Source organism: Thamnophis sirtalis, unplaced genomic scaffold, assembly GCF_051295495.1.
Source record: "Thamnophis sirtalis isolate CommonGarterSnake01/CBP01778 unplaced genomic scaffold, rThaSir2_p1.2 scaffold_14, whole genome shotgun sequence".
Classification (NCBI taxonomy): domain Eukaryota; kingdom Metazoa; phylum Chordata; class Lepidosauria; order Squamata; family Natricidae; genus Thamnophis; species Thamnophis sirtalis.
In genome coordinates, this window is record NW_028261394.1 from 36752323 (window position 1) to 36804888 (window position 52566).

The following is a 52566-nucleotide window of genomic DNA, read 5'->3' on the forward strand; positions in this document are numbered from 1 at the left end:
TTTCTGTACACCTATGTCTTTACTCGCTATCCCGAAAGCCTTTGCGACGCAGCCCAGTGGGCGGGGCCTCCTCCCTCGCGGCCTTTCTCGGGACCTGTAGTCTCCGCTTCATGCAGCCAGCCCGTCTTGAGGTGGAGAGCCGGACTCGCCTTCCCGAGATGCCGCGCGGCCTCCATTGTGGCCGAGCCCGCCTCCCATTGGACGGCTGGGGAAAAGGAGCCCCGCTCCCCTCCCGCTGACACAATAGTGGATCCAAGATGGCGGATGCGGGTGCAGCCAGCTTACCTGAGGGAGACTCGGCGCTGCCGCCGCCTCCCCCGCCGCCGCCTCCTCCCCCGCCTCCTCCTCCGCCGGAGGAGCAAGAGCTGAACCGGCGCCTCCGCCGACTCTACCCGGCCGTCAACCCGTCCGAGACGCCGCTGCCGCGCGCCTGGAGCCCCAAGGACAAGTATAGCTACATCGGCCTCTCCCAGGGCAACCTGCGCGTCCACTACAAAGGTGGGAGAGAGGCCTCTGAGGGGAGGGGGGTGGACGGCGGGGCCTTCGCCTGAGGGAGCCAAGAAAGGGGCGGTGAAGCCTTTCCCCGGCGCAGGGAGAGAAGACGGCCTCGCCGCCCCACAAGGAGTGAGGGGTTCGTGGGCAGCAGGACATTTTGGGAGTGGGTGGTCCCCCCATTGGCCTGCGAGTCCCTTGGACTGCAAGGCGATCCAACCGGTCAGTTCTAGAGGAGATCAACCCTGACTGCTCTTTAGAAGGCCAGATCCTGAAGAGGAAACTCAAATCCTTTTGCTACCTAATGAGAAGGAAGGACTCCCTGGAGAAGAGCCTCATGCTGGGAACGATGGAGGGCAAAAGAAGAAGAAAGGGAGACAGAGAATGAGGTGGTGGATGAAGTCACTGAAGCACTAGGAGTGAGCTTAAATGGACTCCAGAGGATGGGAAGGCCTGGAGGAACATTGTCCATGGGGTTGCGATGGGTCGGATACGACTTTGCGACTAACAACGACAGCCACTCCACTGGCTAGAGCAACCTGGGGGTCCCGCCTGGGAGGAGAGCCAGAGAAGGACATCTGGCGGCTCTCCCTTTGGGCAGGCAGGGCTGAGATCCCCTCTGGGGCAAGCAGAAGAGATCTTATTGCTGCCAGTGGGAGCTGTCAAGGCTCCCTCCCATATTTGGGCAGACCAGGTGCTTTGACAGGAGAAAAAAAACACTTAATCTCTCCCCTGGTTCAGCTGATAAAGGAGGTTAATACAACTGCCTAATATGTAAGCAGCCCAAGTTGGAATCCCATCAAGGGTATGGCTAGCTGATGAGAGCTAGAAATAGATCTATACTAGTCTCCCTTCATTTCTTTATCAGCAAAAATGTAACGTGTATGTGTATGTATATGTATATGCATATAGATAGATAGAGACAGAGAGGGACAGACAGAATACCACATCTTTGACCATTAACATTCCCAGCACAGTAATAAATAAGGATAAATAAATATTCCAGGATCAGGGAGCTTCTTTGGGGCTTGTGGAGCAGCCCTTTTGCTTGTCCTCTGGAATGGGATGGCATGGTGTGTCCCCAAAGGTGCTTTTTTTTTTTCCTTTCAAGAGGAAACTGGACTTTTGAGGGGGGTTCCCCTCCTTTGAAAACATTTCGCTTCTCATCCAAGAAGCTTCTTAGGCTCTGACTTGGGATGGTGGGGAACGGGAGGATTCTGACCATCCAGTCGCAGAACTGAAGAAGCTTCTCAGATGAGAAGCGAGATGTTTTCAAAGAAAAACTGGAAAGTCCAGTTTGCCTCTTAAAAGAAAAAGTGCCTTTGAAATAGCCTGGACGACGGAGAATCTCCCTAGACAGTTGGATGGTGTGGTTGCCTCAAAGCAGTGATTCTTCTCCATCTCGGCAGTTTGAAAAAAATGTGTGAGCTTCCAAAACCCCTGCATTTGGTGGCCAGATAATTCTGGGGTTCAAAGTCTTTTAGGGCAAAGGGTAGAGCAACAGAAACAGAGAGCTGTTCTTCTTGGGTGGTCAGAGAGAGAGAGACCCACAGCTCGTTCTTTGAAGTAAAGTATCCTTTGGGGCAATATTTCTCAACCTCCACAAGTTGAAGGTGGATAAAACCCTTCTGTGGAGGTTGAGAAACACTGCCCCTTTAGGGTAAATACTCTCTGGGAGTATAACAGAAGATCAACTATGTGTTTCTACTGCCCTGTTCTTTTTTTATTAATGTGTTTGTTGGAGCACCTGTTTTACCTGTAAGGGAGTGTATTCGGTTGTGGGCTTGGCAGGCTGACTGGCTCTTGAAAATTCTTGCTGCCTGATTGTTTTCACTAAAGAACTAAACAGGTTTTTGACCGGTCTTCTGCCTCTTTCCCTCCTCCTCCTCCTCTGTTTGTTTGAAACAGGACATGGGAAAAATCACAAGGATGCTGCTTCTGTCAGGGCTACCCACCCCATCCCCGCAGCCTGTGGAATCTATTACTTTGAAGTGAAGATAGTTAGTAAAGGAAGAGATGGGTAAGTATATGTGGCTTAACGTGTGTTCTTTTGTGTGTGTGTGTGTTGTCTTTTGGGAGAGTTGGAGCTGACTTTATCATCTGTACTTATATTTGGTAGGGATGTGAATTGTGGCTTTGGGAAAGGGTGAGTGATTCATGCCTTTGTAGTAGGGCATTGCACCAGCAGCATTTCAAAACAAGGAGTTGAGATCATTTTAGGGGGGTTGGGTTCTAGTTCACTAGGGAGGATGAAGCTATGAATCAGGTTCAACTCCAGTTCAGATTTTTAAAAACTGGTTTGACTTCCTGCTATCAAATACCAAACCAGTGATATAAACTTAGATGAGGCATGATGGCTATTATACCTGTTTCTTTATTGGCTGTTCTAGGTAATTATACCATGTTTACCTCTTAAAATTCCTATGTGGCTTTTTGGTATATTACCTCTGAAATCTAATACTATATGTAACAGTTAGTGCAAAGACAGTAATGGAAATCCATTTCTATAGCTGTTTTAACTAGAATTATTTCCTGGCTTCCAATTTTTTTTACATATTCCTACATGTTGGTCAGATGAGCGTGGAAAGATCCTCAGACAGTGCTGGTTCACAGATTTGAATCAGATGAGCGCCCCCCGCCCAATACTTGGCAACAACTAGTGGAGTTAAATCCGCAGTGACTCCTTTCCCTCCTATATAAAATAATTTTTAAGGAAATGGGTACTTATTCTGGGTAATTCTCTGACATAAGATAATTGATCTAGATCAGGGTGTCAAACTTGATTTCTTTGAGGCCGCATCAGGGTTGTGTTTGATCTCGGGGGTTGGGGGGGGGCATCCAGCTCGATGCCTCCTGAAACCCTCTGCCAGTGAAAAGCTCCATTTTTGCTGGCAGAGGCACTGCAGGCCTGTACTTTGCTGTTTCCAGGGTGGCCCCATAGGCCAGATCTAAACACCCTGTGGGCCAGATCTGGCCCGTGGGCCTTGACTTTGAAACCCCTGATCTAGATAGTTCACAACATTAAGCTGCTTGAATTGTTGGTTCCCCCCCCCCCCTAAAAAATCAGAACTTCCATAAGATATTTTTTAGTATATTTCCAATTGTAGGTCCAATTATATTATTCTGGCATAGTCTAGTTACCTTTATTACTACTATTTTATAGTAAGTTTTGAGCTAATGGTTAATATAGGTAGTCCTCAATTTACAACAGTTTATTTAGTGACTGTTCAAAGTTACAACGGCACTGAAAAAAGTGACGACAATTTTTGACAGTTATGACCTTTGAAGTATCCCCATGATGATGTGATCAAAATTCAGATGCTTGGCAACTGTTTCATACTTATGATGGTTGTTGTGTCCCAAGGTCACAAGATCCCCTTTTGCAAACTTCTGACAAGTGAAGTCAATGGGGAAGCCAGATTCACTTTAACAACCAGGTTCTAACTTATCAACTGCAATGGTTGACTTAACAACTATGAAAAGAAAGGTCATAAAATGAGGCAAGACTCGCTTGACAAATGCTTCACTTAACATCAAATTTTGGCCTCAGTTCTGCCCCTAGGTCAAAGACTACCTCTACTCTGGAAATTTGACAGGTTACGTTTCTGTTGGGAACACTGATATAAAAAAGCTCTTCATAATGTGAATTAAACTAAATTCAGTTTGGGAAGGGGGAGAAAAGTATGTTTATAATGTGCATTAAACTAAATTGTCTTGCTTTAAAGAATTTGGGTGTTGTAATGTTCATGATGAGATCACATACATGGCCAGCAAGATATTGCAAATCACATGGGTGGAGAGGCCAGATACAGTCAAGTCTCCTGACTGCAGTGCACAGCAGTATTTTTATGTGTATCTTTGCCCCAGTTATTACAGTGAGAAATTGGATTGATTGCTCTTGGATATCTACTTATTTTAGGCATTGCTAAACTCCTACAGGGGCTTTAAGAAACATAGAGTTTCAATTGTTTGATATTTGGAGAAGAAACAGTGATGGACATTTAGATCTGTTTTTGATCACCTTTGTTATATCTGGAAGGAGTTGCTTGGGGTTTCATAAGCTTCTGTAAAGTTTAGACCAAATCCAGTTGTTCTGTATGTATGTTGAATTAGAGACTTATTTCAGTATTACTTCTACATGATTTTTTTTTTTAGTAACCTTTTTACTAAGGTTATAACTTTTTTGCTGAATCGTGATGTGGGAAGCTCAGGGCACATTGATACGACGTGTCAGGACGTTTCAGATAGCTTCAGCCCCCATCTTCACGAGGAACTATTTAATTAAATGAATTGACAATACCTGGACAATAGAGTAAGCTTTTACTTTGAATAATAGGGTAAACATCGTGCTTTTTAAAGTATTTGTGGTGCCCAGAATGGATTTGTGGTTAAAAAACAGATTGGAATGAGACATCCATTGTTGTATTGTATTTCCAGCAAATACCACTCAGTTTTGAGGACGGTGCTTTTTCTTATATAAAGGGCTTGGGCTAGTTAGTTTTGATGGATCTACAGTATAGAACAGCCATATAAGTTTGGAAATTCAAGGGTAATGATAGCAGCTGTTCTAAATTAGCAGTGGTACTTCTGTGCTGGAAATGCTGCCAAAGGGGGCACATTTAATTCGTTATACAATTCCCAGAATGGTTATAAGGAATTATCATTAACTAGGTTAATACATTCCCTTAGGGGCCCACGATTGCTGTTGCAGTTGGTTTATGACCCATGGTGATGTGAAGATTGTTCTGCAAAGCCAGTTTTAAATTAAAACCTTGTACATATCAGAAAATAGATGCATCATACTGGTAACTCAGTGGTCAGGAATGATGTAATGTTGAGATCAGGAAAACATTGAGAAATATTTGTGCTAGATTTACACTGTGGCTTTCCTCCAGAATCTCAAAGTAGCTTACATGGGAACGGTTACAATAACACATTTTGAGGTCGTTTGGTTAGAAAAAAGAGCAACTGGTGGTGAGTCCACATTCCATGGCTGTGGATGGACTTGAACCTGGCTCTCTAGTCCAGTGTTTTTCAATCTTGACAACTTTAAGAAGTGTGGACTTCCAACTTCCATAATGTTCAAGCCAGTGTGCTGGCTGGGGAATTTTAGAATAGCTTAGGTTAGGTCTAGCTTAGGTTTGTCAAGACTGAAAACCCTGCTCTAGTCATAGACCATATTTTATTAGTAATCCCATTGGCTAATCAGTCAGTCTGCCCCAGGGGCCTAATGGAACCACTAGGTTTCCAAAGAACACTAGGAGTATTTCCTGAGGATTAGGATTGCACCTGAGCAGCTTCTCTCTGCTCATCAATCCAGGGAAGTCCTTTGGTTCACTAAGGAGGTCCAGGAGATGAAGGGGCAAAGCAGTTGCCTAGAGTGCTACTGGCAAAAAAAAAAAAAAGTGAATCCAAGCAAATATAGGTAAGAACTTAATTTCTTGTGCTGATAAAAACAGCCAATTGTTATTATTTCTTTGCTGCTACTGCATTGTCTCCCAGGTATCCCTTTGAGGGAAGGATGGACTAGAACAATATAGGGCCCTCTGAGAATTTTTGAGGAGTTGGAAGATAAGATCACTCAAGTTTGCTCAGAACTTATGCCAGGAAGGCAAGTTTTGTAGATGTGATTGAATATCTCTATCTCACAGCCTTATCTGGGAGAAGTTTGGACCAGTTCCTCTTGAGATGTGACAGCGGCTCAACCACTTGTAGCCTGGATCCCTTTCCCTTCCTGGTTGGTGACAATCTCTAGGAAGGTGACAGAAGGCTGGGCTAGAGCAATGGTAAATACACGTTTAAATGGGGGGATAGTATCACCTGTCCTAGAGAAGGCAGTATTGTGCCTTCTCAAACCATCAGTTGACTTTTCAGTTAGACAGTTGTCTCTAGTCTCCCCTTTTGGGTGAATGCTGCAAAGAAGGTGTGGGACCAAGACTACATTGATAAGAACCAGGAGCATCATGCTCCCTCCAACTTGATCTCATTTTAAAGGTCATTCACGAGCATCACCAATGTAGACTTGGTCCCACACCTTCTTTGCAGCATCCACCCAAAAGGGGAGACTAGAGACAACTGTCTAACTGCAGGGTCAACTGATGGTTTGAGAAGGCACAACGCTGCCTTCTTTAGGACAGGTTGTACTATTCTGGTGATGCTTGTGAATGACCTTTAAAATGAGATCAAGATGGAGGGAGCATGATCTCCCTAGTTCTTCTTTTCAGGTTACTGGTTTTCCATGCCAACAGCCACAGTATCCTCCTGAAGTATTTCTTAAGGGTGGAGATTTTATTATGATAGTTCTCCTTCCTGAAGGAACACTTTCTGGGGGTATCATTAGGAGGGGAGAAGTTGTACCCTAGGCCAGCGGTCTCCAACCTTTGGGCTTGGCCTGGCTGTGGGGGGGGGGGGAGAGGAATTGGGTGGGTTGATGTGCACACAGCCCTTGCACAAGTGGCAGGCCAGTGTGTTCACACACAGTATCACTTCCGCTATTTGTGCTTGTGTGCTCTGGCCAGCCATTCATGCAACCCAATTCCAAATAGGCCATGGGCTGGTAGTGGGCTGGGGCCAGGGGTGGGATGCTGGGGGGTCGCAGGGGTTCGGGAGAACCTCTAGCTAAGATTCTGTGCAGTTCGGAGAACCCCCAAATCCCACTCCTGGCTGGCCCCTTGCATGAAGTCCTGAATTGTTTTGTCTATCATTTGGGTGTATATTTTAAACTTATTTTATAGGCTCCTGAGCTCCACAGAGTCAAGTTATGATTAAAGTGGCATACAAGGCTAGCAAAAGGATATAATAAAATGTAGCAATTATTTATGAGATTGAAAAATGAAATTTGCATTTATTTTTGATTCTGATGCTGCTTATTTTTAGCTCTCTGCATGAACCCTCGATTCATTCAACCTATATAATCAAAATATATTCTAAAGTCCAATAAGGATTTATCATAAATGAGCGCTAATTTAGAAAAGTCAGTGCACTGTTTATGTTTATACTTTCAGTAATCAGAAAGTAGCTCAGTCTTTTGGCAATTGAAAGGCTGTCTTAATCTTAAAATGGATTATTGTTTGTCTTTACAAATGATAAGTTACAAGCGCCAGATAACATTTAGGACAAATAAAAGCCAACAAATTTTGGCATGTTGCAAGAGCTAACAAGCGTCAAAAGCAAGAAAAATGAACATTGAGCTGAAGAAGAAAGAGTATAGAAAGAGCTTCTTGAGAATGGATTATCAGTTCTGTCTGCATATTTTCCTAAGGGTTTCTGGAAGGCTGAATTTCTGTAATTGATAGCCAGAGCAAAGCTAATTTTAATGAGCTAATAGATACCATAGTGACAGTTTATTCAGGTTTGTTGACCTCACAACACTTAATAGTGATTGCATTTTTAAAAATCACAGTGCTTGCCTTCTTAAATTGTGGAATAGATATTTATGGGTTTTGATACATGATTCTTAATTGTGATGTGTCTGGCTTTAAAGACAAGAATGACCAATTCTTGTAATATCTTCAGAATGCTATGAAGAATGCTATAACGTAATTACACAATCATATAGATATCAGCCCTTGAATACAACTGTTCCAGAGTATTAGAGGTGGGCTTTGACAGATTTTGCTTTAGTTTTCCTCAGTTTCACATATGGAAATAATAATGAACATTACATAGTAGAGCTATTTATGCCTTGAAAATGATTCAGAAGAAATATTTTGGCCCTCTCATGAACATATTTATTAATGTAGCATGTCTCCTCCTAGACTTTTGTGCAAGATAGAAAGAAATCTGTGGTTGCTTTATTGAGTCAACTCATTAAATTTAATATGATTTTTAAAACAGCCACCTCTATTTTTCAATTTTGTGAGAGAGCCTGTATAAAGACAAGGCTGCTTTAAGGGGTCTGCGCTTTTACATGCTTTTCTAAACATGTACCTCGGGTTAATATTCCTGCAAGTTGACATGTGATGATCTTGAAAATCTCCCTCTCCCTCTCATAGTTGTGGTAGTATAGCATAGCCTTGTTTGTACGTTATTTGGTTCCGTGCCTTGAAACCTGACTTAGAACAACAGTAGAATTTCATTACATGGATTATGATCTCATTCTATGAGAGCTACTGTCCCACAGAATAAAAGTTGCTAATACTCTGTACAATAAACGACATGAATTGTCTGACTGACTATGTCATCTCTGGCATACAGTGTTTATAAACATTTTACAAATGTTCACTTGAGTTATTCCGAGTTACAAAATCTGTTGCTCCAGCTCTTATTTATAGAACGATATGGCATATGTTGTGTTTCTGATAGAGGAGGGTGTTAAATACCAATTGAAAAGCATTTTAACTTGTCTCATATTAAGTGAGCAATGCTCCCCCCTTCCTCCCCAGCACTGTACCCACAGTTCTGGCAGGCTTCTAATGACCTGCACATGAGAAGAAAGTATGACATAAGTGTTCATTTGACATCCACAGCAGCTTTGGAAACAAATGAGTTCTAGTGTTGGCAGTTTATAATTGGGCTTTGTGGTATAAATACATATTTTTTGAAAAAATGAAGATATGAATTCATATCTGTACAGTAAGGCAGTAAAAAGCCTCACTCATCTCCAGAACACCAATAGTTGAATTGAAGGTATTCACTATCATATTGACATACTAGTGCGAGGCATAGGAAGATATAAAAATATGCAGTGTACCATATCAGATCATATAGCTATGATTTTAGATATTAAGGGGTGATTTCTATTTTTGGGAATTAAAAAATCTAAATTAGAAATCAAGGGGTTTGTTGGCTTTAGAACACGCCACTTCTGTGCTGCCCTGTTTCCCTGAAAATAAGACCTCCCTGGATAATAAGCCCAATTGGACTTTTGAGCGCATGTGTTAAAATAAGCCCTCCCCCCTAAAATAAGCCCTCCCCAAAATATTGCAACACAGCAGTTGCCATAAGGTGATCACGCTCGCCGCTTCTTGTGCCTCAAAAATAATAAGACCTCCCCAAAAATAAGGCCAAGTGCTTATTTTGGAGGGCAAAAGAAAATAAGACCCTGTCTTATTTTCGGGGAAACATGATATCTTCCACCCATCATCAAGATGCTATCAAAATGTTTAGTGTATGATTAGAGTTCTAATTTTAACGAGTCAGTGTTTCTGAACGTATGACTTGTAATAATTATAATTAAGTTTATTAATTAACTCTTTTACTTTAGCATGTTTATCATATGAAGCATTTGCATAATCTATTCTACACCTTTATAACCAATCTATCTGAACTGAGACCCTCTAGATTTGTGATGGCGAACCTATAGCATGCATGCGTGAATTGGCTTGCGGAACCATGTCGCCTGGCATGCGCGGCGTTGCCTGTTCCTCTTCCAAGTTTCTGGCATGCCTGTGACGATCAGCTGGCCTTTGTGCATGTGGCAGTGCCAGGAAGAGCTAGTCTTCTGTTTTCTGGTGTAAGCATGATGAGCACATATGCACGCGTGGCAGTTACTGGAAGACTTGCTCACTGGCGTGATGTGTGCGCCGGAACTAGAAATACATTTTCTGGCACATGCTTGCCTCCTGGGCAGCTCCTTTTCCTGGTTGTGGCCCAGACAAATGTGTATGCGTGCTTGAAGTGCACGTGTGTGCGCGAAGTGCTAGCTTTTTGGCACTCAGTACCACACGCACACGTACTCCCTTTTCAGCACTCATTGCCAAAAGGTTCACCATCACTGCTCTAAATGGATGAGCATTAACTTCTAGAGTTCCTCAAATGGACTGTTGCTGAGAATTCTGGGGGTTGAAGTCTTTACATCTGGAGGGCACAGTGGTTGGATTAGGCATTCCACAGAGAAAGGTTTCATGGTGCACACTAGCCATTGAAGTAGGTTAGCTGAAGAACAGGATTTTTTATTCATTTAGCGGCGTCCTTAACCTTTTGCCTTGCTATCTGGGGCACCTGCGAGTTGTAATTTAGCAGCATCGGAACATTCTGTGCACCCAAGAAGACAGGATTTGCCAGAGTGACATTGTTCTGAGACAGAACAGAATATTTAAATTGGAAGATTAGATCGCCTTGCGAAAAACCTATTTGTTGCAAGCGAGGAGTTTACCTTCTGTGTGCCAGCATGCAAATGCTTCTCTGATTCTTTCAGGAGCAGAAACCTCCAACCTTAATAAATGTGAAGGAAAACTCCAATTGAATTTATTTCCTTCATGTTCAGTTACATGAAAGGCTTTTACCATTTGTAAACATTAAAAATGGCCTAACCCTTGTAAAGCAGTTCTAAAGAGGAACTGTTCCTGCTGAGAGAAGATAACTTCTCTGAATTATCTCTTAATAGATGATGTACTCTACTTAGTCACTGAAGGAGGAAATATCTCTTGTGCAGCTGATGATGATGTGTGTGTACTATACTTTATCAGAGTTGCTGTTCCTTTTCCTGAATGTTTTGGAGCAAAGAATCAAGTTTAAAATAAAGACAAATAGGATTAAGCTTGCAATATCTTCAACCTTTGTATCTGAAAATTCTCCAGCATTATTTTACAGTTGACCAAAATAATTTTGATATTTGCTGATATATTTTACTGAGGCATTACATTTTTGTATCAGAGAGAATAAGATTTTCTATGAAGGGAAAATGTTTGAGACACAAAGGTGGTTCAATTACAAGACACTATTGTTATCCATGTTAGATGTACGGTACATTGTGAATGATTTGAGAAATAGATGACAGTCTCCTCTGAGGGATAAGTTTAACTTCCTCCCATTTGGGCTCTACTATTATTTGTAGGGAAGAGTCCTCGTTGTTATCCTTGTTTGGAAATTCCCTCATTTGCTGAACTAACAGATTTTTGTTTGTTTGAAGGTACATGGGAATAGGACTCTCTGCTCAAGGTGTCAACATGAACAGACTTCCTGGTGAGTTACTGCTAAGAATTATTTGTGTTTGCTCCTGAGCTGTTTACTGGATTTCTACAATCCAGAAAGAAAAGAAAAAAAAGTTGCCCCTGGAATCCACGGGCAGACTTTTTTTTTTCTTTTTTGAGAACGTCACTTGAATTGTAAAAATAGGAGGAGTCTGTATTTCCATACAGTTGAAATACAATTTTATAATTTGCTTAATGTAACCAATGGTATTAAAAGGCCTAAAAGCAAATTGGGCATCAGGACTCAGTATCACAGCATTTCAACCTCCCAGGAACTCTTTAGGAGACCTCAAAGTGATTGCTTAACAGCAACCTCAGGTGAAAAATTCTTGAGGTCTTACATATCAAAAGATTGGAAGGCAGTCAGGCAAACACAGCAGTTTTTGGACACATTACGATCCTTAATTGATAGGGCATTCATAAAATCTCACATGTAATCTGCATCACCAACCTATCTTACCCTTTCCTTTGCCCACCCACCACCCCAATTTAAACCCTCTCTAAATCTAGGGCAGTGTTTTTTAATCGTGGCAGCTTGAAGATATGTGGACTTTACTTCCTAAAATTTCCCAGCCAGCCATGTGTGGATTGAAGTCCACACATCTTCAAGCTTCCAAGCTTGAGGAAAAACTGGTCTAGCCACTCTATGCGCATCTGATGAAATAGGCTACAGTTCATGAGAGCTTCTGTCTTAGTATCATTTGTTAGTGGGGAAAAGGATGCTCGAGAACTTTTGATTTATTTTTATTTTTTTGCCACCAAGGATTTACACAGCTTTCCTATAATCACTTGAACCAAAGCGTTGTTTCTGTGGCTGGATATGATCTGCCCATCCTATATTTGTAAATTCATTACTTTGCCGCCTTTGTGGCTGGGATGTTCGTTCCAAAAATAGGTGAAGCTGAATGTGCCAAGCAGCTTTATCACTGTAAATTGGAAGCAGATGGTAAAGTAATGCTACCCTAAGTTTTCAGGGAAATTTCCCTGTCTTGCAGTTTCTTCTTTGGCATCTGCCCAGCCCTCATTTTGCTTTCCTCTTACATTTCTTCACTTTTGGGAGTGAAATTGCTCAGAGTAGAGGGATTTATATAGTCCTCACCTCAGCCAATAACATGTGTATCGTGCCTCCTCAGCGAAACGCACATCCCATTGGAAATGATGCATATTTGGATGCTTGTCCCAGCATTAGAAAATACTTGGCAACAGAAATAGCATCTGGCATTATTGAAAACGTCTGACATTTGTAAGCATTGTGAAATTACTAGCGTGTTTCCTCATAAATTAGATAGGGTCTTATTTTCTTTTGACCCCCGAAAAAAGCACTTGGCCTTATTTTGGGGCAGGTCTTACTACTTTTGAGGTGCAGGAGGCCCTTTAACCTCGGCTCGCAGATCAGTGGATCCAGAGAGAGCCAGAAGTTCTGTCTCTGTTTCTGGCACCCTCTTGCCAGCCCTAGCGTCACTGGGCTTGTCGCTCTTTTTGTGGCCGCCACTAAGAGAAGGGGTGCGGTAGTTAAGAATTGTGGGAGGCTGTTCTGCGTGGATGGCAGGTGCATGCGGGGCGCATGGGCACATTTCTTCCCCCCCCCCCCAAGAAACGGAAGGGACTGGCTGCGCATACATTTAAATATTTTAGGGGAGGGTCTATTTTTTGGGGGGGCTTATTTTAGCACATGCGTTCAAAAACCCAATTGGGCTTATTATCTGGGGAGGTCTTATTTTCAGGGAAACAGGGTATTATTACTTTCATTGCTGAAATAAGGTTGAAAAGGTTCGCAAAACAGGCTGGCACTTCAGTTCAACACTCCTCAGATATTTCTTTAAAAAAAACAAGTTCTGTTTAAACCTGTCTATTTTTTTTTACGCACATGACTTAATTTTGGATTGTTATATATGTGGCTCTACTTTGAATTCCTGGCATCTGCCTCACGTACTAACAAATAATTTAGTGCTTAATTGCAGCTTCTCTCTTAATCTAAAATTGCACATGCTTAGTTGCAAGAAGTCATGTAATTGACAGCATCAGGTGAGACCTGTCAACTCGTGATGGGCGCTCAATGCAGGCCTTTGAGGCCGTCTCTGGAATGGAATATCTTTGAGGCTGACGATGAGAAAGGTATTTGGTTGCAGCTTCGGGGATAATGGCCATTCATTTGTTCAGATTGCTGGGCTATCCGGCTTTTCCAGTAACATCTTCCTGACAACACATCACTAGAAAGGACAGATGATGAATGCTGCTGTTTACAAAAACACAAATAAGGTTCTATATGCCTATTTAAGCTGATTCGGAGAAAGGTGTTGATATACAACCAGCAACTCTGATGGGAAAACAGATATTCCAGTTATTGTTTTGGGCACCTGTGATCTTTGTTGAGGTTCAGATCTGTAAATGGTTACAGTAAATTTCAGTTTTTAAAAGATTTGGTTAAAGCCAAATGTTCATTACATTTGTATTTACCTGATTGGTATAATTTGTATTGAGCTACATTATTTGCATTATTTTATGTTCTCTCCTCTGTTTGACATCATTTGCATGACATCAATTCCATGTGTTGTCTTGCTTTGGAAACGGCGGACTTTGTCTATTATTTGGGGGTGAAATCCAAAATTATGCTGCATCTGAAGGTAGCTAAATGCAAGTCCACCAACTTGCATTTTACTGTCATTTGGAAATCTTATCCTCCAAATATAAATAAAGCAATTGGTGCTCTAATCTAAGGTGCTTTATGCAAAAGGAACCAATGATGACTTCAGTCCCATGTAGGGAGCAAAATTTATCCTAACAATTATCATTATTAAGAAGAGACAGGAGTGTTGTTCAGTAACATGCCAGCACACCTTTTGTGTGGGTTTATATATTATGTCTTATCATGCCTGTGAAGTACTTTTAATAGTAGCTAGCTTATTACATCCTGTGAGATTTGTGGCTAAGGCTGAATATGTATTTTATAATGTCTATTGTGTAAGTTGCTGACCCAGCATATCTGGAGGGCACCATGTTGGAAGATTGATTTAAGTAGAACTCAGAATGGCATCTTGCTTCATGTACCTATTATAGCAGGGGTGTCAAATTCGATTTCATTGCGGGCCACGTCAGGGATGTGTTTGACCCGGGGGGGGGGCAGTGTGGGCATGGCCAGCTTGACGTCACTCATGTCGGGGGCGCCTGTGGAGGCCTGAGCACTCTGCCAGTGAAAACGTGCTTCCAAGCTCCGTTTTCGGCTTCAATGGCCTTCGTCAACCCTCTGCCAGCGAAAATGCAGCATGTGAGGGCTGCTCGCGGCTCTCCCGAGCTCTGTTTTCGTAGGCAGAGGCACTGCGGGCTGGCCCTTCGCTGTTTCCAGGGTAGCCCTGCGGGCCAGATCTAAGCATCCTGCAGGCCAGATCCAGCCCCCTGGCCTTACGTTTGATACCCCTGTGTTACAGGGTTGCAAACAAAGTTAGTCATCAATAGCAGCAGTATTTATGGATTTTTTTTGTAAGTGAATTGGTGGACTTAGAACGACAACTACGTATAATGCATAAAAAGAATGAGTGATAGTGCTTTTATCATTGCAGTATAAACCTCTTTATACTGAATTGTTCTAAATGTTTTGAAGATTGTAAAATGTGTGGTACAATCTATAGTGACCGTGGAGCCTAAACAAGAATCTAATTTGGGGGTTCAGAAGTTCTTCATAATTTGGCATGATTAAAACTCTTTAACTCTTTAAAACTTTTCACAGTTCTATGATAGACTGTCTGAATAATGTAATATAGTAGTCCTTGTTTAGTGACTGTTGATAGTGTTGATAGTGGGTTTCCCTTGCAGGCTTTTGTTGATGTAAAATAGAACTAATCACTATTGTGAATAGGGCCTGGCAGGTATCTTAACCAGGCTCATTCATTTGCCTCTGAAGTTTTTAGCTGCAATTTAATATATCAAACTACATCCAATTGTTAGTTTTTTTCTGGTGCTTAAAACTTGGTCTGAAAGGGAAAGTTAGCCATAGCAGATGAATGAAGAGAGCTCCAAAAGGGTGTGGTAACGTATTCTGGAAAATGCTGGGGATTCCGATGCTGGGTTGTCATCTGAGTGTTTATTCCCCAAATCACTTTTTAAAAAGTAAGATGTATGTACAAGCATTCCCAAACATATAGTTATAAGTTTGGGTGTGTAAAGATCAAGTAGGTCACCCTGACTCTGTTTAATTCTGAAACTAAATATAAGCTGTTTTCAGGTGGAGCACTTTAGAGTTAGCTATGTGTCACTGTCCTTTCAGATAAGGGTGTTGACAGCAATTGGAGCAACCTGACAGATCACAAGCAAGAGAATATACTGTATGTTTTTATGTGCTCAAACCTGCGTGTTTGAATATAGCTTGATTTCCATGATATTTTAACCCTTTGGGTTCCATTTGTAGCCATGAAAAGAAAACCGTTCCTGCTAACTAGCAATTCTAGCATAATGTGATTATAGGACTACTCTGAAACTGGGTATTTATGAAATGGAAGAGAGCTCCCATAATGGCAGATTTCATTCTGTGTGTTTCATAAATTTTAACTATGGCTAAATCAGTCTGGACTTGAACACTAATTTCCATTTGTCCAGCTTTTGGCCTTAGGCAATGTCCTAGTATTTTTGGCTTCAAGGTGCTAGGACTTTTTATCCTGAACATCCAGCCTCCTGTGCCAGGGACTGCTTGTGGTACAGCAGAATATATTTAGTCCATGATTACTTGATTGTGGATTGTGCAACATGATGCTTCAATACTTCCTTGACTGGAAACTGTGGTTTGTGTTGAAAGAGCATGAGAAAAACAATGTCTCACAAACAATGTAGGTAGCTAAACATAAATCTGTGGAAGCCACATAAAAACTCATCCTGTGACTATGACCCTTCAGAATAAACAAAGAGGCCTTTAGCCCAGATTCAAAAATACTGTATAGGCTTTAGACTTAGTGGAGGATCCTTTGGGTTTCTTAAAGAGGAGTAGGTACTTAACTAGAGGGACGCGGTGGCTCAGTGGCTAAGACGCTGATCTTGTTGATCAGAAAGGTCGGCAGTTCGGTGGTTCGAAACCCTAATGCCACGTAACAGAGGGAGCTCCCGTTACTCGTCCCAGCTTCTGCCAACCTAGCAGTTCGAAAACATGTAAAAAATGCAAGTAGAAAAATAGGAACCACCTTTGACGTTTAGTCATGCCAGCCACATGACCACGGAGATGTCTTCCGACAGTGCTGGCTCTTTGGCTTTGAAACGGAGATGAGCACTGCCCCCTAGAGGCGGGAACGACTAGCACATATGTATGAGGGGAACCTTAACCTTTAGGTGCTTAACTAGTTTGGCCTGTAGCAGCATGTTGCGATCAGACAATGATCAACCCAGTCATTTTGGGGGGGAGGGGCTGTCTTTTCCTTGGGTTTGCATGCAGCCACAGTAAATTTTTCGTGTAATCACCTGAATTGTTTTATATGCTTGAACATGGCTCCTGATTAGTTCAGACTGCCTGCATACCGCAGATGAATGCCAACGTAGCTTCTTAATTTCTTAAGTACTATTAAGTGATTATGAAGGGAATAGAGGATTGTGTTTCTTTCTAAGCCTCATGTTCCTTTTAACCAGACCTTGAAATAAAGATCCTGTATTAAGGTCGGATTTATGATTAGAACTGCCAGGAAAAGACAAATTCATGAAGAAGAGGCAGCCATGCTGTCGCTTGGGTAACCTATCTGCATAAGTGATCTGTGGAAATGTAGGATTTGGATTCCTACAATTTTATTTTGATTAAAAACAAAAAAACCCACCAGCTTGAACAATACTTTCTTCACTGGTTTATATCGTCATCTTGTAGAGGAAAGTGTTAGGGTTATATTGTAATTTCTAGAAATATAGTTCTTGACTTAAACCACAATTGCTAAGTGAGACATCGCACAAAAAATGATCATATGACCCTAGGACACTGCAACCTTCATAAATAAGAATCAGTTGTCAAGCATCTGAATTTTGGTCCCTTGACCATGGGGATGCTGCAATGGTTTGCAAGTGTGAAAAACAGTCATAACAGTGGTAAGTTCCGGCCACTGGTATGTGCGCACCGTTGGCAGCTTGGAGCAGCGACCATTGTACCGGAACGGTACTAAAGGAACTGTTGTAAATCTTGAACTACTTGTAACAGTTCTCCCCCACCCAAAAAATCCCTCCATAGTTTTAGTTGCTAAAATCTTATTTTTGCCATGATAAACAATTCTCCATTTTCTGGCTTCTGTGTGTTTGGAATAGGACAGTTCATTCCTCACAATCGCTTTCCCCCACCCCCAATTATCTTCTAAATATCCTCACAGAACATTCTGACTCCTAAACAGCTTTTCTAAGCACTCTGGGAGAGGTTCAGCCTTGAAAAGGGCCACGTTCCAATCCTTGGGGAGGGAGGTTGAGAACATTCCATGAAGAATGTTTTGCACATACTAGAATCCTCCTGCATTATTAATGCAAATGCTAGACATTTCCTAGTGATGTCACCTATGAATCCCTCACTTCCCGATGTCAAGCATGTCACGTTCTAAACATGAGCTCTTTCTTTATTCTTTTTCTTTTGTTTAGGTTGGGACAAGCATTCCTATGGCTATCATGGCGATGACGGACACTCCTTCTGCTCATCAGGGACAGGGCAGCCCTACGGCCCCACTTTCACTACTGGCGATGTAATTGGCTGCTGTGTGAACCTCATCAACAACACCTGCTTCTACACAAAGAATGGACACAGTTTAGGTAAGCAAATGGAGCACTTGGTCCAGTTTTCTCTCACCTCATTTGAAATGTTAAGGTGGTCATAAGGTCCCTATCAGAATTGGGTTCCATTCAAAGGACAAAGTGATTGATCATATAGTCAGAACAGAATTAACCGAATAACAGAGTTGGAAGGGACTTTTCAGGTTTGCCAGTCCCACCTCCTGCTCAGGCAGGAAACCTACACCATTTCAGGCAAATGGTTGTCCAATCTCTTCTTAAAAACATCCAGTGTTGGATCATTCACAACTTCTGGAGGTAGGTTGTTCCACTGATTAATGGTTCTAATTTTCAGGAAATTTCTCCTTAGCTCTAGGTTGCATCTCTCCTTTGCTTCTTGTCCTGCTCTCAGGTGCTTTGGAGAAGAGCTTGACTCCCTCTTCTTTGTGGCAGCCCCTGAGATATCAGAACACTGCTATCATTTCACCCCCAGTCCTTCTTTTCACTAGACTAGACATGCCCAGTTCCTGCAACCGTTCTTCGTATGTTTTAGCCTCCAGTCCCCTAATCATCTTTGTTGCTCTTCCCTGCACTCTTTCTAGAGTCTCTACATCCTTTTTACATTGTGGCGACCAAAACTGGATACAATATTCGAACTGTTTTCTTACCAAGGGAAGGAACTGTGTTGGCTTTTTTGGCAGCTGCAGCACAGTCTCCTGGTTCATATTTAAGTGATTATCCACTAGGATTCCAAAATCCCTCTCACAGGAGCCAGGTACCACCTATAATATAGGTCCTATATTATACCTGCGCATTGGTTTTTCTTGCCTTATTTTTTTTTTTCACCATTGAATTTCATTTTGTTAGATAGCACCCAAGATTCAAGTCTGTCAAGATCCTTCTGTATTTTAAGCCTATCTTCTGGAGTGCTGACTTCCTGCCAGCTTGGTGTCATCCATAAATTTGATGAGTTCTCCTTATATCCCCTCATCCAAATCATTGATGAAGATGTTGAAGACTACTGGGCCTAAAACAGAGCCTTGGGAAGAGCATGAGAACTCCTTTCTCATGCATTTACCATCACATCATATGGCTTTTTCAGTTGTGTGGCCCACCTCCCACTTACTTCTGTATGTGCAGTAACTACTCTCATTCAGGTGGAATTAAAATAACCATCAATATCTTATTCCTGTCCCCTTTCCCCAAGAGAAAAGGACCTCTCTAACACTGGAAACAAAGTTGAATATATAGTAAGGCTCTTCCCTGCTAGGATATGCTTTTAACCTGGGAGAATATCCGCTGTGCACAAAACAAAGCCAACAATATTCATAGTGCTGTGATGCATTCTGTTTTTTTGTTGTTGTCTGCTGTGTGCCTTAGAAATAGAGCTGTAGAAAAGATAGAAGAAATGCTTCCATAGAACATGAGATAAAGGAGCAAACCTCTTTGAGTAATGTAGTACTTAAAACTAAGGTTCGAGAATTTATGAGTACATTTGTCAAAGCATTTGAGTTATAAAATTTGACAGCCATTCCCTGCAACTCCCCTTTATCCACTGTTCAGGGTTTTGCTTCATGCAAGCTTTTGGGGGAGTATAACTCTAGCAGTCTGCTGGTTTTATTTTATTGTTTCTTTAGAATTGCATATTGTAAATTGGGGGCTAGGTAAGTGAAAGTACTACTTATCAGAATACCGGATACATTTATGGAATTCCCTGCAGCAAGATGTGGGGAAGACTTTATTGGTTTAAATTGTTTTGAAGGGCAGCTATACAAATGTATAATATAATAAGCAGCTTTTGCAAAATGATAGCAAAGTCCCTGTTCAAGAGGCAAAATACCCTCAATAGCCACTTGTTGAGAAACACAGTTGGGAGGCAATTCTTGTTTTCATGATAAATTGGTGGGGTTCTCGGAAGTTTCTGTCTGGCTTGTGGTTTTTTTTTTTTTTTCAATATAGGAATCTATAGTCTGATGTTTCAGCATACTTCATGCATCATGTGGATGTCTCAGCTTTGCTCTTTAGAATTGCTTTAGCCATAACTGGATTTTTCTCTCTGGGCAAATGTACCGAACAGTCTTTATCAACCTGGCGTTCTCCAGTAGCCATCCCCAGAAGTTCCAGCAGGCCTGACCCAAGGAATTCTGGGAATGGCAGTCCTGTGAAAAAACCAGTCCAGAAGTCAATGCCTATTTGTAAAAGAATCTGCTGTTATCTGGGAGATAATATAATTCTGTTGGAGACGCAGTGGCTCAGTGGCTAAGACGCTGAGCTTGTCAATCAGAAAGGTCCGCAGTTTGGCAGTTCAAATCCCTGGTGCTGTGTAACAGAGTAAGCTCACGTTATTTGTCCCAGCTTCTGCCAACCTAGTACTTCAAAAGCATGTAAAAATGCAAGTAGAAAATAGGGACCACCTTTGGTGGGAAGGAAACAGTGTTCCGTGTGCCTTTGGCGTTTAGTCATGCCACATGACCACAGAGACGTCTTTGGATAGTGCTGGCTCTTCGGCTTTGAAATGGAGATGAGCACCGCCATCTAGAGTCGGGAACGACTAGCACATATGTGCGAGGGGAACCTTTATCTTTTATAATCCTTTTGCAGCATTTGAGTTATTCCCATTAGCAACTGCATTGCAATTCTTTTTAAAATATCCCAGTCCTCTCTGTATGTTTCTGGTCATCCTTTCCTATATGAGTTAAAATTGATGGGCTTGTCTAAAAGTGGAAGGAGTTGCTGCTCTTGTGGTGATAGATTTATCTTGCCCATGGAACAACTGTGACACCAATGAGAGAAAGCCTATATAGTAGTGTAAGTACCACTTAAAGTTAAGCTTTCAGGCAGCTTGTTTGCAGTAGGAAAAGAGGCATAGAATGAATTCTCTTCCCAATAACCTGAACCTCACTCATATATTCTTGAGCTGGTGCATATGGACTCAAATCACTCAGATCAACGAGTTGGGTGGCTTATAAATTTAATACACGTAGCCCTCGACTTACGACCACAATTGAACCCCAAATACCTGTTACTGAGACAGTTGATAAGTGAATTTTAGTCCATTTTATGACCTTTCTTGCTTAACAGTTGTTAAACGAATCGCTGCAGTTGCTAAGTTAGCCACTCTTAGTCATTAGTTGTTAAGTGCATCTGGCTTCCCCATTGACTTTGCTTGTCGGAAGGTCACAAAAAAGGGATCACATGGCCCTGGGACACGGCAACCATAATAAATATGAGCATCTGACTTTTGACCACGTAACCTTGGGGATGCTATGACGGCCGTAAGTTTGAAAAACCATCGTAAGTCACTTTGCCCAGTGCTGTTGTAACTTCAGACAGTCCCTAAATGAATCCTTGTAAGCCAAGGACTGCCTGTAAATAAAAGCGTAGCCCATACTCATTGCATTCTACCAAGTACTGGAGGAGAAAAGTCCAGTTCCCATTCCTGCAGCTTTCAATATCAATGCCATCGTAGTAATCAGTGATTGTGATCGAGACGAGGAAAAGTGTGTGTGTGGGGGGGAAACAAGCTTAAATGCTCTGTGCACAAATAGTCTTGCAGGTAGTTTGCTTTCCTTACAACAGGGAGTGGTGAATGCAGCTTACATTTTAAAAATAACATCTCCAACTGGGAAAGGGTGGGGTGTTATCTTTGTGCCCAGAAATATTTGCTTCCTCTGCACAGCGCCGAGTTAGGTTTGCCACGCTCTCTCCTTTGATTCTGACTTTTTACACTGTTGAGATTACAAGCAGGCAAAATCTTTTTTTCCCCATTCTTCCCCCCCCCCCTTCCACCCCTTGGTTACCTGATACGAGAATGCACAGACTTTCATGGTTTTTGGTTTTCTCCTAATAGGTGAGGTAAAGACCTAGCCTGTTCGTGCAAGATAATTTAGAAGGCAAAGGTTGGGCAGCTAAAGTTGAAACACTAATTTCTACTGCTGATTGGGGAATTAGCTTTAAATTCTCCTCCCCGTAAACGTCTGAAGACACTGAAGTAGAAAAAGAAGAAGAAAAATTACTCCGGGCATTTGCACACCTAGCTTCAAATTAAGATTAAAGTTCAGCACCCTTGTGCTTCATTCTCTTAGCAGAGATATACCAGGTTGTGACTTCCTGGAAAAATGACAATCTGGACATGTTCAGTCATCTGTATGAATGCCTCTTCTTTTTCCTTTGACTCACTTGGTGCATTTACTCAGTTGTAGGATCGTCAAAGACACTTCCGTTGCGTGTTCCTTTGTTCCTTCTCCTAGTAGCAGGTTGCTTAGTTAACTCCTGTAAAATTATTTTAAAGCAACAGACTTAAAAACAAACAACAACCCAAGAGCGATTGCTCTGAAAACTACTTCTGAAGCCTGAATTAATAAATATGACATAAATTACTTCCCCCCTTTCTTTGCCTTGATTTCATTCCTGTGCAGGGGAGAAAAAAAACTGGAAAAAAATGTAGCTCAGATCTTCAGCCTTTTTTCAGAAGAAAATATTGTTCTGACCTAGGCTTGCCCAAAAAACATGAGGCGGAGTACTGGTTCCGACAAAACCCCATTTATTAAACGAATGTGAATTCCTCTCATTCACATTCAGCAAAGGCCTGGTAAAAAGTCTTTCAAAGGTGAAGTTATGACCACAGACCTTATCTATTTTGGAAAGCTGCCATGTAAATATTTTCCAAACGTAATGCTATGCAAGGAGAGATTGGGCACAGAGTCTCTGAGATTCACAGACAGATCTTCACACTCCTGAAACAAACTAATGACCAACCGAATGAATTGTTTCCTGCAAAAGCCCACTCCCATTTCGCTCCTCTTATTTCTTATGGGAGGGGCCATTCACAGTCCACCTGGGACTTTACTCCCAAGTCAACCCTTGTTCCTTAATTGTTCCATTCTCCTGGCAGTTCTGCGCATGCGTATACTGGGAACAGGCTCCAGCTGTTCCTCTGCCTCACTGCTGTCTGATTCCGAAGGCAGCTGAGAACTGCCAGATGGCCTTGGCCCCCTCTCTGCTTCCGACACAGAGCCCTCGTCCGAGCCTTCCCCAGCCTCCAGGACTGGCCCATGTTCCTCCCCAACCTCCTCACTGTCCGACTCTGCTGCCAGCTCTACTGGCGGACCACAACATCTATTGAGAATTAGTGTAGGTCTGCGTCAGGGGTGGGTTTCTCGCCCTGTTCCAACCGGTTCGGTTGGAACGAGGCCGGCGGCGTCCTCGCGCACGCGTGCGGTGCGCGCGTGCGTACTAGTGTCTGTGCGATGCTCCAGCTGCTCCTGGAGGATCGCGCAGGCGCTGTATGCGTCCTGCGCATGCGTGGAAGCGCAGAATTCGGCAAAAACGGGTAAGGAGCGCGCGCGGGCACAGGGGGGGCCTTTGCCGTTCCCGGAAGTTACTTACTTCCGGGTTCGGCGACCAACCGGATCGCGGGGACCGGCGCGAACCGGTTGAAACCCACCCCTGGTCTGCGTCCATTAAAAACCTTTGCCGTTTTATTTATTTCTCAAATTTCTACCATTCCCATCTCACCTAAGTGATTGGCCGCTTTATAATAACCGTTTTACGGAAGATGGGAGTAAGAAGTAGAATTTTGTGCCTATTTACTCTGATCAGTTCCTAGATGAGCATGGATGTGTTTACTGGACACAGATTTCAGAATAAGCATACAGGTAGTCCTTGACTTACAATAGTTCATTTAGTGACCATTCAAAGTTATAACAGCACTGAAAAAAGTGACTTATCACCATTTTTTGCACCTATGACCATTGTGGCATCTCCATGGTCCTGTTGGCTGCTTAACAACTGGTTCATATTTATGACGGGTACAGTCTCGCAGGGTCACACGATTCCCTTTTGCAACCTTCTGACAAGCAAAGTCAATGGGGAAACCAGTTTCACTTAATGACCGTGTTACTAACTTTATAATGATTCACTTAACAAATATGACCAGAAAAGTCATAAAACGGGACAAAGCTCACTTAACAACATAAATGTTGGGCTCGATTTCAGTCGTAAGTTCAAGAACTACCTGTACACAATAAATCTGAGGATGAATTAGAGATTCCTTTTATTGCTCGCCAATTCAAAATTTGCTCCCCATATTTGTTGCTAATAGGGTGTGGAGAACAAATATTTTAGGGCAATGAGAGAAAATGCTTTGCCTTGACCTTAATATTTTCTCTTTCACAGGTATAGCCTTCACAGACCTTCCTGTAAGTACAACTTTTGTTTTATATTTCAACAAAAGATTGAAAGTATGGGGGTGGGAATGGGGGGAGGGGAGCTTGGGATTTGTCTTCTCCTTGTGTCCCATCTGGAAGTGGTTAGCATGAGGCTAGTAGCTTGGGTGGAACTCCCATGGCAATAAAAAAGGAAGGTTTTGTAGAGAAATTAGTTCCCCCACAAGCTTTGGCTTCAGAAAGTGGGTGAGGGGCAAATTGTGAGCAAAAGCTTTTCCACACATTGGAAGATTTAAAAAAACCTTTTTTTAGAGAAGCGATTTGGCAAGGATGCTCTTAAAATAAGCAACATGGGTCCCTTAACCTGAAATGAAAATAAGCCTTTTCTGTTGCTGCTTTCCCTGCTTTAAGTATAGTTAAAAAACAAAAAAACCCTACACCTTGGTGAGTTGTTAAAGCAGAATACAATCAGTAACCAAAGCGGAAATGCCTAGATTCCGAATAAAACATGTCTGGGGTGCAGACAGTTTCGTGAATCGCTTGTTGGCGTGGAAATGAATTGGCTGACTTCAGAGGCCATCATAAATCAAGCTTGGATGCTTTTCATTCAGCAAGTTTTTAAAAAAGTTTTACTAAATGTGTTACCACAGGTAGTGAGTTTATGTTTTGCAACCGAGATTAATTTTGGAGAGGATTCATGAAGGTGATTCTTTGAAAGCTGCTTAGTCTTGGGCATTCTGCTCTTGAACGCCAGTAAAGTTATATATTGCTTGAGCTTCAATTAACTCCACAGTATGGGGCATAATAGGTTTTAATCTTTAAAAATTACAGATAACTAAGGGGCTGGCATATTTTTATTTATCACCCAGCCCTGTGACAAAATGAAAGCAACCACATATATTGCTGGAGTGGGATACATTGCTCTTTTTTGTACATTTGTACATTTTGATACAAAATGTCCTTAGGTGCTGAAAAAGTTCCTGAAATTGGATAGGGGGGAAAAAAACATAAAAACTTCGCAAATAAACAAAGAACAGAGGCCAGCACCATTGACTCAGCTACCTTGCAACAGATTGTTTTGCAGCTCAAAATAGAAGAATTTTGACTGGATGAGAAACTCATGCTTATTTCCAAATCGGAGCAGCTTCATTTCTGTTTTCTTTAGCAACGTGCCTTTCTAAGCAGCTCCCGAATGTGGCACCTTGAAAGATACACCTTGCACCATGCTTGCCCCATTCCCAAAGTTAACTAAACTGTTCAAAATATCATGAGAAAACAGAGCACGTTAATTTCTCCTTTGGTGAACGTTAAAGGATTTCTGTTGAATGAAGCATACGCTATAGCTACAACTTGCTACATTTTCATTGTCTGCATTTTGGAAAATTTGATAGCCCCTTCAAATGTCTATAGTCTCCTTATCTAGGTATACTTTTTTTCCATCAATTCCTAAGATCCTAAGCTGCAAACAATCACTTTTAATTTTGAGAAGTTTTTCTTGTACAGGTAGTTCTCAGCGTACGACCAAAATTAAGTCCCAAATTTCTGTTGCTTAGCAAGACAGCTAAATGAATTTTGCCCCATTTTGTGACCTTTGTTGCCACAATTGCTAAGTGAATCATTGCAGTTGTTAAGTTGATAGGACGGTTGTTAAATGAATCTGGTTTCCCATTGTCATTCCTTGTCAAGAGGTCACAAAAGGGGATCACACGATCCCAGGACACTGCAGCCATCATAAATACATGCCAGTTGCCAAGTGCCCAAATTTCGATCAGGTGACCATGGGGGTGAGGCAACACTCATTTAACAGTTGAGATGGTTATGTTTTTGTTTTAGTTTCGTTGCAACTTTGAACGGTGACTAAACGAATGGTTGCAAGGACAACCTGTGTTACGCTGACTCTTCCCAAATGATTTTCAGGGAAAGCCGTTTTCCCCAAAGCACCCATCGTGTCCGTCTGGCCAGGAAGCCCCCTTGTTCAGGCTTCCATTACGACCCTCTTCAAAAGGAGGGTGGGGGAATGTATGTCTCTGCTTTCTTTTCTTAAAGAGCCCGGGTTTTTTAACTTGGGCTTCTTTTTTTGGCAGGCCAATCTATATCCCACTGTGGGGCTCCAGACACCCGGAGAGATTGTGGATGCCAACTTTGGGCAACAGCCATTTGTGTTCGACATTGAAGACTATATGAGAGAGTGGCGAGCAAAGATTCAGGGCACGATTAAAAGGTTTCCCATAGGTGACCGGCTAGGGGAATGGCAAGCCATGCTACAGAAGTGAGTGGCAGCTTGGATTGCCTTTACGTTAAATTCACAAGAACGTTCTGCTGTAAAATGATATCCCTCACTCACCATTCTTACTTTACTGGTTTTCTATGTCCTGAAAGAGCAGAGGGGGTCCTTAGCCTAGGACGGACAGGAGCTAGCCGCTTTCCTTGCACCTTGTTTGTAGCTGATGGGTAGCGCAGATATGCTGCTTGCTTTTATGCCTGGTTTGATCCTTGTTTGTTCCGTTGGGTTGAGAGATGAGAGTTGGAGAGAAGGTGGGGATTTTGCCAAAAGCCATGCTCTCTTATACAGCCAAATCGCAAAAAATAAATGAAGGAAAATCAGACTTCATACATATGTATGCCCTGAACGGAAGATATGCAGAGTTGGTTGTTTCTGCTTACTAGAATATCTAGATGAAAGTGGGACAAGTTCAGCAAACAGGATAAATTTTATCTCTATTTTTTTTTCAATAAAGAAAACAGGTTTTATGAGCCAACTGCAGACATGTTGAAAAGTTAGGCAGCGTATTTCATTTCAAATTTCTAAAAAAGCTTCCCATACATAGGCCTAGACGTATTTCCAGGTCACTTCTACAGCAGGATACTGTTCTTTCTTCCCCTTACTTTGTGATTCACACCAAGAGGCATTAGAATCAAGGAGGTTGAACAGATTCTTCACACTTAATACCTAAAGATCAATTCTCTTGATTTTAATGAAGGTCAGATGGGCAGTGCCTTCAATTCCCTTCCAAGGAACCTTTTCTTGGCGTACTTTGATACTGGGAAACAAAAGCCAACCACAATTACAATGTGTGCACAACAAAGCCCATGTTAATGTGGCTGTCCTAGAGATGTTTCCCCTCCCCTCCTTGTACCCCACTTTTTGTGGAATTTGTACTGACACTGATGTTCTTTCTGTTGCCTGATTTTTATATTTCCTAGCATGGTCTCTTCCTATCTGGTACATCATGGATATTGTGCTACAGCCACTGCCTTTGCCCGGGTGACAGAAAGTACAGTCCAGGAGGAACAGGGCTCCATAAAGAACAGACAAAGTAAGCTTGTTTGTAATACTGCTGTAGCTTTCCCTAAATCCTGAAATGTGCAGTTCTCCCCCGGTTGCATCATTACATTGATGATATACCTGTAATGAAGTTCTGTAGCCCAGCACAACTTTAGTGTCCTCCATTGCTCCTTCTACTTCTTTTTTATGGCTGGCATTTTCTGTTTTTCTGTGTCTCATCTTTCTTCCCTTCAGTTTGTCAAACGAAACCAAACTCTTTTATTGTTCTAGAAATGGCTAAATCAGGGGTGTCCAAACTTGGGAACTTTAAGACTTGTTGGACTTCAACTCCTAGAATTCCCCAGCTGGCTTAAAGTTCCCAAGTTTGGACAGCCCTGGGCTAAATCATTTTTGAAAGCTGATTTTCTTTCATGGTACTTTTTTGTTTCCTTCACAAACAAGTTGAATTTCTGTCTTTTTTTGTCTCAAGTCCTGCCTTTTGTGGATTTGACTGAGACTGTTGTTCAGTTAAAAATTGATAATGTATTGAAAAAAATGGTGGATTTCCAAGTTTGTCAAAATAGCTTCTAAGTGATTTGCTGCAAAAGGATATTATTTTCAGAGTTGAGGATTCTTGTTTATCTTCCCAAATGCATTTGAAATACTTAAAATATAAGTGAGTGGATCTATTTTCTTGTTTTCTGAAGACATGTTACTAGATGGTCGTGTAAAATGTAGCTAAAACCAAAAAGAATTGTAGGGGGGAAAATATTTGACCTAACATCAATAATTGTGGAACCATTAAACTGGAGTGTATCCAAATAAACACTATTGCAAAATGGCATATGGCAGTTAATAGGCCGATATATTTGCTTAATACTAATTTGCAAGCTATCTGCCAACATCTCCAAGCAAATTTAAGGGACTGGTTGTAGCAAGAACATCTGTTAAGTGGAAGACCAGGCAGACTTCAGCGAATGGTTGGATCTTTGCCTGATGCTCCCAGTACCTTATTAAGAAATACTGTTCTAATGCTTTAAAACACTTTGTCTGCAGTTTTCATTGATACGAAACCAGCAGTTCATTCTATTTTCCACGATGGAAAGAATTGAAGACTACCTTGATTGATTCCCCACTTACTTTTTTTATAGCAAAATTAATTTAATAACTGAAAGCATATGGAAAATCATACAGTTTCATTCCATACAATAAGAGAGGAGTGACGAGATGAGTACATGTTTGGCTGAGTTCCATGTGGAAGGGCAGCCATGCATGGGGTTGCTGCAGAAATACAGTCTGCCATGAATTGTTGATGCACTACAGGCAAAGGCAGTATTCTACCGGTTTGGACTAGATCGCCCGAATTGGTAGCAGAAATCATGGGCGGCTCTGCCCACCCACGCCTGGCTCTATGGCATTCAATTTAGGCCCTTATTTTCGCTGAATGTGCATGCGTGGAAGGATCTGCAAATGCACAGAGGTGGCGCGCACAAGCAAAGCATGCGTGCATGCTCACATTTGCTAGCTGGTAGGGAATATGGTCTGTGTATAATGTGTATATACGTACAATAAAGTAAAGTAAAGTAAGGTAAGTGTATACCACCCCCCACACCACAGGTGTCCAAAGATTAACTAATAATGCCTTGAGGACATGAGAATTTGTCTCAATTAATTTTGTTCTTTTTTTTTTTATGCAGCTGACACACATCCTTCTTTTATGTTCTCACAACTGGGAAAAAATTGCATCTGAATAATTTATCCGTTGGTAAACCCAGTTTTACTGCCTGTCTAATGTGAGATGATACCTAACATCCCACATCCTAACACTTCTGCTCTTACCTCCAGGAATACAAAAGCTGGTTTTGGCAGGAAGAGTAGGTGAAGCCATTGAAGCCACACAGCAGCTCTATCCAGGGCTTCTAGAGCATAACCCTAACCTCTTATTCATGTTAAAGTGAGTACGGTGTAAATACTTCTGTGCAAAGAACTACGGTATTTAGAAAGAAAGCAAAAACAGTGCGTCAGGGTACTGATGATTTAAAGCTGACCAGCCACTGTAAGGCTGATGCAACTGTAAAGCTGATGAAATGTAAGGCTGATGCAATGAAGATGAATCAGCATCGGTATAGCCAGTTTAAGACTGTGAAGGCGTCCACACAAGTGTTTACTCCTTTAAGAGGTGTCTATATAAAGGAGGCCATGAGAGGGCGTATCTCTCTCTCTCTCTCTCTTCCTGCATCTCTCTCCTTGTGTCCGGTATCCTTTGCTAAGTTCTTCGTCTAGTGTTAAGGAGGAGATTGATTGCCAGTTTGATTTAATACAGGGGTGTCCAATCTTGGCAACTTTGTCGTCCTAATAAACCAGCATGGGGAGTTCTGGGAGTTCAAGCCCACAAGTCTTAAAAGTTGCCCAGGTTGGTCATCCCATGTCTGGTAGTTAAGGCACCAGACTAGAAAGTGGGAGGACATGAGTTTAAGTTGCTTCTTAGCCATGAAAGCCTGCTGGGTGACTTTGGGCCAGTCACTCTTTCTCAACCCAACCCACCTCACAGAATAGTTGAAGGGAAAATAAAGTGTGTTGGATATGTCCGTTGCCTTGAGTTATTTGTAAATATAAATAAAGGTAGACTATACATAATAATATAGGGACGTGTGGTTCAGTGGTTGACGCTGTGCTTGCCTAGCAGAAGGTCAGCAGTTCAGTGGTTCGAATCTCTAGCACCGCATAACAGAATGAGCTCCTGTTACCTGTTACTTTTCCCAGGTTCTGCCAGGTTCTGCCAACCTAGCAGTTCTAAAACATGTAAAAATGCAAGTAGAAAAATAGGGACCACCTTTGGTGGGAAGGTAACAGTGCTCTGTGCGCCTTTGGCATTTAGTCATGCTGGCCACATGACCATGGAGACATCTTCGGACAGTGCTGGCTCTTTGACTTAGAAACGGAGATGAGCAGCACCCCTAGAGCCGGAAACAACTAGCACGCATGTGCGGGGGAACCTTTACCTTACACATAATAAATACATAAGATCATCTTTGAATGATGGGCGGACTGTTACAGAAAAACTGGAGGGGATAAATCTTCTAAGAAATACGGTTTGACCTGACCCAAATAATTGAAGCTTGCTTTCGGAGTGCTGCTGTAAATAGCAGTCCTTGATATCTTTCCAGATGGAAGGCAGCTTAAGAGGAATCCCTTTTTAGGGAAAGTGAATCGGGATGCTTTCTCAGACAGCTCAGAATAACTTCCCTTTTTTTTAAAACCAGGCAAGCGGAGATTATAAGCTGGTGTCAGTGGTTTTACTTACAGAATGTTTTCCTAAGTGCTGCAGAAAGTTTAGAAGGAAGGCCCTCAGATTAATAGTAATCTAAGTTGTTAGATATGCAGATCTGGCACCACTTTGATAGATGTATTGTGCATTTTTCTTTCAATTCTTTGGAGCTGTGAACCAAGAATGCTCTTTTCTCTGCATGCTTCTCTGCATGCCAGGTCTGAGATGTAGTTAATGCAGAATATTAGTGTATTATTGTATTGATTTATTTTTTCCGTATAGTTTCCCACTCACCTCCTTTCCCACCTCCTACCCCCTATGCATCCCTAGGTGCCGGCAGTTCGTGGAGATGGTGAATGGAACAGACAGTGAAGTGCGCTTTTTCAGTACCCGCAGCCCCAAATCACAAGACAGCTACCCTGATTCCCCCAATCTGAGTCCCCGACATGGCTCCAATAATTTGCACATCCACGTCACTGGTAGGCCTTTGCTTCTCTCCTAGAAAAGTTCTCTCCTTGGCTTGGTGCTAACTTGGCACCTACTTTTCAATATCTTTCTAGAAGCTGCTGTTAGAACGTCTTTTGAATTCTGCCTAGTGCCTTCAGTAGTGTAGCACCCGCTGATACCCATTCCATAACTTAGTATGTTTGTGGCACAATAAACTCTTCAGACAAGAGTGAAAGCCAAGTATGATTTTGGCAGCGACTTTGTCAAGTTTGATTATCTCTCTCCTGATTTTAGATTCCTTCTCTGAAGTAGATTGTTACTTGCCCCAGCTTCTGCCCACTTAGCAGTTTGAAGGCATTCAAATGCAAGTAGATAAACAGCTACCACTTTGGTGGGAAGATAACAGTGTGCCTTGGCTTATAGTCCTGCTAGCCATTTGACCACGGAAGTGTCTTTGGACGATACTGGCTCTCTCAGCTAGGAAATGGAGATGAACGCCGCCCCATAGAGTTGGGCACAATTGAACAGAAGAAATCCTTACCTTTAGTGGGGCGTAAACTTTTATTTAGGGCTTCATTAGAGGGACGCAGTGGCTCAGTGGCCAAGACGCTGGGCTTGTTGATCAGAAAGATTGGCAGTTCCGTGGTTCGAATCCCTAGTGCCACTTAACTGAGTAAGCTCCCATTACTTGTCCCAGGTTCTGCCAACCTAGCAATTTGAAAGCATGTAAAAAATGCAAGTAGAAAAATAGGAACCAACTTTGGTGGGAAGGTAACAGCATTCTGTGCACCTTCGGCATTTAGTCATGCCGGCCACATGACCACAGAGACATCTTCGGACAGCACTGGCTCTTTGGCCTTGAAACAGAGATGAGCACTGCCCCCTAGAGTCAGGAACGACTATCACATATGAACCTTTATCTTTACACTTCGATTTTTTTTTAAAGCACTGGGTTTCCCAACTTGTCTTCTCTTTCTGTCTTCAGGAGCAGACAGCCCAAGCTGTAGCAATGGGGTTACCTCCATCAAAAGCAAACAGAGCCACAGTAAATATCCTGCACTGAGTTCATCTTCCTCCTCCTCTTCCTCCTCATCCCCTTCATCCGTGAACTACTCAGAGTCCAACTCAACAGATTCTACCAAATCCCAGCAACACAGCAGCACTAGCAACCAAGAAACCAGGTGAGACAGGTGCTTTCTAGGGCAGGGCCAGGTAATAATCAACTACAGGTAGTCCTTGGCTTACGACCACAATTGAATCCCAACATTTCCATTGCTAAGCAAGACAGTTGAAAATGACTCGTGTCCCATCTTATGAACTTTCTTGCCACAGTGGTTAAGCGAATAATATGGTTCTTAAGTGAATCTGGCTTCCGCATTGGCTTTGCTTGTTCTGGAGGTCGCAGAAGATGCTCACGCCACCCCGGGACACTGCAACTGTCATAAATGTGAGACAGTGGCCAAGCATCCAAATTTTGATGCCATGATCATGGAGTTGCTGCAACGGTCGTTAAGCATGAAAAAAAGGCAGCGTCAAATTTCTTCCATGCTGCATCCAAGGAAGTTCTAGGGGGCATCCAGAAAATCCCCAAGAGTCGAAATCAGCTTGAAAGAGATGTAATTTGTTTTTCATTGCTGTATTGGGAATGGATAAATTTTCAGCTCCTGGATAGATTTCACAATGCTATATAATAACACAGGCACCAAAAATGACGGGCCGATGGTTAGTGTCCTTAGATCAGGCAAAATTAACGTGTTTAATTTGAAGGATGCATAAATGCCAACTTGAGGGTGGCGTCAGATGCTTTGGGGGATGTCCAACCTTGGCAACTTTAAGACTTGTGGACTTCAATTCCCAGAATTCCCCAGCCAGCCATAATTTCTGGGGGGTTCTGGGAGTTGAAGTCCACAGGTCTTAAAGTTGGACCCCTTGGTATAATATATCAATTGAATCTATCTGTACCTCCCTGGATTTATCTGTTGATGTTGAAGACATGCCTTTTCTTCTTTTGGCATTTCTTTCTCTCCTCTCTCCTCTCATGATCTCCATCATCTTCATTCAAGTGACAGTGAAATGGAAATGGAGGCGGAGCACTATCCCAACGGAATCCTGGAGAATTCAGCCACCCGAATAATGAATGGCACTTACAAGCACGAAGAAATTCTACAGACTGATGATTCCAGCATGGGTAGGTCTGGCGGGCGTGGAGGTAGAAAAAAATGCCCTTTTTGAGAAAACGGTCCCTTATCCAGGATGGATGCGGTTCCTTATGGAAAATGATTCTACATCAGAAGCTCTTTCCAGTCCATCCATTCATATTCAGCTATGTAGTTCTCAACTTACAACCACAATTGAATCCAAAATTTCTGTTGCTAAGCAAGGCAGTGGTTATACGAGGCCTTTTGCAACCTTTTTGCCCTGGTCATTAAGTTATTAAATTACTGTAATTAAGGGAATCATGCAGTTGCTCAATAAATCTGCTTCCCCCATTGGCTTTGCTTGTTGGAAGATGGTTGGGAAAGTCGCAAAAGGTGATCGCATATATCCCAGGACCCTGCAGCTCTTGTAAATAATTCTGGTTGCAGAAAGCCCGGATTTTGATCCTATGACCATGGAGATGCTACAACAGTCATAAGTGTGAGGATTGGTTGTAAGTCATTTTTTCCTGTACTGTTCTAACTTCATACCATCAATAAATGAATGGTTGCAAATCAAAGATTACCCATAATCTATTTTTATTCAACAATGTGTAGAATCCATCCTGGTTTAACACAATAACCCAATACTAGTTTACCAAATTTGTTTCCCCTTTTTTTCTTGTCATAGAATTTAACTTCTCAAATTTTAAGCAGGTGATGTTCAGTATTCATGGATTTGCTGGGATGCTGAAAAAGGGGTTAAAAGTCAGGGCCTCTTTAGAAGACATCTATAACCAGTGACTTGTATGGCTAATCATTTGGGGGTGGGGAGGCTTCAGTAGGTCTGAAGAAGGCAGATGCTTTGATGCTGTTGTGGCCCCCACAGCTGCCAGCAGAGCTGGCAGCAGAATTAGACAGTGAGGAGGTTGGGGAGGACCATGGGCCAGTCCTGGAAGCTAGGGAAGGCTTGGACAAGGGGTCTGCGTTGGCAGAGGTGGGGACGAGGCCGTCTGGCAGTGATCAGGTACCTACGGAGCTAGACAGCAGTGAGGCAGAGGAACAACTAGATCCTGTTCCCAGTGTGCGCATGCGCAGAGCTGCCAGAAGAAAAGAACACCTCAGAAATCAGGGTCGACTTAGGAGTAAAGCCACAGGTGGAAGGTGATTGGCTCCTCCCATAGGAAACAAAAGAGGAACGAATGGGGAGTGGGCTTTTGCAGGAAACAATTTGTTCAGTTGTTAGATTCATTTCAAGAGAGTGAAGATCTGTCCGTGAATCTCAGAGACTGCCCAGAGTCTTTCCTTGCACAGCACCTCATTTGGAAAATATTTACATGGCAGCTTTCCAAGATAGATAAGGTCTGTGGTCCTAAATATTCCTGTGAAAGACTGTTTGCCGGGTCTTTGCTGAATGTGAATGAGAGGAATTCACATTCGTTTAATAAAAGGGGTTTTGTTGGGACCAGGACTCTGCTTCGTGCTTTTTGGGGAAGCCTCTGTCAGAACAGATGCCACACAGGTAGCTCATCCGTTCGTCCGGTTTTCCCCTTCTCTCCAGAAGACGGCTGCCCTCAGAGGCAACTCTGCGGAGGGAACCATGCTGCCACCGAGCGGATGATCCAGTTCGGGCGGGAGCTCCAGATCCTCAGTGAGCAGTTATGCAGAGACTACGGCAAGAACACAACCCACAAAAAAATGTTACAGGTATATATCCTTAATGGGTCCTCTCTTATTTCTCGGTGAACAATATTAAGGTTTTCTGGGCATGATTTTTTTAAAAAAGATGAAACCAGGAAGACATTAAAAAACTTTATAGAGTTCTCTCTGAGTTTGGTTGTTTTCTTGCAGACATTTCATTACCCAACTAGCTAACATCATCAGCGCTAATCCTTTATGTTCCTTCCTTAGTATGCTCAGCAAGAATTTATGGAGGAAATAAAATTGTCCCAAGTGATTCAGAGTTTAGGAAACCATCATAGCCCTTGGCAAAATCATTCCCCCCCCCCACTAACAAAATAGAATACCTTCCACCTCTGATAATCATTCCCCCTCTGTATTATTTTCCATCTGTGGAAAAAAAATACTTTTCACTGGCCAGTAGAGGGAGCTATTGTATTATTGTTCCATATTATTGAAAAGGAGAAAATTGCAGCTTATTTAGTTGAGTTACTGTGATCAGAAATGATCCCCCTTCCCCAATTTAAATATAGCCTCCCCCAATTAATAATATTTGAAATAGTACTCAACTGGCTTGGAAAAAAATAAACACTGGCCCTGGCCAGGTTACGAATACAGGTCTCGGCATGCCCTTACTAGCTCTTTGTGGTTCTCTGCTGTATTCTTAGACCACCTCATGCCTTCAAGATAGGGTAGGGCACTGTATCAAAGCGATCTTGAAATCATGGGAGTTGTAGTCTGGAGGGCACCTGCAGAACAGCCACAGGGACCAAGTAGTTTTTCCTGCTCTGCTGAGATCTCGCATTACTCTTTCAGGATGCATTCAGCTTGTTAGCCTACTCTGACCCTTGGAGCTGTCCAGTCGGTCAGCAGCTGGATCCAATCCAGAGGGAGCCTGTGTGTGCTGCACTCAATAGCGCTATTTTGGGTAAGGAGATGCCGGGAGCCACTTGTAACTCCGCTTTGTGCACCTGTTGCTGTACTCCGGTGGCTTAATGTGGCAGGAAATTTGCCACATTTTTGCGGGTTTGGGCAAATTACCTGTGCTGGAGAGGAAGCATGGGTGCGTGTATATAAGAAAGAGAAGGGGAAAAGGGAGAGGAGAAGAGGGAGGGAGTGGGTTAGAGTTGTTTATTGTTTATTCGTGTCAGAAGCATCACAATTAAAATTTAAAACATCACATTTAAGCATTACAATTTAAAAAATAAAAAAATCCATGTATTTTGTAGTAATAACTGTCAAGCTGGTAGAAGTTGTAATATTCACTTGATTGAGAAAAATAGCTCTGAGTGCCCAACAGGGTCAGATTTCTTTTTAGAAAATAGAAATGACTGAATCCCCATGTTTACTTTTGGAAATGTATCACTTCCCCTGCCTCCTATTAGATCAGGAGATGTCAAACTCACGATGACACATTGTCGTCACGTGATGTATTGCAAATCCCCCTCCCCCCCTTGCTAAATTGGGGGTGGAGGGGCAACGCATAATGCATCCGGCCTGCAGGCCGTGAGTTTTGATACCCATGCACTAGACAAAGATGAGTCGGCGTGCTAGAGAGCACCCTTGCAATCTAACAGTAGTGATGTCATCCTGTAATGTCCCTAATTTGACAGCTAGTAAATGGCAATTCTGTTTGGGCTATTTTGGAAATGTGTCCATCCTTCTGCCAGCCACGTTGCAAGAATGGCTGCAAGAGTGTTCCCCTCTGGGCCTACCAACCCAAAACCTTTTCTGCCCAGTGTAGGAGTGCCAGGGGGTGGGCGAAGGAAGGGAGGGCAGGGGGGCAGAAAGACGTATCTTCTTTGAATGACTTGTCCTGTGTGCATCTCTGGCCTCTTTCTCTCCTCAGAGTCTCAGAACCTGCCAAAGCAGCCCCCCCTGCTGCTCGCCCTGGGCCAGGCCTCGGAGTGCTTGCGACTCATGGCTCGCGTGGGCCTGGGCTCCTGCTCCTTCGCCAGAGTGGACGACTATTTGCACTAGCCACTGAGTGAGGCAGAGTGACCCCTCCAGTTGCTGCCCTTTCACCTCTTCCTGCCTTGCGGTTCCTCACCTGCGCCTGCCCTCCACCCGCTGCCCAGCAGAAGGACACAGTGTTGACTCAGGCGGGAGGGGAGGAGGAGGAGGAGAGGACCCTTGACGCGCCTTCGTTGCTCGCCCTGAAAACTGCTCGCAGGGCCCCCCCTGCCCCCTCACCCCACCCCGCCCTCCCATCACGACCGCATCCTGCTCTGCCCCACAGCACTTGGCCTTCTCACTGGTCCTTCTGATGTAGCGCCTTCTGACTTTAGGATTTTACCCTTTATTTTATTATGTTATTTTATTTCTCTGACTGAGCCACCAGTATTTATACCCGGAGAGTTTGTGCTGAGCTGGTTTCTAATTCTTTTAGAGATAAAAGTGTATCTGAGTTGGTGATGGCCTGTTTTGCTTTTTTTTTTTTTAACCTTTATTTTTACGTTCGGAGAAACTTAACCGGCACGCGTGTTACTTGGACAGTATCGTTCACTGTTGCTGGTGAAAAACCGAGAGGCTGAATGTGCTTGTTGGAATATTAGCCATGCTATCCAAACAAAAAGTTTCATCATCATCATTTTTTTTTCCTGTGCCTATGACACACAGCCCTGAGAAACCCTACAGATGCACCCTGGGAACTAATCAGGGGAAAGGCTGAGATTGGGAACGATAAGACGACCTGTTCCCAACCGTCCCTTTAACGGGATGCCCTGCGATGCTTGGAAAGAGAACTGGTGTGACCTGAGTTGTGTCCCCATCCTCTGTGGAGAAGCAGGAACATCTCTTAACCACAGTCAGACATTAGGGCATCGCCGTGGGAATGTGTGGCTGAGCTGCCACTTCCCAAACTCCTGATGATTGGCCCTGCTGACCTGGGTTGCTGGGAGCTTGACAATCTCTGGAGGAAACCCAGGTTCCCTTCTCCTTCATCAAAGCAAGTGGTCCTAGGCTTCTCCTCTGTCACATCTGGTCACCTCTAGGCAACTCACCTCTAGCTCTTAAGACTTTGCCACAAAGAGGAAAGAGAAAGAAGGCTTGCCTGCTTCCTCATCCTGGTACCCAAACAGCTGCCTGGAATGGAATCGAGGTGGAATGGAAAACGGGAGCTCTGCGTTGGTCCAGCATTTTCTTTCTTTTTTCTTTTTTAATCTAGAGACTTCTTCCTAAGATCTTCCCTCATAAAGTGGATAGATGTCTCCATGTCGGTTGTGAACCAGGAAAAAATGAGTCTTCAAAATGACAAGAATTCCCCTCCCCCCCCCACACCAGGGTTTGAGTTTGTCGAGCCAGCTTTTTATTTCATTGCCTCCATGCCTTTGATAATTACACTGATAGGGCAATAGGACAGCAGCCTTGTTTTTATCCTGCTTACCTCCCCACACACAATTGAAAAGAGGGTATAAAGCAATATTATTCTTTTTCAAAAGAAAATGCAGTTTTATTCCAAGGAATATATCTTTTTTAAAAAACAAAAAAATTGGGAATCATTTTCCAACATACATACATACATACATACATACATACATACATACATATATATAAACATAAACAATCCTTACATAATGCTGCTAGAATAACAGGTTGGAAACTCTCAAGTCTAATTTAATCTACACAAGTGAAATTATATCAGCGTGTCTTTATAGTACAGCAGAGCTTGTTATCATTTGAAACATAATTATTGGCTTGCTGTCTACTTCAACATTTTGCCTAGCTTTTAAAATGTTTTTAATTGGAAAGATTTTTTTCCATAAGTTCAATAGACAAGGAATTTTAATTAAAACCGAGCACGTGCCGAAGATAACACGAAAGAGAGGTTTTTCTGATGTGATGAAGAAGATGCTTCCATTAATTTATAGTAGCATAAAAAAGGCTTTTTTCCCCCTTGTAGCCGTAATGAAAATAAAGCCTATGCATTTATACACAAATGCAGCCTATTTGGAATGTTATGCAAGCATCACCAGGTCGATGGGACCTGGAGAAATAATAAGAAGGGGCAACTTCCGTTGATTTCTGCGGAGGGTCCTACGCGATGCCCAGCAGAGATTAATGTTTGCTTTCAGGTTTTTTAGGTAAGACATCCCAAATTCAGAAGACCGCACATTACTGTCTCCTTGGCAGATCAAGACTGAGTTTTACTGCAAGATGCTGAAAGGAAAATGGGCACATCAAAGGATTGACTCTACGGAAAGAAATACAGTTCCAGACTCTGGTTCCATTTCCATTTGCATAATTTGGCTGGGTGCCATTTAGATCGAAATGAAATGTTTTCCGGTTTGCACTTTCGACAAGCAGAAACATCTATCCACCATTCCTTTTGCTTCGATGGTCATGAAAGTTGTATGTTTGCTGTGATTGGATTTTAGGTTGGCTGATTCCTTTGAAGGCTAGTTTAAAAATTATAATGCCAAGCCATAAAATTACGGTATCGCCGAATAATTGACAACCCTGTCTTAAAAGCGGAAGACTTGTTCACCATCCCAACTTTTTAAACGTCTTACATGGCAAATGTTTGTGTCAGCAACACCATGAGTTCTCTCTATCTGACTTGCTGCATTTGCTTTTAGACTTCATAGGAGTTTCCCGTGTTTGAAGTCCCGTTTTAAATGTTCACCGTCTTAAGATGAACTTCAGCAAACCAATCTCTTGCTTATTTTGGGGAGCAGATTTCTTTCCTGCTTTGTTTTCTCCAGTTTCCATCTCATTCCTTTTTCAAAGTTGCTTCAGGAAGTTTTTTTTCCCCCTCTGTCTGCTGCTTCTCCCCCCCCCCCCCAAGCTGTGGCTTCTTGGCCATCCTTTGCTTAAAAGTCAATTGCTTTCATGGCAGTTTTTGCACTGTAAAAAAAGACAAGTAGCTAGTTTGCCATCTCTAATTGGCGGCCTGGCAGTGGTGACAATGGGTTCACCGACAAATGCGCGCTCGACAAATGCGCGCCGACGAAACCGCGCCTGCCATCAACAAACAACACAATGGGATGCGAAAACAACGTTATAACCCTAACCCTTTATAACGTTGTTTCCGCGTCCCACTATGTTGTTTGTTGACGGCGGGCACGGTTTTGTCGGCGCGCATTTGACGGGTCGTGGTGGCAATGTGTAAAAGAGCAAGCTGAACTTTTCCTGATCAAAGACAATCTGCATTTGATGACTCAACATTTTGATGCCCTGGTCCTGTAGCTAGGGCAGGGGAAATCTGATTTAGGAAGCATTGTGCTGTGCCTGATTTCAAAGGTATATGAGTCTTGTGATCCAAGACAATCAAGAGTTTTGAACACTGGTTATAATTGCTCTAAAGAGACCACGGTACATATGGAAAAGGATGGTTTGAAATCCTGTGGAATCTTTGAAGGGAAGAATATTTAAAATAGTACAGAACCTTTTGAGTTTTCCACACTTAGATCAGCAAAAGGGGCAGAGGTGTGTCTAGCCTGAAAGCCACCGTTTTATAGTTAGTCTCAATTTTGAGATGAAACCTGGCAGAGATTGTTAGGTTCGACCACATACATATATTTCCTTTAAAAAAAAAAAGCTTTTATGAAAAGATTTGACATAGGTAACAAATTCAAAGAAAAGAAATATTTTCTTTTTGATGCTGTCCTACTGATTTTGTCATTTTGTCCGTAGCCTTTTGCGAACAATCCACCTGATTCCAGGTTTTTATCAACCATTAATCAGAACAATGAGCAACTAAGGCGTGCTACTCATTTTCTGATCATTTGCCATGTTGATCATACTTTAGACCACACATCGGTGCCTGCAAAATGGACATTGGAAAATCCCAAATGCAAGAGTGACACTTCCTTGATTACCCTCTACTGCAGTGGTGGAATAATTTGCAATTACCTTTTCCCAACTGTGAAGACAATGGCTAATTGTAGTCCATCATCTCTGGAGGACATTAGAATGGAGAAGATGGTTGATTGTGAGGAATTTCAGAGGCCTCCCCCCCTCCCCAGCAGTAGCTGTCCTTGTTTAAAGAACCATCTCATTTTTTCTTCCATATATTTTTTGCAACCAGTTCCATAAGTTCTTGGCTGTAAATTAGAACGTCATCGTACTGGAATGTCCCCTACCAATGATTCAAACTGGCTATCTTGATGTCAGTTATCACTTTTTCAACAAGGAGCAGCAGTCACGCCAACAAGAGTTAGTGCATCATTGACCCCTATTATGGTCCTCTGCATCCTGTAACCAAATAGAAGTGCCAAATCCTCTTATCAAATTGATTCATTTAACCAGTGTTGTTTTGGGAACTTGTTTTGGGAATATTTGAGAAGTACAATAGGCGTCGAGGAGCGCTAAGGGTCACTACCAACAAGTATCTTCAAATCTTTGGACCTGAAGGGTGTTTTTTGTTTTAAATCTGGGCTGGAGCTTTAAGATTTGGGTGCCATCTGCTCATCTTGAAGTAGCAAGAAAGATTGCTGCCAGGCATAATTGGATTACATTCTGGACCTGATACTGAAGAAAAGAAAAGAAAAAAACGTTAAAGAATTCTCCTTTATTTTTCTCTTCCTCTTGCTTTTTACAAACTCGGGTACCAGCTCTCGCACGGCACCTCAAACCCTTTTCGTTTTTCAATGATTTTATTACGATACCAACTGTAAGGATTTCTTTTTCTTTTTTTTTTAAAGTATCCTATCAAATAAACGGGCCGAGCAGAATGTGGGTTCTACCAGACTTCCATAATCTCGTGTTTCATTTTCCTTTTATTGAGGAACTTGACGGATCTCCTTCCAAGTTGCGCACATTTGGATCAGTTTCTGCTTAGTATTTGTGAGTTCAGTTAAACCCAACTCTAGCATGAAAACCTTCCCAAAGGAGGACATTTTAACTGACAAAAAAAGAAAGGAAAAAAAAAAGAAAGAGAAATTGTACTGGAAATATAGAAACCCACAGTCTGTTGTATTTTGACAGAATTATTTTTATTAAAATATGCATCTCTGTGCACTTGCCCGTGTCCTGTCTAACTCTCCTCTACTCCATTCTGGTGCTTGTGTGTGTTCTCTATTGAGGGAAGAACTTTTACTCTGTACGGGTAGTCCTCGAACATAATTTATAATGTAATTTATAATTAAAATCACAATTGAGCCCGATATTCCCATGGCTAAACCAGAATGGAAAATCCTATTGCCAGCCAATGGTGCATGAGCCAGGTATGCCCTCACTGACCTTGGTCAAAACTGTCTGGCTGTCCCTGTATGTCCCAGATGTGTGCATTTTTTAGTTCATATCTGTATCCTCAGTTGTCCTTTGTATCTGATTGTTTAGAAGTACAGTACCCGTGTTTTGTAGTGAGATATTTTGCATTAATCTATCATCTGAAATAGGATGAAGGCAAGCTTTCTCAAGTGAAACTGCCATTAGAATGTACATCTAAAGCAGTGGTCTCCAACCTTGGCAACTTTAAGACCTGCGGACTTCAACTCCCAGAGTTCCTCAGCCAGCTTTGCTGGCTGAGGAACTCTGGGAGTTGAAGTCCGCAGGTCTTAAAGTTGCCAAGGTTGGAGACCACTGATCTAAAGCATCTATTTTCATAGAGGGGACGTTTGTTCCTTTTTTTTAAAAAAAATAACCCAGTGTGATGAAGGAATGAGAACTTGTGTGTGTTGTCTATTGAGGGGAGAACTTTTGTTCTAGATGGGTTGTCCTCGACCACAATTGAGCCTAACATTTCCATAGCTAAACCAGAGGTGAAAGTTGGGAGTTCTAGTGCCAGCAAAGTGATGCATGAACTAGGTATGCTCTCACTGACCTTGGTCAAAACTGCCTGGTTGCCTCCTTATGTTCAAAGGTGTGCATTTGCTAGTTCATATCTATATCCTCACAGGGACATGGTGACTTGGTGGCTAAGACGCTGAGCTTGTTGATAAGGTCAGCAGTTAGGCAGTTCAAATCCCTAGCGCTGTGTAACAGAGTGAGCTCCCATTACTTGTCCCAGCTTCTGCCAACCTAGCAGTTCGAAAGCATATAAAAATGCAAGTAGAAAAATAGGGACCACCTTTGATGGGAAGGTAACAGTGTTCCATGTGCCTTTGGCATTTAGTCATGGTGGCCACATGACCACGGAGACGTCTTCGGACAGCGCTGGCTTTGAAATGGAGAGGATCACTACCCCCTAAAGTTGGGAACAACTAGCAAATATGTGCGGGGAAACCTTTACCTTTATCTGTATCCTCAGTTGTCATTTGTGTCTGATTGTAGAGAAGTACAGTACACGTGTAGTGAGATATTTTGCATTAATCCATCATTTGAAATAGGATGCAGGCAAGCTTTACCAGGCGAAATTGCCATCGGAATGTACATCTAAAGCATCTATTTTCATAGATTGTGAAATCTATTTTTTTATGATAACCCAATATGATGGAGAAATGACAGCTTGTGTGTGTTGTCTACTGAAGGAAGAACTTTTGTTCTAGAGGGGTAGTCCTTGACTTATGACCACAATTGAGCCCAACATTTCCATGGTTAAGCCAGACAGTTGTTAAATGAGTTGAAAGCCAGGAGTGCTATTGCCAGCCAGTGGCGGTGTGAGTTTTTAAATAGTCTTTGGATGACTTATGGTGTCAGGTAAGAATTGAGGTAAATATTGGCATTAATCTTAAACCGATGGAATCAGTTGACATAAAGACTAAAATCAAGCATGACCCTACAATTAAAATTCAGATGTCTTCATTTTCATTACTTGTAGCACAAGGCAAGCATTGTTAGATCTCAGCACCCTATTTAGTTGGGAATCTTGTTCCACCACAAGTATTTTAATCATCCTGCTTTCTATTAATCCATGACAAGGAAGGAGAATATGCGTCTACCAACCAGACACTAACTACAACAGCCAGCATGACTCACCGCAAGGCACGATAACCATAAACTCTAAAGGTCCAAGAGTGGGAGACCATTGATTTCCCCCCTTTCTGTCTATAATGTTGAATAATAGCTTGTTTGGAAGTTACGGCTTAAATGTATGGCCCCTTCCCTATTCACCTCAGATATTCTCAGGACAGTGTAGATGGCGAAGACAACACTTCAAAGAACAGATCTAAAGCTTTCAGCAAAATTAGATGAGTGCAAAAAAAAAAATCAGGTAAGTTTTTAAATACCTAAGAATTGTTTCAAATATCTGTGGAATTGAAGTTCAGTGATGAAAAGAATATCGACTTTGTGCCCTACATAGTACTGATTGCATTGCAAAAACCAAGCACTGCCAAGACATGGTCTTCAGAATCCAAATTCTATCAGAGTACACAAAAAACAGTTTTTATGATCTTGATAATTTATCAGTGCTCAATTTCTTTATTCCCCTTCTACAAATGTGCTAAGCACCAAGATTTTAAATTGCTTTGTATTCCTAATTCTATAGATCAGTGGTTCCCAACATGGGACCCACGCCCCACAGGGGGGCAATTTGATTTTTTCAGGAGGGCAATTTGAACTTTGTTTAAACCAAGTTAATGGTCTTTTAAACTTCCTCAGTTTGAGCAGAGTTCACTTTTTGAATAAAGTAAGAATTATATGTCACAGTGGTGGGGGAATCAGGATTTTAGAGATGCTTAGGTGGGGCATGGCCAAAAAAAAGTTAGGAACCACTGCTATAGATGTTTACCTGATAATGGAAACAAGCATATTTAATAGTTTCTTATAATAGCATCTAGCCCTCAGTTTAGTTCTTTTCCATGTTTTCCTTTGAGTATTTTGAAGACGCATACATTTCTCTGATTACATTTTTAAAATATTTTTTAATAGCACATACCATGCAAAACTGTGTGTAAGTAGACAATGAGTATGGAAGCTAATTACTAAATGCATTGTGTGTAACTCAGAGGCAACTCCCCTTAAATGCCTAATGTTCTCTTGGATAATCAAGCAACGAATTAGCGAACACCTAGAAGCAAACAAAGTAATAGCCAAAAGCCAACATGGGTTTGTCAAAAACAGATCATGTCAGACTAATCTTATTGCATTCTTTGATAATGTGACAAAATTAGTGGACCAGAGGAATGCCGTCGATATAGTTTACTTCAGTAAGGCATTTGATAAGGTAGACCATAATCTACTACTAGATAAAGTTGAAGAATGTGGGTTAGACAGCATCACCACCAGATGGATTTGTAACTGGCTGACCAACCGCACTCAACGTGTAGTCTTCAATGGAACTGCATCTTCATGGAGGGAAGTATTCAGTGGAGTACCCCAAGGCTCTGTTTTGGGCCCAGTACTCTTCAACATCTTCATCAATGATTTGGATAAGGGAATAAATGGGGAACTCATCAAATTTGCAGATGACACCAAGCTGGCAGAAACAGCGAACACTCCAGAAGATAGGCTAAAGATACAGAAGGATCTTGACAAACTTGAACATTGGGCACTATCTAGTAAAATGAAATTCAATGGTGAAAAGAGTAAAGTTCTACATTTAGGCAACAAAAACGAAATGCACAGGTACAGTATGGGTGGTACCTTGCTCAACAGTAGTAACTCTGAAAGGGATCTTGGAGTTCTAGTAGACACTCATATAAGTATGAGCCAGCCGTTTCCAGCAGCTTCCAAAAAAGCCAACACAGTTCTAGGCTACATAAACGGAGGGATAGAATCAAGATCACATGAAGTGTTAATACCACTTTATAATGCCTTGTTAAGGCCACACTTGGAGTACTGCATTCAGTTTTGATCACCACGATGTAGAAAAGATGTGGAGACTCTAGAAAGAGTGCAGAGAAGAGCAACAAAGATGATTAGGGGACTGGAGACTAAAACATGAACGGTTGCAGGAACTGGGTATGTCTAGTTTAATAGAAAGAAGGACTGGGGAGACATAATAGCAGTGTTCCAATATCTCAGGGGTTGCCACAAAGAAGAGGGAGTCAAACTATTTTCCAAGGCACCTGAGGGTAGAACAAGAAGCAATGGATGGAAACTAATCAAGGAGAGAAGCAACTTAAAACTGAGGAGAAATTTCCTGACAGAACAATTAATCAGTGGAACAGCTTTCCTCCAGAAGTTGTGAATGCCCCAACACTGGAAGTCTTTAAGAAGATATTGGATAGCCATTTGTCTGAAACGGTATAGGGTTTCCTGCCTAGGCAGGGGGTTGGACTAGAAGACCTCCAAGGTCCCTTCCAACTCTGCTATTGGATTGGATTGTCTCCCTCTGTTGAGCCCTGATTGATTTCATATTTTGATTTTGGTGCTACTGAACTCCAGACCATCTCTGGATGGCTTATGGTATACATACAATAAGATAAAGGGTTCCCCTCGCACATATGTGCTAGTCGTTCCTGACTCTAGGGGGTGGTGCTCATCTCCGTTTCAAAGCCAAAGAGCCAGCGCTGTCCAAAGATGTCTCTGTGGTCCTGTGGCCGGCGTGACTAAACGCCAAAGACGCATGGAACGCTGTTACCTTCCCACCAAAGGTGGTTCCTATTTTTCTACTTGCATTTTACATGCTTTCAAAGTGCTAGGCTGGCAGAAGCTGGGACAAGTAACGGGAGCTCACTCCATTATGTGGCGCTAGGGATTCGAACCACCGAACTGCCGACCTTTCTGATAGACAAGCTCAGTATCTTGGATAGATATAATAATAAGATAGATACAAACACCATTAAGGGAAACTTAATCCTGAGGTCCAATCTTACTGACAAATTGTCTCAGAGCGTTCTTTCAAACTGCATCCAGTTTGTTTCCTTTGCCTGGACGTTTTTTAACCATTATAACACACATTTATGGAGATTCTCAGTCATCCAGGTCGTGGTTGTCCCAAAGGTGCTTTTTCAAGAGGCAACTGGATTTTGTGGTTTTTCTTTGAAGGCGTTTCGCTTCTCATCCAAGAAGCTTCTTCCGCTCGGATGAGAAGCGAAACGTCTTCAAAGAAAAACCACAAAGTCCAGTTGCCTCTTGAAAAAGCACCTTTGGGATTGTAACACACGGTTTCAGACATGGCGAGGTGCTTCATAAAATCCCAAAGGGTTTGTTGAACAGTTTGAACTTGTTGGGCCTGAGGAAACAAGCAGAATCCTTATAACTGAGCTGGGACCACCTGCTTATTAGATTCGTGTCTCTTGATTGGCGAAAGTTTCCCAAGAGGCAGCATGCAGATGAGTTCTAGCGGTGCTCATTCTTCGTTGAGCGACGGGGTTGATCCTCTTGTCTCCTAGAGGCATCTCTTCCCTTCTTCCTCAAAGAGCCAGGGCTAAACCCCAGCATACTGAATTGCCTTGCGGTGAGATGGGCGCCAAATAAATGTAATAAAGAAAGCTACATGGACCTAGAGCAGTGATGGTTAACCTTTTTGGAACCGAGCACTGAAACTGGAATGCGCATGTGTGCCCGCGCACGCCGGAGCACCGGAACCCAGAAGAGAGCAGGTAGACGCCATCTGCAGGCACATTGGACCAGCTGTCTGCCTCCTGTGCCCTTGATGGAACTCAGAAGAGCAGCTGGCGACGTCACACATGCCCACAGAGAAGACGCTGCCATAGATTCGCCATCACGGGCCTAGAGCATGTACTGACAAGAGCAGAATCTCAAGAATTCTTGAAAGACGCTACAGTGCTTGAGTGAAAACAGCAGAACCAAATGAGTGTCAGAATCAGCTAGATCAGTGGTAGTCAACCTGGTCCCTACCGCCAACTAGTGGGCGTTCCAGCTTTCATGGTGGGCGGTAGGGGTTTGCTGTAACACCGCTTTATAAATTTTATAAAGTAAAGTTACTTCCCTACTTTATAAATCACCATTATTGTGGAACTGGTGGGCGTTTAGAAATGTTTACTACTAACAGAGATACAAAAGTGGGCAGTAGGTATAAAAAGGTTGACTACCCCTGAGCTAGATGCTTGAATTGTGCAGTGCCAAATTGTAATACCTAATCTAGGAAAATTAATTGACCCAAATCCTGAGAAATCCAAAAAATGTCTCTAAGACAAGTCATCTACCAATTGTAGAAGGCAATGTTGCAGGCTAACCCTGCGATCCTGACGGGGCTCGAAGTTGATTCAGCCTTCCATCCTTTCCCAGGTCAGTAAAATTAGGACCCAGATTGTTGAGGGCAACAATACACTGACTCTATAAACTGCCCAGAGAACTACCCATCCTCCGCGAGCTGCACTGGCTACCTGTCGGTCTCCGGGTGCGCTTCAGGGTATTGATGACCACCTTTAAAGCAGTCCATGGTAGTGGATCTGGATACTTGAGAGACCGCCTTCTGCCGATTACCTCCCTCCGACCGATTAGATCGTACAGGCTGGGCCTCCTCCGGATTCCATTCGCCAGTCAATGTCGACTGGCGACTACACGGAGGAGAGCCTTTTCTGTTGCAGCTCCGACCCTGTGGAACGATCTCCCCGTTGAGATTCGTACCCTCACCACTATCCAGACCTTCCGCACAGCCCTCAAGACCTGGCTCTCCCAGCAGGCCTGGGGATAGGTTTCCAATTTACCCGCCCGAGTGTTGATTGTTGAATGCATGTTGTGGTTTATCATTTTATTTTTGGTCACTTATTGTTTGTCTCTTGTTACTGCACACCCTTCCCTTTGTGATTGTAAGCCACCCTGAGTCCCCTCAGGGAGAAGGGCGGCCTATAAGTCTTAATAAAATGTCTCTAAAAAAAAAATGTCTCTCTATGAAGCGGCATACAAGCTTTAAGTACTATTGCTATTGCTATAGGTGGATGTCCTTGTTGATCTCAATACCCTTTTGGCTAAAGCAACCACTGTGTTGCCATCCCCAATGTGTAGATGAAGTCCCTCAGAAGATCTAAAGGTGGGTGTTGCCTGTTCCTTATAATGTTACCTCCCACTGTGAGAAGAGGCATTTGAAACAAACTTTTGAGCAAGTTGGAAGCAGAAACTGCAGGTCCGAAAGGGATTGCAGAGCCAGTTGATTTCTGCGTTTTCAGCGTTCTGGTGACAGGATCCGATCGGGGGATCGGCCTGGGTCTGGTGAAGAGGTTTCTGGAGCTGCCTTCTCCACCCGAATGGATCTTTGCTACAACCCTTGACCTGGAGGGAGGAGACAACAAGGTAAGAATGAGTTAACAGAGGATGAGGTGGTAAATAATGCTTCAGAAGATGAACTGAGGATGAATGTCAAGCTTGCCTTTTGAGCACCCCAGGAATATTGGACCCAGATACCAGTATACACTGATTGCATTTTTCCCTTTTGCAACAAGCAATTCTAAATAAAGCACAGATTGAGTGCTTTTCTAGTTAAATAATAAATCATTCCCCTTTTCTTTTTTTCTTAAATTCTGTTCACTTGTTGTAATATTAACTTCTTTTCGATTCTATTATCCCTGTTTTTTCTCTGTTTTTTTCTTCTGCATAGCATATTTCTGTTTCTTTCTGATATTCAACCAAAAATATTTTTTCAAAAAAAAAAAAAATGCCATTCAAAGCAGAGGAAAATAGTAATCAAAATAAATTACTGTAAGGCATAATACAATTGTACATAATACAATTAAATCTAATCCCCATCAACCTGATAACACCTCTGTCATGATTTTTATCCTTGCAATCTACCCTTACTTTCACCCTAATTTCTCTGCCTCAATGCGTTGTATTCCTAGAAAACAAAATGTGAGTAGAATGATTTGATGCCCGCTAATGGGCCATTTTGCTCCTAATTGTCCAGATGTACACTGGCAGTTATTCTAAAAGATAAGACTCGGAATTCCAGATGTGCTCACTGGTTCAAAGGAGGTGGAGACTTCTGAGCTGAACCATTCAATATTTAAACATCGAACCCCAAAAATCAACAAAATGACTTCCTACATTAATTAGCTCTTAATCTTGCTGAACAAAGCATCTTCTATAATAAAGGTTTGGTTCCTGATCTCTCCATTTATTTTTTAAAAAAGCTTTGAATCAGCAGTCAGGCGTGGAAACATTTTTTTACAGAGCCATATCTGGTTGGGTTATATTGAATGAACTAGGATCCCAGGAGGCATTAATCCTTTATGTAATTTTCTTGAGCTTTTTGTGGTTGTTGTTATGTCAGGAATATTGCACAGGTGTCATCTAATGAAGTAAAAAAAATGCCACACCTTTACTGCTTGCTCTTTCTTTTTGAAATTGTACTCTCTGACATCCAGCTCAAATCATTATCTGCTACTTGTTCAGACTCCTTAAGTGTGAATTTTATCTTAAGGAAAAACTCTGATCTTTTTCTGCAGGAGCTAAGAGAGTTGGCTTGCAAACATCCGAATCTGGTAGTGTTGCAATTAGGTAAGTTTCAAGAGCCATGTGAAAACGGGACAAATTTGGTTCTACAGGAATGCCCAGAGTGTCCAGTTCAAAGTCATTATTGGACATAACTGAACCTATAACATTCTTGGTTGTGTTCTCATGAAGTGTCTGGTTCAACCGAATCAGCTTCATAGATAACAAAAAGTATTTAACTTACATGCCTCCACATGTTAGAAGAGTTTTCTCTGGCAAAAGTCCATTAAGGAATCATTTGTAAATCCATTTTCCACTCAATTTCTGTCTTATCGGGTAAAATGTATTCCCCTTCTATAGTATCGTTTGTACACCAGCCTATCCATTGAGGCAGATATCACTGTTGACATTATTATTTATTTTTGAGTCCCTTTTTTAAAGCATTCATCAATAATAGAATATTTTCACCATTCTATAATTATTAGATAAGTTTATACATTCTTCTCTTTTAATTGAAATCTTTAGTTCCCTCTAGTATCCAATTTTGAACTCTCACTGGTTTTCTTTTTCTAAAACAAAAAACTTTTTCGCATGGGGAAAAGATCTTTTACAGTTCCAAAATCTTATGTTAAATTTACATGGTCCCTTAGTTTGTAGCTTTCCCAAACCAAAAGTTTCATTAACCCTTTCCTGTTTATTTTGTATCCCCTTCCAGCCCCATACAACAGTTCAAGCAGAGTTATCTTGTCAATCACTATTTTAACCTTTTCCTCCTTTTGTGTGTTCAGTACATTCCTTTCTCACAACTGGAGTTTGTTTTGCATTGCTCATGCAGGTTGCTTTGAACATGCTCACCAGTGGTGGGTTTCAGAAATTGTTCGAACCTACTCTCTGGGTGTGGCCTCCTTTGTGGGAGTGGCTTGCCACCCACGTGACTGGATATGAAGATGCTGACGACACTTGTCAGAACCACCTTAAATTACCTCACACACAGCACTGGCATGCATAAGAATATGATATAAACTTGTTTTTTAAAAGGCATCTTTGGTTTGCGTTAAAACAACTTCAACACACGCAATGTTCTGATTGCACCACAAACGCAGTAGTCATCCTTACCTTTCACAGAGGCACTGAGTTTTATAAATATGAGCATGATAGTGTAGAATAATCATATCCAAGGACCAGTGGTGGGTTTCAAAAAATCTTGGAACCTCTTCTGTAGGTGTGGCCTGCTTTCCGGGTCCACTGGTGGAACCTCTTCTAACCGGTTCGGTAGATTTGACGAACCGGTTCTACCGAATAGGTGCGAACTGGTAGGAACCCACCTCTGATGCTCACCAAATGCCAGTCTCTTGGGTATGTAGCCGATGGGATTATGACTGTTGCCATCCATCCTGGCTCAGTTAAAACTCGTAACATCCCAATTGTAAGTTTGTTCACTTTGGAAAAGGTATAACACATTCTCATGCATAATAAGATATCTATTTGCACATACCCAAAGACAAATGAATGACCTGCTGATGAGGGTCTGAAAGTTTTAGTATTTTGATTATTTGGGTTTTTAGTATTTTATTTAATAATGTGCTAGATGCAGGGCTGTCAAACTCACAGTCTGCAGCCCGGGGGAAAAAGTCACGATACGTCACATGACGATGCCGTGACGACACGGATTTGTCACCCCTTGTCCCACAAATGTCAAATTCCATATTTTTCGCTTCATAAGATGCACTTTTTCCCATAAGATTCACATTTTGGGTGGAAATGTTTGGGTGTCTTGCGGAGCGAATGTTGCATCACAGACCAGGCTGCGGCATTGGGGGGGAGGTGTTTGGTGTGGCTACGGCAATCTATCACCACCTATCACTGCCGCCACTATTTATAGCAATAGCAGTTAGACTTTCAGCCCTCTCTAAGCGGTTTACAGAGTCAGCCTATTGCCCCCACAATCTGGGTCCTCCTTTGACCCACCTTGGAAGGATGGAAGGCTGAGTCAACCTTGAGCCGGTGAGATTTGAACCGCCGACCTGCAGCTAACACTCAGCTGAAGTGGCCTGCAGTACTGCACCCTAACCACTGCGCCACCTCAGCTCTCTCTCTCTCTCTCTCTCTCTCTCTCTCTCTCTCTCTCTCTCTCTCTCTCTCTCTCTCTCTCTCTCTCTCTCATCAGCACTTAATTCCCTGAGAGGTGATGCAGCCTCCAATAAATCACTGCAGACATGACAATTTCTGGCCTGGCTCTATTCTTTCTGCCACAAGCTTCCCAACTTCTGTATATCTTTGTAAAGAAAAAAAAAAAGACAACTATGAAGGGCCAATGAAGAATCTTTTG

General features: G+C 42.3%; 1 protein-coding gene across 2 annotated transcripts; it reads left to right on the forward strand.

The window, feature by feature from the left end:
- The first annotated feature begins 249 nt into the window (after positions 1 to 249).
- On the forward strand, positions 250 to 37490 carry RANBP10 (RAN binding protein 10). 2 transcript variants are annotated; one of them, XM_087729215.1, is made up of 14 exons: positions 250 to 498; positions 2401 to 2512; positions 11345 to 11397; positions 17988 to 18155; positions 24291 to 24313; positions 26365 to 26549; positions 27485 to 27597; positions 29391 to 29499; positions 31144 to 31292; positions 32246 to 32441; positions 33324 to 33448; positions 34957 to 35102; positions 35892 to 36003; positions 36925 to 37490. In XM_087729215.1, exons 1-14 carry the CDS (start codon positions 258 to 260, stop codon positions 37053 to 37055), a joined length of 1863 nt encoding a protein of 620 aa, XP_087585341.1. In that variant the 5' UTR covers positions 250 to 257; the 3' UTR covers positions 37056 to 37490. The 2 variants fall into 2 exon arrangements, with proteins under 2 accessions (XP_087585341.1, XP_087585342.1); XM_087729216.1 differs by having other exon boundaries at positions 34960 to 35102.
- Positions 37491 to 52566: the final 15076 nt, after the last annotated feature.

Excerpts from the sequence above, each read along its gene's own strand:
- RANBP10 (XM_087729215.1), top strand. The coding sequence starts at position 258 with ATGGCGGATGCGGGTGCAGCCAGCTTACCTGAGGGAGACTCGGCGCTG. Across the intron at positions 18,156-24,290 it reads AAAGAATGGACACAGTTTAG|GTATAGCCTTCACAGACCTT; the intron begins GTAAGCAAATGG and ends TCTCTTTCACAG. Across the intron at positions 31,293-32,245 it reads TTTGCACATCCACGTCACTG|GAGCAGACAGCCCAAGCTGT; the intron begins GTAGGCCTTTGC and ends TTCTGTCTTCAG.